This window comes from Lampris incognitus, chromosome 2 (assembly GCF_029633865.1).
Source record: "Lampris incognitus isolate fLamInc1 chromosome 2, fLamInc1.hap2, whole genome shotgun sequence".
Classification (NCBI taxonomy): Eukaryota; Metazoa; Chordata; class Actinopteri; order Lampriformes; family Lampridae; genus Lampris; species Lampris incognitus.
This window is the reverse complement of record NC_079212.1, coordinates 87,823,320-87,889,530: the sequence shown is the minus strand read 5'-3', so window position 1 is coordinate 87,889,530 and position 66,211 is coordinate 87,823,320. Positions and strand designations below refer to the sequence as shown.

Sequence of the window (66,211 nt, the reverse complement as noted above, 5' to 3'; positions counted from 1 at the left end):
TCCGCACCATGACTACCTGCACTTCTGCACCATGACTACCTTCACTTCTGCACCATGACCACCTTCACTTCTGCACCATGACTACCTGCACTTCTGCCACTTTCAGTATATGTTGATGCTAATACTTTTGTGCTTTTACTTAAGACTCTTAATGCAGGACTTTTACCTGGAACAAAGTATTTTTACACTGTGGTATTGCTACTTGGGTCAAAAATCTGAATACTTCCTCCACAGCAGTGAAGTCCTTATGAAAGCTTATTAGCACCATATGTTAATTAGACTACAGCAAGCGTTAGTTAACAGATAATAAGCCCTTATGAGTTGTGTCTTTTGCATTTTGTGGACCATCAAAATTCTTTTAATCACTTAATCACGAGAGTCCTTACATGCTATTAGCAAAGGTTTATGCAGCCTGGGTTTACATCCGCAAGCGCCACTTAGTGGCCAAAAACGTGTTTATGACGCTATTATTAATAATAAAAATAATGTATTATTTCTTTTATTTCTATTTCTATTATTTGTTATTATTATAATTATTTTATTATTATCATTTCATTTTGGGGCTCTAGTGGGTCATGAAAACATGACCCTCTAGAGCTGTGCAGCACACTGAGACCACCATCACATGACCCACTAGAGCTGTGCAGCACACTGAGACCACCGTCACATGACCCACTAGAGCTGTGCAGCACACTGAGACCGCCGTCACATGACCCACTAGAGCTGTGCAGCACACTGAGACCACCGTCACATCACTGTAAACCATGGCTTCTCAGTAGAATAACCAAGTTGTGTACAGAAGCCTGGGGACATGTTGTGATCCACTCTAGACTTGTGCTCTATAGAAAATTAAAATGGTTTGTGATGACGTGTTGTCCGCCTCCCTCTAGCCCACAGAGAACCACTTCCATTTCCCAGAGCAGAGGATTTATCCAGGAATGAAAGTTTCTCAGATTATCTCTGTGTAGCTCGTGTGTTCTACTTTATGCTCTCTGATCAACATACAAATGATTTTTCAGCCAGCTACTGACTATGACCCTTCACTCATATACATGATATTATCATGGGTATTATAATGTATTATATACATGATATTATATATGCATATTATCATGTGTATTATAATGTATTATATACATATTATCACATGTATTATATATGATATTGTCATGTGTATTATAATGTATTATATACATATTATCATGTGTTATATACATATTATGTGTATCATAATGTATTATACACATATTATCATGTGTATTATAATGTATACATGATATTATCACGTTTTATATACATATTATGTGTATTATAACGTATTATATATTATGTGTATTATAATGTATTATATACATATTATCATGTGTATTATATACATATTATGTTTATTATAATATATTATATACATGATATTATCATGTGTATTATAATGTATTATATACATATTATCATGTGTATTATATACATATGTTTATTATAATGTATTATATACATGGTATTATTGTGTGTTGTGGTGACCCACAGCTATATAACGAGAGACATTCACCTAAGAGGACGGTGTACCTTTAAGGGAAGAGGCGAGGGGTCAGATAATGCACTTCCGCTTCCGGTTCAGATTTCAGTGTCGTTGTCGAATGTATGACATGCTAAGTTGGAGCTAGTAAACTACCTCGACTACGTCTACTCTAACGTCTCCTGTCTCGTTGTTTTCTAACTCCGCATTGGTGACCCCGACGTGATCGAACTACTAAAACGAGTATGTCTGACAACGCCGGGAATAATGCTGCCGCGGTACCCGCTCCCGATGCCGGTGCTAACAACATGGCTATTGCTAACGCTAGCATTTACACCGCTACTGTGAAGCTACCCGACTTTTGGCAGCATAATCCACGGCCGTGGTTTCAACATGTGGAAGCCCAGTTCCAGCTGAGAGGGATAACGCAGGATGCAACGCAGTACTTCCACGTAGTGGCGGCGTTAGACGCAGCGACAACGGCGCGAGCAATGACGCTGTTGGAAGCTCCGCCAGCTGCTGGCAAGTACGATGCTATAAAGACATTCCTCCTGAAACTATTTGAACTGTCGGAGCTGGAGAAGGCAGACCGTTTACTGTCCCCGAATGGCCTCGGCGACGGTAAACCGTCTGAGTTAATGGAAAAAATGCTGTCTGTGCTGAGATCGGCTGATCCGGCCTTTCTTTTCACACACATTTTTCTGAGGCAGCTCCCCGCACCTGTACGCACAGCACTGGCCAGTTCTCCTCTCGCCGCCTCCAAGGACTACCGTTCTCTGGCTGCTGAAGCAGACAGGGTTTTCCTGGCCAACCGGCAACAGTTTGTGCATGCCCTGCTACCCCACCAGACCGCCCCACCACCACCTGTGTACGACTATATGGACACCGCGGCTGCGGTGACAGCCCGCCGCCAACCTGACGACGGGCTCTGTTATTACCATGCCAGGTTTGGGGCAAAAGCAAAACAGTGTCGCGAACCCTGCAGTTACAGGGTTCAGGGAAACGCCAAGGCCGGCGCTCGTTAACGGCTATGGGCGCCGGCCGTGACTGCAAGCTGTTTTTCATCAGAGACTCCTTGTCGGGCCGGCGGCTGCTGGTTGACTCTGGCGCTCAACGCAGCATACTACCAGCACAAGCTGTGGACACGATGACCGACAGTCACGGCCCCCAGATGGACGCCGCCAACGGCACGTCCATTCGGACGTACGGTATCAGACATGTGGACGTGTGTTTTGGCGGCCGACGTTTCGGCTGGGACTTTGTGATGGCTGCTGTATCCACCCCGCTCCTAGGTGCGGATTTCATCTGTGCTTTCAACCTGCTGGTGGATGTTAAAAACTGTCGCGTGATTGATGCCGTCTCTTTTGCGTCATACCCCTGCACGCTTGGGGGGGCTGGAGCGCTGTGCCTCGCTAACACACTCTCCACCGGGGATCCATACCAATGCCTGCTCGCCAATTTCCCCGAGCTCACCACACCCACCTTCTCCTCGGCGGTGGCCAAGCACGGCGTGGAACATCATATCACCACAGTGGGCCCCCCAGTTTACACCCGGGCCCGACGCCTCGACTCGGCCAAGCTCGCAATAGCCAGGGAGGAGTTTTCGACTATGGAGCGCCTCGGCATTGTCCGCCGTTCTGACAGCCCGTGGGCTTCCCCTCTTCACATGGTTACTAAGGCCGACGGGGGTTGGCGCCTGTGCGGGGACTGCCGTCGCCTAAACAATGCCACGACCCCCGACCGGTACCCCATACCGCACATACAAGATTTCTCTACCCACCTGGCGGGTGCTGCCATCTATTCCAAAATCGACTTAGTGCGGGGGTATCACCAAGTGCCGGTCCACCCACTGGATGTCCCAAAAACGGCTGTCATCACACCCTTTGGGCTCTTTGAGTTCTTACGTATGCCTTTCGGCCTTAAAGGGGCGGCGCAGACGTTTCAGCGCCTTATGGATTCTGTGCTCCGCGAAATGCCATTTTTGTTTGTGTACTTAGACGACATCCTCGTGGCCAGCGCGTCGGCGGAGGAACACATGACGCACCTCAGACAGCTGTTCGACAGGCTCAGCGAACACGGCCTCATCATCAACCCAGCTAAGTGTCAGTTCGGGGAGTCGTCCATCACCTTCCTCGGGCACCACATCACTCCACAGGGGGCCGTTCCCCTCCCTGCCAGGGTTGAGGCTGTCACCATGTTCCCCCGCCCCTGCACTGTACAGTCGCTGCAGGAATTCCTGGGCATGGTGAACTTTTACAACCGTTTCCTGCCCCGTGCCGCCCACATCATGCGTCCCCTGTATGAGGCCCTGCGGGGTAAGAAGTCTAAGGACGAGCTGGACTGGTCTTCGGGGATGGACGAGGCTTTTGTGTCCGCCAAGTCCGCGCTGGCCAACGCTGCGCTGCTAGCTCACCCGTCGCCTGCCGCCCCCATAGCCCTTACAACGGATGCCTCCGACTACACCGTGGGGGCCGTGTGTGAGCAGTGGGTGGGGGGGGGGCTGGCAGCCGTTGGCGTTCTTCAGTAAACAACTCCGTGAGAGCGAGCGCAAATACAGCACCTTTGATAGGGAACTACTTGGTCTCCTCCTCGCAACCAGACACTTTAGGTTCCTATTGGAGGGCCGACAGTTCACCGCTTTCGTGGACCACAAACCGCTGACGTTCTGTATGGCCAAAACCTCAGAACCGTGGTCTGGGCGTCAGCAGCGCCATCTCGCGGCGGTTTCCGAGTTTACCACGGACATACAACACGTGTCGGGCAAGGATAACTTCGTCGCCGACTGCCTTTCACGGGCGGTTGTTAACGCCGTTCACTTGGGACTCGACTACGCCGCTATGGCAGCGGACCAAGCCAAGGACGCGATCGTTCAAGACTACCGGTCGACCCCTACGGCGCTACGGCTGGAGGACGTGACGTTCGACGCGGCCAACACCACCCTCCTCTGTGACATCTCCACCGGTCAACCGCGCCCCCTGGTGCCTACTTCCTGGCGGCGCCGAGTTTTCGACACCGTCCACGGCCTTTCCCACCCAGGAGTGAAGGCCTCGACCAAGCTGGTGAGCGTCAAGTTTGTTTGGCCTGGGCTCCGTAAGGATGTTAGAGCCTGGGTCGGCTCGTGTGTGGCGTGCTAACACGCCAAGGTGCACCGCCATACCAAGGCCCCTTTGGCGCCGTTTGTGGTTCCAGAGAGGCGGTTTGACCACGTCAATGTTGACCTGGTGGGTCCCCTGCCCCCCTCCCGTGGTTATACGTTCCTCCTCACTATTGTGGACGGGGCCACCAGGTGGCCAGAGGCTATTCCCTTGTCCTCCACGACGGCAGCAGAGGTAGCACGGGCGTTCATCGGCAGCTGGGTGGCCCGTTTCGGCACGCCTGGTGACATCACGAGCGACCGGGGCTCCCAGTTTACCTCGGAGCTCTGGACGGCGGTCGCTGAGCACCTGGGGGTGAAGATCCACTGCACTACGGCGTACAACCCGCAGAGCAACGGACTTTGTGAACGGTTCCATCGGGACATGAAAGCCGCTCTGCGGGCAAGCCTCACTGGATGGACCGGCTCCCATGGGTCATGCTCGGCCTGCGTTCGGCCCCGAAGGAAGACCTCCAGACCTCCTCCGCTGAGCTGGTGTATGGCCAGCCCCGGCAGGTTCCGGGGGAGTTTCTTCCGGATGCTACGGCTCCCTGGTCGGCCGCCTCTCACCTCAGTGCGTCCCGGAGCGCTGCCGGTGCCTTCGCTCCCGTTCCGATGTCTCAACACTGCCTCCCCCGGTCCTACGTCCCCAAGGATCTGCCATCGGCGAGGTACGTCTTCATTAGGCACGACAGCCATCGGTCCCCGCTGCAGCCCCCATACGACGGGCCTTTCCGCGTCCTGGAGGCGGGGGATAAGAACTTTGTGGTGGACATGGGGGGCAGGCCGGAGCGGGTCGCTATAGACCGTCTCAAGCCCACTCACTTGGACATTGGGGAGCCAATGCAATTGGCCCTACCCCCGCGGCGGGGGCGCCCTCCTAGGTCGGCCCCGGCACCTGCCTCTGTTCCTGCTTCGGCCCCGCCTATGGCCCGGGTTTCGGCCCCATCTGTTTCCCCTCCTGTGAAGCGCAGCCGTTATGGCCGCAGGGTCCGCCCCCCGACTCGTCACTTGTTTTCCCCGTGACTTTGCACTATGTCATTGACTGTTCTGTTGTAGAGTCTATTTTTATGTTCATGACTTGCATTTTTGCTGTTTTGCATTGTTTTGTGTAGGTGAATTCTGGGGGGGCCTGTGTGGTGACCCACATCTATATAACGAGAGACATTCACCTAAGACAGGGGTCGGGAACCTTTTTGACTGGGAGGGCCATAAAAGCCAAATATTTCTAAATATATTTCATTGAGAGCCATATAGTATTTTTAACGTATAATAAATTAAATATGTCTTACTTTTAATGCGACTTCTGGTGCTGCATGGTTTTGCTGATGGCCTTGTAGTCTGGTTCATACGTGGTGAGGTTGAGCTTCATGCAGGCGTTGAGGCTTCCATCAGTTAAACGTGAGCGTAGGTTGGTCTTAATGTTCCTCATATGCGAGAAAGACTGTTCACATGCATATGTAGAGCCAAACATGGTCAATACGGCAATACTCACACGCTGCATTGTGTGGTATGTCACAGGAAGCTCGTTCCAAGTTTTAAGAATCAGCTGGTCTTCAGGTTGAAGATTTTTTATTTCTGTCCACTTGTGTTCCCTCGCCAGCTCTGCTCGCTGTCGCGCAAGACTTTCCAACTCTCCATTAAGTGACTTGAACTTACTCATCCACATGTCTGATGCCTTCAGGTCAGCAACTTCCAGCTCAAAGTCTCCGATAGAGACCCCGGGGATGCATGTCAGGTCGATTTTGTCCACTGCACACTCATGTGGATGAGTGATGAACTTGAAAAGACCAGTGCGCGCACGAAATTCTCCAAAACGTGCTTTGAATGACTGCAGGAGATTGAACGTAAAGCCAGCTAGCTGCTGGAGATCCAGATGTTGAGTGGAGTCACTTGCTAAGCATGCATCTCTAAATTGTTGCAGTCTTTCAAAGTGCAGAAGACGACCTGTTTCAATGTCCCTGAGAAAGACTTCCAGCTTGCTTTCAAATGCAAACACTGCTTGTTGAAGGGATGAGATTGTATTTCCAATACCTTGCATTTTCACATTGAGCTGGTTCAGATGGCCAGTTATGTCCACGAGATAGTGAAACTGCAGGAGCCAGTCAGTGTTGTCTAGCTCAGGATGCTTGACGCCTTTCATTTCAAGAAAAGTCCGGATTTCACTCAGGCAAGCTGCAAAACGGCTGAGCACCTTCCCCCTTGACAACCAACGCACGTTGCTGTGTAAAAGCAGACCGGGATAATGATTCCCAACTTCTTCTAACAGAGCTTTAAACTGGCGATCATTTAAAGCTCGGGCAACAATAAAGTTGACCACTCGAATGACCAGAGACATCACCTCGCCAAGCTCCTGGCCACACGTCTGAGCGCAAAGCGCCTCCTGGTGCAGGATGCAATGAAAACTTAGGATGGCTCTCTTTTCATGTTCACGGAGAAGCGCTACAAATCCTTTGTTCTTCCTCAACATACAGGGTGCACCATCAGTACAGACAGAAATAAGTTTATCCATCGGTAGTTTTTTTTCTTTAGCAAACTCTATGAAAGACATGAATAAATCCTCTCCTCTTGTTGTCCCTTTCATTGGCAAAACAGCCAAGCTTTCCTCACGCAGTGTGTCACCTGCAGCATACCTGGCAATGATACTGCACTGAGATAGCTGGCTAACGTCTGTTGACTCATCTAACGCGAGAGAAAAGTATGTCCCGGCGTTTATGTCCTTAATTTGTGTTTCCTCGACTTGATTTGCCATCATGATGCTACGATCGTGCACAGTTCTTGCTGACAGGGGCATGTCTTTTATTCGTTTGATTATCTTGTCTTTATTTGGGAAGTCATCAAACAGTTCATTGGCCACATCAAGCATGAATGTTTTGGCATACTCGCCATCTGTGAATGACTTTCCATTCCTTACTATTGCCAAAGCCCCCGCAAAGCTAGCGGAATTCCCGTCACCTTGCTTGGTCCACACACGTAGTTGCTGCTGACTCGTCTGCACTCTCCGCTGTAGCTCCTCGCATGCCCTTTTCCTGCTGTCCCCCGCTGGATATTTCGATGCAAATGAAGCATGGTGCGTATCGAAGTGCCGCTTTATATTTGACCGTTTCATCGATGCAATTTTATCATTGCATATTAGACATACCGCAGATCCTGCTCTCTCCACAAATGCAAATTCCTCTGTCCACGCAGCCTGGAATGCACGGTAATCATCGTCTTTTTTTCTTTTCGCCATCTTTTCCGTTACAAGGGTTGAAGCGGATAAACTAGTTGGCTATCTGATAAAATTGATTTCTTCACCTTTACAATGACCCGGACATGCTCGCGAGCCATTGGTTCCCGACCCGACCCACGGGTGACCCGTGAAATTTATCTTCAAAACTAATTTCTGTTTACTTTAAAATGACACAGTATTATTAAGAAATATCACAAGTATTTTAAAATCAGTTCCAAACTGATTTTTTTGAAAAAAAAATAATTTTCAACTCAAAATTGTCTGGGAGCCATATGCCGTCACCGGAAGAGCCATATATGGCTCGCGAGCCATAGGTTCCCGACCGCTGACCTAAGAGGACGGTGTACCTTTAAGGGAAGAGGCGAGGGGTCAGATAATGCACTTCCGCTTCCGGTTCAGATTTCAGTGTCGTTGTCGAATGTATGACATGCTAAGTTGGAGCTAGTAAACTACCTCGACTACGTCTACTCTAACGTCTCCTGTCTCGTTGTTTTCTAACTCCACAGTGTATTATAATGTATTATATACATGATATTATCATGTGTATTATATACATATTGTTTATTATATTGTATTATATACATATTATCATGTGTATTATAATGTATTATATACATGATATTATCACATGTATTATATACATGATATCACGTGTTATATACATATTATCACGTGTTATATACATGATATCATTAACCCAGCCACTGAGGATGCACAAGCCAGTGCATCCTTAGTGCCGGTCCCAAGCCTGTACAAATGGGGAGGGTTGCGTCAGGAAGGGCATCCGGCGTAAAATCTTTGCCAAATCAAATATGCGGATCATAAATAAGACTTACATACCGGATCGGTCGAGGCCCGGGTTACCAACGACCGCCACCGGTACTGTTAACCAGCAGGGTGTCGGTGGAAACTATGCTACTGTTGGGCGAAGGAGAAGGAGAGGGGGAAAGCATGTCCAGAGGCAGCTAGAGAGGAGGAAGGGTAGGCATGTGGAGGTGAGAGTTGGAACTTTGAATGTTGGCACTATGACTGGTAAAGGGAGAGAGCTGGCTGACATGATGGAAAGAAGAAAGGTAGGCATACTGTGTGTGCAAGAGACCAGGTGGAAGGGGAGTAAGGCCAGGAGTATCGGAGGTGGGTTCAAACTCTTCTACCATGGTGTGAATGGGAGGAGTAATGGGGTAGGGGTAATTCTGAAGGAAGAGTATGTCAAGAGCGTGCTGGAGGTGAAGAGAGTGTCAGACAGAGTGATGAGTATGAAGCTGGAAATTGAAGGTTTATTGCTGAATGTTATCAGCGCATATGCCCCGCAAGTTGGGTGTGAGATGGATGAAAAAGAATTCTGGAGTGAGTTGGACGACATGGTGGAGAGGGTACCCAAGGAGGAGAGAGTGGTGATTGGAGCGGACTTCAGTGGACATGTTGGTGAAGGCAACAGAGGTGATGAGGAGGTGATGGGAAGGTATGGAGTCAAGAAGAGAAATTTGGAAGGACAGATGGTGGTCGATTTTGCGAAAAGGATGGAAATGGCTGTGGTGAATACATATTTCAAGAAGAGGGAGGAACACAGGGTGACGTACAAGAGTGGAGGAAAGTGCACAAAGGTGGACTATATCTTATGTAGAAGGCGCCATCTAAAAGGGACTGGAGACTGCAAGGTGGTGACAGGGGAGAACGTAGCTAGGCAGCATCGGATGGTGGTCTGTAGGATGACTTTGGAGACCAAGAAGAGGAAGCAAGTGAAGAAACAGCCGAAGATCAAATGGTGGAAGTTGAAGAAGGAAGACTGCTGTGTGGAGTTCAGGCAGGAGTTAAGACAGGCACTGGGTGGTAGTGAAGAGTTGCCAGATGGCTGGAAAATCACTGCAGAAATAGTGAGGGAGACAGCTAGGAAGGTACTTGGTGTGTCATCAGGACAGAGGAAGGAAGACAAGGAGACTTGGTGGTGGAATGAGGAAGTACAGCAAAGTATACAGAGGAAAAGGTTGGCAAAGAAGAAGTGGGATAGTCAGAGAGATGAAGAAAGTAGACAGGAGTACAAGGAGATGCAGCGTAAAGCAATGAGAGAGGTGGCAAAGGCAAAGGAAAAGGCGTATGGTGATTTGTATGACAGATTAGACACTAAGGAAGGAGAAAAGGACTTGTACCGATTGGCTAGACAGAGGGACCAAGCTGCAAAGGATGTGCAGCAAGTTAGGGCGATCAAGGATAGAGATGGAAATGTGCTGACAAGCGAGGAGAGTGTGCTAAGAAGGTGGAAGGAATACTTTGAGGGGCTGATGAATGAAGAAAATGAGAGAGAGAGAAGGTTGGATGATGTAGGGATAGTGAATCAGGAAGTTCAGCGGATTAGCAAGGAGGAAGTGAGGGCAGCTATGAAGAGGATGAAGAGTGGAAAGACAGTTGGTCCTGATGACATACCTGTGGAGGCATGGAGATGTTTAGGAGAGATGGCAGTGGAGTTTTTAACTAGATTGTTTAACACAATCCTGGAAAGTGAGAGGACGCCTGAGGAGTGGAGAAGAAGCATACTGGTACCGATTTTCAAGAACAAGGGCGATGTGCAGAACTGTAACAACTACAGAGGTATAAAGTTGATCAGCCACAGCATGAAGATTTGGGAAAGAGTAATAGAAGCTAGGTTAAGAGGAGAGGTGACGATCAGCGAGCAGCAGTATGGTTTCATGCCACGAAAGAGCACCACAGATGTGATGTTTGCTTTGAGAATGTTGATTGAGAAGTATAGAGAAGGCCAGAAAGAGTTGCATTGTGTCTTTGTAGATTTAGAGAAAGCTTATGACAGAGTGCCGAGAGAGGAGGTGTGGTATTGTATGAGGAAGTCAGGAGTTGCAGAGAAGTATGTAGGAGTGGTGCAGGATACGTATGAGGGAAGTGTGACGATGGTGAGGTGTGCAGTTGGAATGACAGATGGGTTCAAGGTGGAGGTGGGATTACATCAAGGATCGGCTCTTAGCCCTTTCTTGTTTGCAATAGTGATGGACAGGTTGACGGACAAGATCAGGCAGGAGTCTCCATGGACGATGATGTTCGCGGATGACATTGTGATCTGTAGCGAGAGTAGGGTGCAGGTTGAGGAGAGCCTGGAGAGGTGGAGGTATGCACTGGAGAGAAGAGGAATGAAAGTCAGTAGGAGCAAGACGGAATACCTATGCGTGAATGAGAGAGAGGACAGTGGAATGGTCAGGATGCAAGGAGTGGAGGTGACAAAGGCATTTGAGTTTAAATACTTGGGGTCAACTGTCCAAAGTAACGGGGAGTGCAGTAGAGAGGTGAAAAAGAGAGTGCAGGCAGGTTGGAGTGGGTGGAGAAGTGTGTCAGGAGTGATTTGCGACAGAAGGGTATCAGCAAGAGTTAAAGGGAAAGTTTACAAGATGGTTGTGAGACCAGCTATGTTATATGGTTTGGAGACAGTGGCACTGACGAACAGACAGGAGGCGGAGCTGGAGGTGGCAGAGTTGAAGATGCTAAGATTTTCACTGGGAGTAACGAAGAAGGACAGGATTAGGAACGATTATATTAGAGGGACCGCTCAGGTTGGACGGTTTGGAGACAAAGTAAGAGGCAAGATTGAGATGGCTTGGACATGTGTGGAGGAGAGATGCTGAGTATATTGGGAGAAGGATGCTGAATATGGAGCTGCCAGGGAAGAGGAGAAGAGGAAGGCCAAAGAGGAGGTTTATGGATGTGGTGAGGGAAGACATGCAGGTGGCTGGTGTGACAGAGGAAGACGCAGAAGACAGGAAGAAATGGAAACGGATGATCCGCTGTGGCGACCCCTAACGGGAGCAGCCGAAAGTAGTAGTAGTAGTAGATATACATGATATCATTACGTTTTATATACATATTATCACGTGTATTATCTACATATTATCACGTGTTATCTACATATTATGACGTGTTATAAACATATCATGTGTATTATATACATGATATCACGTGTATTATCTACATATCACGTATTATATACATATTATCACGTGTTATGTACATGATATTATCACGTGTTATATACATATTGTGTATTACATACATGATAATATCACGTGTATTATCTACATATTATCACGTGTTATGTACATGATATTATCATGTGTATTATATACATAATATCACGTGTATTATCTACATATTATCACGTGTTATGTACATATTATCACGTGTTATGTACATATTATCAGGTGTTATATACATGATATTATCATGTGTATTATATACATATCACGTGTTATATACATATCATCTGTATTATATATATCACGTGGTATATACATGATATCATGTGTATTATATACATATTATCACGTGTTATATACATATTGTGGATTATATACATATTATCATGTGTATTATCATGTGTATTATCTACATATTATCACGTGTTATATACATATTACCATGTGTATTATATATATGAAATTATCATGTGTATTATCTACATTATCATGTATTATCTACATATTATCACGTTATATACATATTATCATGTGTGTTATATACATGATATTATCACGTGTTATATACATATGTGTATTATATACATGATATTATCACGTGTGTTATATACATGATATGAGAAGGGTATGATCTTGAAGTCTAGAACACATTAATATCAGTAAGTCGTGTCTTGCTGGTAGGTTTTCTTTTTAGCCTTTTTTGCAGGTCAACACATCCCTGAGGATCCAGCTGTGACTACCTCGCCCTCACATCTGGCTGAGGTGGTATGGAAATACAGGAGGTCGGGGTAAACTGGGTTCGAGTTATCAATCTGTGCAATTTCAGGCAATGGTGTTTCCGCCACAGAGCTCCAAAGCTGGCTTGAAAGGATTAATGATAGTAATAATAATAATAATTTAAAAAAAACGCTTCCAAAACACATTTTGAACACAAAGACAGGAAGTAGGGGGCGGTATCTTGATTTAAATCCAAAGCTCTGTGGTAAAACCATGATGACTCAAAGTTGTCTTGGTGACTCTGCCTTCTGGCCTGCTGGTACTGATCCACGGTCAGCTGCAGCATGTGGGGCCATGCACGGCTCAGCTGCACCACTCCTGCTGGGGACCATCACACCAGTGGCTGCTAGGGACCATCACACCAACGGCTGCTAGGGACCATCACACCAACAGCTGCTAGGGACCATGCTGCTGGGGACCATCACACCAGTGGCTGCTAGGGACCATCACACCAACGGCTGCTAGGGACCATCACACCAGTGGCTGCTAGGGACCATCACACCAACGGCTGCTAGGGACCATCCCACCAGCAGCTGCTGGGGACCATAACACCAGCGGCTGCTGGGGACCATCACACCAGCAGCTGCTTGGGGACCATCCCACCAGCGGCTGCTGGGGACCATCACACCAGCGGCTGCTAGGGACCATGCTGCTAGGGACCATCCCACCAGCAGCTGCAAGGGACCATCCCACCAGCGGCTGCTGGGGACCATCACACCAGTGGCTGCTGGGGACAATCACACCAACGGCTGCTGGGGACCATCACACCAACGGCTGCTAGGGACCATCCCACCAGTAACTGCTAGGGACCATCACACCAACGGCTGCTAGGGACCATCACACCAACAGCTGCTAGGGACCATGCTGCTGGGGACCATCACACCAGTGGCTGCTAGGGACCATCACACCAACGGCTGCTAGGGACCATCACACCAGTGGCTGCTAGGGACCATCACACCAACGGCTGCTAGGGACCATCCCACCAGCAGCTGCTGGGGACCATAACACCAGCGGCTGCTGGGGACCATCACACCAGCAGCTGCTTGGGGACCATCCCACCAGTGGCTGCTGGGGACCATCACACCAGCGGCTGCTAGGGACCATGCTGCTAGGGACCATCCCACCAGCAGCTGCAAGGGACCATCCCACCAGCGGCTGCTGGGGACCATCACACCAGTGGCTGCTGGGGACAATCACACCAACGGCTGCTGGGGACCATCACACCAACGGCTGCTGGGGACCATCACACCAGCGGCTGCTGGGGACCATCACACCAGCGGCTGCAAGGGACCATCACACCAGTCCTGCTGGGGACCATCACACCAGTGGCTGCTGGGGACAATCACACCAACGGCTGCTGGGGACCATCACACCAGCGGCTGCTGGGGACCATCACACCAGCGGCTGCTAGGGACCATCACACCAGTGGCTGCTAGGGACCATCACACCAGTAACTGCTGGGGACCATCACACCAGCGGCTGCTGAGGACCATCACACCAGTGGCTGCTGGGGACCATCACACCAGTGGCTGCTGGGGACCATCACACCAACGGCTGCTGGGGACCATCACACCAGCGGCTGCTCGGGACCATCACACCAGCAGCTGCTGGGGACCATCACACCAGCGGCTGCTAGGGACCATCCCACCAGTAACTGCTGGGGACCATCACACTAGCAGCTGGGAGAATCTGACATGACGATTCTGGGGACATATGACTCCTGCTGGGGACCTTCACACCGGCGGCTGGGAGGAGAATCTGACATGATGATTCTGGGGACATACGACTCCTGCTGGGGACCATCACACCAGTGGCTGCTAGGGACCATCACACTGGTGGCTGGGGGGAGAATCTGACAACACGATTCTGGGGACATTTGAGGGTTGCTGACGCACAGAATCCTCGGTATACCAGACATTTCATCTGTGGATTATAAATGACTACTTTACCCAAGACTGGTATCTGCCCCTGTTACTTCAGACAGCCTTAGATGGAGGGACATGGACAGTCCTCTAGCCACTCATCTCAAGAACCTAAAACACCCTGAAGCTGAAGCTAGAAATGTAACCTTCAGTCTCAGTCTGTGAAAGATCCAAGAGTATGGAGAATGAGCAGAATGCCCACTGTACTCAAACTCACAACACCCGCACCTCACACCCGGACTACATCACTGGGTTTTCCCCCTAATCAGTACCGACTGTTCATCATTCTGTTCTTTATTTAGCGCTAATAAGGAGTCATCTGTTCCTGTCAGGTTGTAACGGCCAACTAATGCTGCACATTACTGGAGACTCCGTCTCGGGTTGGAGGAGGCCTCCTAAAACAAAGGGCATCAGAAATGCAGTGGAGTGATCTGGAGAACACAAGTTCAATACATGTGAACTATATACTGTAAAACACAACACGACAGCCTTCATCACCTCCTCCTGTCCTCTGCCTCCATCACCTCCTCCTGTCCTCTGCCTCCATCCCCTCCTCCTGTCCTCTGCCCCCATCACCTCCTCCTGTCCTCTGCCTCCATCACCTCCTCCTGTCCTCTGCCTTCATCTCCCCCTCCTGTCCTCTGCCTTCATCACCTCCGCTTTCATTACCCCCTCATCTCTTCTTTCATCAGCTCCTCCCGTCCTCTGCCTCCATCAGCTCCTCCTGTCCTCTGCCTCCATCACCTCCTCCAGTCTTCTGCCTCCATCACCTCCTCCTGTCCTCTGCCTCCATCACCTCCTCGTCCTCTGCCTACATCACCTCCCCGCCCTCTGCCTCCATCACCTCCTCCTGTCCTCTGCCTCCATCACCTCCTCCTCGTCCTCTGCCTTCATCACCTCTGCTTTCATTACCCCCTTATCCTCTTCTTTCATCTCCTCCTCCCATCCTCTGCCTCCATCACCTCCTCCCATCCTCTGCCTCCATCACCTCCTCCAGTCCTCTGCCTACATCACCTCCTCCTGTCCTCTGCCTCCATCACCTCCTCCTGTCCTCTGCCTTCATCACCTCTGCTTTCATTACCCCCTCATCCTCTTCTTTCATCAACTCCTCCCATCCTCTGCCTCCATCACCTCTTCCCGTCCTCTGCCTCCATCACCTCCTCCAGTCCTCTGCCTACATCACCTCCCCGTCCTCTGCCTTCATCACCTCCTCCTGTCCTGCCTCCATCCCCTCCTCCTGTCCTCTGCCTCCATCACCTCCTCCTGTCCTCTGCCTCATCACCTCCTCCTGTCCTCTGCCTCCGTCACCTCCTCCTGTCCTCTGCCTCCATCACCTCCCCGTCCTCTGCCTCATCACCTCCTCCTGTCCTCTGCCTCCGTCACCTCCTCCTGTCCCCTGCCTCCATCACCTCCTCCAGTCCTCTGCCTACATCACCTCCCCCTGTCCTCTGCCTCCATCACCTCCTCCTGTCCTTTGCCTCCATCACCTCCTCCTGTCCTCTGCCTACATCACCTCCCCCTGTCCTCTGCCTCCATCACCTCCTCCTGTCCTTTGCCTCCATCACCTCCTCCTGTCCTCTGCCTACATCACCTCCCCCTGTCCTCTGCCTCCATCACCTCCTCCTGTCCTCTGCCTTCATCACCTCCTCCTGTCCTCTGGCTTCACTCATCTTTCTACCAACGGCACCGAGACTCATTCCAGCAGTTATGTCTTTTCTGTAGTCAAAGCAATTCCCATTTTCAAAGGAACAAAACGTCCCTTGACTGCCCTACAACATTCCTACAACGTTCCTACAACGTTCCCCGCTGAGGATGGACTTCATCAAAGCAAATTAAGGTAAAAAAAATCTTTTTATTTCATTTTAATTTAATTAAGAGAGATCGCGGCCAACTATCACACTACACTCATTCATACCATAGCAGCAGGCATCAAATCCCATGCATCTATAGTGTCGAGATTTGCACAGACGGGCTTCTCGGAAACCGATTTAAATCAGCTCTCATGCGGGAACAGGAAAGAGTTAACTGGGATACAAGGTCAGATCTTTCCGAGGTTATCTGTAAAGCATCATCTGCACCGCGGTTACATCACCGGTAGACACGCTGCGCAGAGGGATCAGTTCGCAATCCACGTCTTTCAAATTAGACAACAAGGTCAGGGTGATGAAAGGCACAATATTTACACTAAAAGCTCTTAAATAGAAGATAAATATAATAGTTTTGGTTTGTCGTTTCATGAAGAGAAGATCTTTAAGGACTTTTCAGAAATGTCTTGAAACTCTCTCCTCTTCAGCAAGTCATCTCCAAAAAAAAACAGTGGCAGTGATACTCTTCCTTTCATAGTGAGGAAAACCCACTATCGCCCCCTTCTCGTGGCTTCAGAGAAATGTGCAGCTCGTAAATGCGCTCGTCTAGAAAATAGTTTAATATAATCATTGTACTCTGGCAGGTATCAGTGCAACAAAAGCCATCATAGAAAAAAAAACAACATATTTAATAATAATAATAATAAGCCATCCCACCCTACATTCAGCAGATAAAAGCCTTCATTTGTCACTTAACTTACCTTAGGACTTGCAAGAGAACATGGGACTTCTCTATCACGCACACACACACACACACACGCACAAAAACAAAAAGTGCATCCTAATTTGAGGACAACCCCTCAAATACATCTATTTGACGTAGACCAGGTTTTCTAAGTTTGGTCTGCACAACATCTAGCATAAGGAAACAGCTCTGATGACTAAATGCTAAAAGCTAACCTCTAGCTTGTCAGGCGGGGGCTGGTTCAAAGGACCCCCGACACTTCAATTCGTTGTAGTTTGTGGGCAAGTCAAAGTGCACAGGGACAGCTTTCTCTTTTTTTTTGTGCATTATCTCGGTTAAAGTGCAGGAAGGGGAAACTTTTCAGGTCACAGATGTACAGTAATTCACATTTGTAAAGTGTATTTTGTGCACCAGGTTGTAATCCTGGCTAAAGTACACAAGGTCAGAGCAAGGCACTTCTGCAGATAAAAAGTGCATTGACTCTTCATCTACCCTAAAATAATTCAAAAGTGCATTTTAAAACTGATTCTTCGGTCAAAGTGCATTAAGAGCGATTAATACTTTTAGAGTTTTAGAAGAATGAAATCAGGGTTTCTATCGTGCATATATGAAATCATCGTTATATACCGACTGTGTTGCTGCCTGTTGGAAACATCCTCTTACAACCGCTCTATCCCTGCCCTTCTGAGGGCGCTGTGCAGACCAAACCCAGCCAGGTCATGGTGTCAGTGTTAAAAGTAGTTCTGGATAAAGCAGGTAGGGTAGTCCTTAGTCAAAGATGTGCTCTCCGCGGACAATGTGTGAGGAAAACTCGTAGCGATCCTGGCTGCGGTGGCCACAGATATTACACTCGAAGGGCTGGCGGAAACCGTGGCAACCCATGTGGATTGTGAACATGACGTGGTCCAGGAAAAGCACACGGCAATGCTCACATCGGAAAGAACGCACGGCTCGCCCCTCTCCATCTACAACCCGAAAAGCTTCCCTGGAGGTGGAGGAGGGCGCTGTAGGTGATCCGGGAGTTGGAGCAAGGCCCGGAGGCGGCGGAGCTGAGTGGCCTACCTCCTCCCTTTCCCCATCCCTGTCTTTGGCATGACTGGGGCTATGTCTTTCCCTTCCCCGGTGGTGGTGGTGGTGGTGCAGCAGAGGAGGAGGAGGTGGGTTGTGGTTTGAATGAAGGAGATGATGATGATGATGATGATGATGGTTGTTGTGAAGGGCCAGAGTAGGAGCGGTGCTATTGTACGGTTCATCTGGCATGCTCTCCGTGTCCGTAGAGTCCTGGCATCCATTGCTAGGGGAGGGAGCGTGACTTTGGCTCAGGGGTAGATCCTCATGACCCTCTGCTGCCTCTCTTGCCCCTACACCAGCAGCCCCCAACCCTGCTCCAGCCCCTGTACAGTCCATCCTTGGTCCTAGAGGAGCTAGAGGGGTATGAGCAGAACTGATGCCTGGCTTGAGCTCTGATAAACATGAAGGATGAGCGGTGGGGAGCCGCATGGGCTGCAGTGTGTCTGATGCCCCTCCTCCTCTACTACCTGGTGCAGGTATGTACTCTCCTCCAAGACCGGTGAACCGTGGCTGTTCAAGGTCTGCAGGATGCATCTCCCCATCCTTATCAAAGCCAGCACTGAGCTCGTATGGTGTGTCTGCCACGCTGAGGTGGATGTGTTTCTGCCCTGCAGCCAACAAACAAAATTCGTATCACATTGCAGGAATGTCTGTGGTAAACTAGAGGTAAAGGCACATTACACTAGAAGCTCCATTTATCCAAGAACTGAAAGGCATGGGGAAAATATGGAAAATGTGAAAGTGTTCTATAATGTGTGTGCATTTGAACTAAAAGAACTAAACATTTGCAAAACCATTTCTTTTACAGCCAATTAGTTTAATACATTTAAGTGTTTACATTTCCACATTTAATTCTCCTTAATGACCATTGTTGCTGAATGAGGTAGATAAGTGACTACTTCTCACAGAATTTTGTTTGAATGGAGAACAAAAAAGCAGGGTTTTTTTGTGAATGTTAATGCTTATATGCACTCTTATCTTTAAAATGGAAGAGAAAAATTTGAAAATTGAAATGTTTATGTAATTAACAGTTAATTCAGAATCCTTTGGGGACACATTTCAACCACCCAGGAGTAATCCCACCTCCGACAGTCTGGGATTCCAAAAACAATTTTAATGGCTTGAATTTGCCCTTTATGTGTTTGGTTATTTCTACACATTTATTCAGGGTTTGTTTTCTTCTTACTGTTATTGTATGCCGCTATTGTTCAAACTGGTTCATCATTACAAATATGGAAAACCTTTAGCAAGTAAATGTATTCTTTCAGAAAAGCGTGTTGTAATTAAAACGTGCTCCATTAACTCCTTCCCATCTACAACTGAAAAGAATTCTCATTCATGCTTAAACTAACCAGTGTTAACAGGTTTCTCAACAGCAGGACATTAAAGCTACTTTCTTGACTCTAACCAAGCTTTTATGATGCATTTAGGTTAAAGATCATCCTCAGCAACCAGCACCAGAATTCCAGATGTCAGTTAAGGATGTCATATGCCATGTCATAGGTTTAGGGGTGGTACGATACTGGATTGAATTCCGAATTGTTCGATGGGTTTCACGGTTCGAGACGCCCCCCCATTTCGTGAGATCGTGTGTTATTAACACTAGAAGGACCAGGATTTCACTCATAGGCGTTTCTAGCCCATTTTTGGGGGTGCTGCAGTACCCCTAATTTGAACCCCAGCACCCCTAAAATTGAAGAGATTTTTTATCTTTTACTGTATGTCCATGTTTAATAAGCTGAAGAAATGTCAAAACTATATCCAGTATATGGTTTAAACGTAATATTTTAACAACAAAAATACAGCACCCCCCCATGCTTCAAAAATGGTTTGATCCACCCCCCCAAATTTATCTTGCCAGGCCGGCCAGCACTCTGGATGCTCAGCACCCCTAAAGCTCTGATCCTAGAATCACCCCTGATTTCACTCCTACCCAAAACGAGTTTTTAAACTCTATATTCTGTCAAGATAAACACCCGATTGAGATATTAATGCATTACACGTGTTAGTACGTCTGTTAGGAAACGACTAACGCCAAAAATGAACATTTTATCAACTTCATTGTTGCTACTTCGGGGGGCCGCAGCCGGGACGCGAACCCAGGTCTCCCGCACCACGGGCGACTACGTTAACCAGTCGACTAAAGCAGTGGTTCTCAACCTTTTTGGGGTCCTGGACCCCCTGCGTATTTTTGATCTACCCTGAGGACCCCTCCACCTGATCTTGGGGGAGGGGGGTTGCAATTTGTAGAAACAGTAGAAACTGCATTTTGAATTGCATTATAGCATTTATTCACTCTTTGGGGCAAAAATAAGAGCTTTCAGTTGTAACTTAGATATAGTTAACAAAACAGAATTCTTATGCAGTAACTTTCAGATATAGTATGTAACAAAACAGAATATGTATTCAGTAACTTTCAGATAGATGTAACAACAGAATTTTTATGCAGTAACTTTTAACAATGCAAACGGGAGCGAGATCTCTTATTAAAATACAATAAATTACACTTGTGAAACAGATGTAATTAGAGAAAAAAGCCCTGTTACCCTTTATAGTTTAGGTAGATAAAGGTCTCATTCACATTTGAGTAAAATAATCCGATTTCTATAAATGTCATAGGATCTTTTTTTTAAGATATTTTATTTTCACGGACCCCTTGCAATTACACCACGGACCACTAGGGGTCCGTGGACCCCAGGTTGAGAAACACTGGACTAAAGGGTCCAACTCGTTAGCCACCGGGCTAGCGAGTCTACACATCCGTGATTATTGCAACACTGTTTCTGAATCAACTTAAAATGGCCGCCGTCCAACGCCTGTAAACACGGCGGCGCCTCGGTGGTAGTCGTGGTGCGTCTGAGACGGAATAATACCCGAAAAACACAACGGAAAACGCATATGGCTAATCTCACAAACGCAACAAGGCCTATAAATGTGAAGCGTAAAAAAAAAAAGAACCGAACATCGCGAAGGAAATGACGTAACCAACACACGTCATAAAGTGAAATGACGCACACGATGACGCGCGGTCATTTTGACCGCTCGTGGTCGTTTTAGGTAGATCTTATCATAGCTTTTTGTGCAGTTTTAGGAGCATTCAGGGAGCGGCAGGTCTGTCTTTTTTTCCCCACAGTTATTAAACCTTAAAAATCCAAAACGATCAAAATGGCCGCCATGGTCCTTTATTTTGAAAGTTTTACAGTAAAGCAGCTGTGTTGCACAAGATGTTGCAAAAGTTTGGTAGAACTTTTGCATTTGCATTACGTGTGAACACGCGCCTTGATAATGCCAAAATGTTGGGCCTGAATCTTAAAATAAATGCAAAATAGAGAACTGCAGTGGTGCTTTGTCTCTTGCTCACCGAGGCGTCCACTGTGTCCTACTGAATCCAAATCATCACCCTGAATCGTGAGCCGTATCCAATCGTGAGATGTGTGAATCGTCCCACCCCGAGTTTTGATTAATCCATATTTAAAGAGTGCGTTACCATACTGACTGTGGTGGTAGTCTTTTTTTTTTTTATCACCCCCCCACCCCCACCTTTTTCTCCCCAATTGTACCCGTCCAATTGCCCCGTTCTCCGAGGCGTCCCGGTCGCTGCTCCACCCCCTCTGCCTCCTCCGATACACGTGGAGTTGCCAGCTGCTTCTTTTCACCTGACAGTTTCACCAGGGGGACATAGCGTGTGGGAGGATCACACTATCCCCCCCCCCCCGAACAGGCACCCCTACCGACCCAGAGGAGGCGCTAGTGCAGCAACCAGGACACATACCCACATCCGGCTTCCCACCCGCGGACACAGCCAATTGTGTCTGTAGGGACACCCGACCAAGCTGGAGGTAACACGGGGATTCGAACTGGCAAGCCCTGTGTTGGTAGACAACGGACTAGACCGCCACGCTACCTGGACGCCCTCGGTGATATCAGTCTTAAGGTGCTCATGAATTGCCCTCTGACATTACTGGATATGCCAACGCACATCAGCCAATCAGAAAGATAGGTAAACGAACAACATGAGGGACAGAATAGTTACAAAGCAAAGTCCAACAGCTGAACATTTACCTCCTGATGTGACACAACTCCAACCATCGGGCTTGCTCTGAATTTAAAAACTTTAACCCCCCCCCCAAAAAAAGGAGAATGTACTTTGTAAAGTGTGTCAAAAGCCAGTTGCAGCTCTGTTGTGTTTTCCTCTGTTGTGTCTTACCCGGGTTGCACTGTGCATGCATGTGTATCATGCAGCTTGCAGAGCAGCAGCAGCCTCTCTTGCGTGCATGAGGTGCACCTTTGCCCTTCAAGTGTTGATCCACTGGCCACAAACTGGCTGCAAGCAGCTTCCCATACAAGTGGTAGATAACACAAACCTTCGGTGCCATGTGCTGCAAAGCTCACCGCAACTAACAACACACCCGAACACGACTGAAACTCCCTGTCCAACACCAAAAACACGGGTTAAACGATGTGACCTCAGCTATGTGTTTGTTTTTACTAACTGCTTGTACGTCTTTACATGTTGCCGTCTCATCGAAGACAGATGGTAGACAGTAAAGAAGGTTTTCTTAACATTCCTTACCGGTGTCGTTCCAGCCCATTTTGGGATCACAATGACTACAATTCAAGATATTACCATTATAAATGGGCATTTTATGATGAATATAATTAAATACTTGAACTTAACTGAATTAAAGTTTCGCCAATAAAAAAAAAAGAAAGAAAAGGCAACTCAGTCTCTTCCCCATGTTTCCATGGAAACACCGTGAGGCATCTGGTCTGAAAACAAGCGTTGTGATAACGCTCCACTTACATGACACATTCCCATTATATTTTTGGAAGCAGGAATTTACTGTCAAATTAATGGCATTGTGTGTGTGTGTGTGTGTGTGTGTGTGTGTGTGTGTGTCTGCCATGCCAGGCTATCCGATGCTGGTAATGTTCGTCTTGGTGCCTGTAACATGACCTCCGCTGCTGTATGAGGCCTGTATGATTGTCCCTAGGTGAGAATGTGTGTGTGTGTGTATGTGTGTGTGTGTGTCTGTGTGTGTGGGGGGGCCTGTGTGATGGTCTGGCAGCCTGTCCAGGGTGTCTCCCCACCTGCTGCCCAGTGACTGCTGGGATAGGCTCCAGCATCCCCGCGACCCTGAGAGCAGGATAAGTGGTTTGGATGATGGATGGATGGATGGATGGATGATGGATGGATGGATTACTGACATTGTCAAAAGGCCAGCGAATGTTTTATTAATGTGTTCTGTGCACACGTCATCCAGCCCTACTTCAGACCAGCTGTGATCCTTTTCTGCCTGCCATGTGCTTTATTGGACTCCATGGAGATCAACGTGTACACATACCCATAGCTGGGAAAATAGTCCCAGTCAACTGAAAAGACCACTTACCAAAAAGCAAACTAAAAAAAAAAAAAAAATCACAATTCACACCAATCTTCCAAACTCTTCCCACACAATCATAACAAACTGTAAATTACTTCGCAATCTTAAAAAAAAACAAAAAAAAAAAAACACACACACACAAATAATCCAATGAATATATTTTTTAACCCCCCCCTTTTCTCCCCAGTTGTACCTGGCTAATTACCCCACTCTTCTGAGCCGTCCCGGTCTCTGCTCCACCCCCTCTGCTGATCCGGGGAGGGCTGCAGACTACCACATGCCTCCTCCCATACATGTGGAGTCACCAGCCGCTTCTTTTCACCTGACAGTGAGGAGTTTCACCAGGGAGGACGTAGCGCGTGGGAGGATCACGCTTTTTCCCCCAGTTCCCCCTCCCCCCCGAACAGGCGCCCCGACCGACCAGAGGAAGCGCTAGTGCAGCGACCAGGACACATACCCATATCCGGCTTCCCACCCACAGACACGGCCAATTGTGTCTGTAGGGACGCCCGACCAAGCCGGAAGTAACACAGGGATTCAAACCGGCGATCCCCGTTTCGGTAGGCATAGACCGCCACGCTACCCAGATGCCCACTCCAATGAATAACTTAAATAAATCCTGAAAATGCAGGTGGCACACCATGTCAGCTAGGATATCAGACTGATCTTACTGTGACAAAAGCAGTCACTGTAAAAGCTACAAGCTTTGCTTAGAGGAAAGTACCGTTTATTTTTCTTCTTCTTTTGTTTTGCATTGGCACAACCTGGCTTGCTGACTGGGTGGCCAGGCATGGTGCCAGTGTCGTAGGATGAGCAGACTACATTCAGCCAAGTTGTAGACTCGACAATCAAAAGCTGTTTGTTATTTTTAGAGGTGGCATTACAACTCAAGTACATGAGCGCTCACATTCTCTCCAGCTCTGCTCCACCACTCAAGAAAAACTCCCATCTATATTATCAGCAGTGTACGGAGAACATCCTCAACATGTGAAATCTGTGTTTTGGAATTCTCTTAAAAATTACATGAAGATGTCATTTTGCCCCAGAAATGTTTGACCTTTACAAAATATTACCGTGATTCAAGTTCAATATATGTGTTTTAACAGGCCGGTCCATGACATCTAGTAGGTTGTGGGCATTTGTACAAAACAGCAAAACAATGAAGGATCGGGTAACTGTGAAATGCTTTGTTTTGGTGCCATTTTACTATGCTGGCTGGAGTAATATTTCAGGATCACCAACTGATAAATGACAGACATCCATCCATCCATCATCCAAAGCGCTTATCCTGCTCTCAGGGTCGCAGGGATGCTGGAGCCTATCCCAGCAGTCGCTGGGCGGCAGGCGGATAGACATAGACATGCTGTCTGTAAAAAGGTATATGAATGATTCTGTACAGGATCCATGCATATCTGCCATGACCATGAATAACAGTCGTCACTGCAGGGGATGCACAGCCGTCGTGACAAAAGCAGGACTCTTCCCCAGCGGTTGACCGGAGGTGTAAATGACAAATGTTTTGATTCTATTCGATCACTGACTTACTTTCTTGGGCAAATTATTCTGATCAAGTATCACACAGTTATTATCACTGATCGATCCCCATAGGGAGATTCTGTTTTCAGCAACAGAGCGGTGCCCCTGGGGATTATTGTGATCAAGTGGCCTTGAGCTGGAACAGGGACTTCAACCCACATCCTTGGTTTGAAGGACAACTTCTGGCCATGCCACCCTGCTGCCTGCATGAAACCGTCCGACGAGATTAAAGCCCACAGTAGCATCCTTTACGCGAGAATGTTGCACATAAATCAAAGACCGACACCTGTATGACCGGTGACTTCTCCATCACCTCAACCTTTGCACATTTAAATCAAGTGCTCACCTACAAATTTCTGTGGTGTAGATCTCTTGCGCTTGGTGATGCTGTTGGTCAGCCGATCAATGAAAGCCATCTTGTCAGAAGAAGGTTGCAGAAGAGAGTCGGGTATAAACTCAAGCTCTCTCATGTCCTCTCCTACACAGAGGTGAAAGACTTCCAAGATTATTTTTCTAAATTACTCAGTAGTGTTTAGTTTCCATGAATAGCATCGGTAAATTTAATGCAAAGGTTAAAAAATTAAGTTTCAGTCACAAGCAAAATAAAATATTTTGAGTGAAGAACATGACTAAAGAAGGTCAGAGACTTGTCCTATTAACAGTTACCTTGGTTGGGATCTAGTATAACACTATACTAGCTAGATCGATGTTACACTACATTATACTGTGATTTAGATTAACTCAAGCCCCTGTTCCCATCTGGACAATGTAGTCTGAACACTAGAACGACCAAGGCCGCCATTTTGATGGGTTCGGATTTTCAAAGTTGAATAACTTCGCGGGGGAAAAAGGATACAGACCTGCTGCTCCATGAATGCTCCTAAAATTGCATATATTTGCATTAAAATTAGTTTTAGATCAATTGCACAAAAAAATGATATGATAAGATCTACCTAAAACGACCATGAGCCGTCAAAAAGACCTCATCCTCACATGGGCGTCACGCATTATTATGAATCCCACGGCACTTCTTGGCAAGACACGCCCCGTGTAGCATCCGGGCACTAGGATTCTAGGAAGACCTGCCCCTACTCTGCCTCTGATTAGCTAACCTTAACCCTGCTCTAACCCTAACCTTGACTAACCCAACCAACGGAGGCGACGAGTACTGGCCAATCTGGCTAATCCTAACGCTTGAACGCTACGCGGGGCGTGTCTTGCCTAGAAGTGTCGTGGGATTCATAATAACGCGTCCGGGTAGCGTAGCGGTCTATTCCGTTGCCTACCAATACGGGGATCGCCAGTTCAAATCCTTGTGTTACCTCTGGCTTGGTCGAGCGTCCCTACAGACACAATTGGCCGTGTCTGCAGGAGGGAAGCCGGATGTGGGTATGTGTCCTGGTCACTGTACTAGCGCCTACTCTGGTCTGTCGGTGTGCATGTTCGTGGGGGAGGGGGAACTGGGGGGAATAGCGTGATCCTCCCACGCGCTATGTCCCCGACAAGACTCCTCACTGTCAGGTGAAAAGAAGCGGCTGGCAACTCCACATGTATCGGAGGAGGCACGTGGTAGTCTGCAGCCTTCCCCGGATCGGCAGAGGGGGTGGAGCAGTGACCGACATGGCTCGGAAGAGTGGGGAAATTGGCCAGATACAACTGGGGAGAAAAAATCCAAAAAAAGAAGAAGAGACCGCATGTAATTTGCGTGTCATCATGCACGTCATGTCAGTATTTATGACGTGTGTTGGTCGCGTCATTTCCTTCGTGAAGTTCATTGCTCTGTCCTAGAAACACACTAGCGCCCTCCAGTGCAGAGAAATAGTCTAAACTTGATTTTGATTATGTCCAACATGTCTGGTTACAGACAACGTTACAGACGCACCATGACTACCACCGAGGTGTTGCAGTATTTACAGGCGCTGGACAGTGGCCATTTTTAATTGTTTGAAAAACAGTATTAAAGTTGTTAAAATGTAAATTTTGGTGTCAGTTAGTTTCTTAACAGACATATTAACATGTGTAATGCATTAATATCTCAATTGCGTATTTATCTTGACAACCGTGATCTTGACAAACCGTTGGCAGTCATTTTGGTTGTTCTAGTAGTTTTTAAGTTCCGGTCATTGTTTGGGACTGTTTCAATTAGTATTTTCAGATCTTTTTTTACATTTCACGTTTTATAGGCCTTGTTATGTTTGTTAGATTAGCAATATGTGTTTTCCGGTTTGTTTTTCAGGCAATATTTTCACTTTTTCAATTTTGCTATTCCAAGTTCGACCATGTCGCTCTGAAGTTTAAATTGTTTAAAAATAGTATTATAGTTGTTAGAATATTAATTTTGGTGTCAGTTAGTTTCATAACAGACATACTAACATATGCAATGCATTAAAATCTCAACTGGGTATTTATCTTGACAGAATAGAGAGTTTAAAAACCGGCCGTCATTTTGATGGCCCATGGTCGTGTTAGGTAGAAGTGAAATCCCGGTCGTTCTAGTGTTAATTTCCCATGTTGCTTTTAGTTGCCATGCATCTCTGTGGCTGTTTTAACATACCTATACTGGAATTTGGAGCACTGCTTTGCTGCTGTGTCTCCAGGCTTTGTAGGTAACTGTGGCATCGCTCTCGGTGCTCCTCCAGGGTACTTTGCTGCTTGTAACTGCGACCACAGAAACTACACTTATAGGGCTTCCCTCCAGTCGGAGATGATACTGGAGACAAAGAGGGCTGCATTATTATTTAGCAAAGGTCCAGAGGCAAAACTATAACTGTTCATCAAATATATGCCCAACATGTGGTACATCTATTTTTATTCAGGGGAGCCTGGTGCATAACCATCGTTATGTAAGCAAGCACATATACCCTGTAATGGCTAGAATTCGCACTTGGGGGGGGGGGGATTCGATTCACAATGTTCCAGATCCTGCCCATATCCAATCTCCCATAAAAGGTATCAAGAAGGAACATTAAATCATGAAGACAATATCTTCAGCAACAAATAACTTTCAATAATCACCGTCTATTTCATAAATGTTTGAATAGATACTCTGCCATAGATCAAATTAACAAATGAACATCTTCATGAGTTCCCAATCAATGCTCATGGAGGCCCACAGGCTTATCACAGAGAAACTCCCGATCTGAATTCTGCTTGTGCCTGGGAATGATTGTGCGAGTCAGAAAAGCCAGAATGCTTGAGGACCTACATTGTTAGCATGACTGGGGATAAAGAATGAAAGGCTAGTTTGGCACAAGGCGCAATGTGTTTATCATTTATGGTCAAACTAAAGAAGAGGAACGTGTGTGTATTACTTTCATGCAAAATTGTAAATTTTTATATATGCGAGGGTCCCTCTCACCCGAATGAGTGCGAAGGTGGCCAGTAAGAGCGTCTCGTCTACGACAGGCATAGCTGCAGAAGGGGCATTTAAAGGGCTTCTCCCCTGAGTGCAGCTTTATGTGACGAAGCAGGTTACCCTTCTGAGTGAAGGAGGCGCCGCACTGATTACACTGGAATGGCCGCTCACCTGTGAGTAGATTGAACCAGTAACCAGTTATTTAAGGGTCTTTTGGTAACTCAGGATGTCTGATGCAACAAGTAGTAGTAGATTCTCTCCAGGATAAGCAAAATGAAATGGAGGACCCAACTTGCACTGGGGCATTGTGAAATTGTAAAAAAAGACATCTATCAATAAGTCTGCCAGCTGCTAATGCCAAAGCTCTTGTCAAAATCCTAACAGTTCATTAAGCTGCAAAACTGTTTTGATGTCAATTTTCAAACAGGTTTGCATAAAGAAGATACCAGCTCCGCAACTCTACACTGAAGAATGGGATACCTGCTCTATTGCAATTACAAGTCAAACACCTATGTTTGCTCTTTCTAATAAGTCTAGTAAACACCAAACTAACCTTGTTGTGCTCTCCTACAAAGGAAGGACTAATCAATCAATCAATCACTCAATTAATTGATCAGTCACCTGTGTGGCTGCGTTTGTGCACCATGAGGACATTGGGCCCGATGCAGATCATTCCACAGATATCACACTTAAGCTTTCCATTTGGCAGCCTGGTGGCTCCTGTGGGCATGGTGTCGGGACTTGCAAGCTCCCTGTAGCCTCCACCAGCCTCGTTTCCTTGCTCTGGACCCCCCTCCTCTATCCGCTCTCCTCTTTCATCCTCTGTACCTCGACCTGGCTCTTCATCACTGTACAGCTCCACTTTAATGGAGTTGGCTAGAGAGGGACAAAAGGAAAAAAGGACTTGAGAGACCTAAGGGAGAAAGTGTGTAATTTGTTATAAAGGAGAAAGAATTTTTTTAGAAGGAGACATTAAGAAACACAATTCACCCTTGAAAATTAGTGTCTGTGTTTAGAGGATTACAATATTTTGTTACTACATAAAACGGTGCTCTCTTTAAAAACAAACACAGCCCAAAATTAACAGGCAAAATTGAATGGAAATATCCTCCATTTAATTCCAGCTCGAAATACATTACTTTCTGCAAGCTGGCCTTTTCTTTTGAGTACTTTTAGAAGGATCAAAGTTGTGTGCAGATGGCAATTTCAAATTTATGTTTGAACACTCAAATAAGTGGTAGCTCCATGACAAGCGGATTGGGAAATTGGAAATATTACATTGTAAAGACGTATATTGTGGAAAAACTTGAGATGTTATGTTTGGGCAAAACACGACAATCATAATCCGCTGTTATTTCCTTTTGAGTATGCACTGACCACTGAGGGAGCGAGTTGGAGATGTGTGCTGGCTGTTAGGGGTGCTCACTGTTGCACCTCCAAGGGTGCCAGAAAAATCCCTCTCCATTGAAGAGTCTCCGCTAGCTGCAGCCCCAAAGAAACCAGAAGTTAAGTTTGCCACTTTAGCACCAGGTCAGCATTTGAATGCCAATATATCATTTAAAACAGTGTTTCTCAACCCAGTCCTCAAGGAACCCCTATCCTGCAGATTTTCTTTGCAACCCTGAATTAGGTACCTGTTTGTAGTAATTCAGCAGTGAATGTCAGAGTTTGCACATCTTGCATAATTAAGTGCTTTGAGATCATTGGTTGAGTAAGTACAAGCAGAGCTACCTATGCAGGGTTACAACGAAAATCTGCAGGATAGGGGGGTCCTTGAGGACTGGGTTGAGAAACACCGATTTAAAACCACCAAGTTTCCCGAGGGGGGGGGGTAGGGGGGTCATACCTGATACGTAAGACCGGCCATTGCAGTCATCAGCATCCATACTCTCACAAGCTGAAATAGCACAAGTATTTCAGATGAAGAGTTAAAACACAGAACAGACTTAAATCCCCCATTTAGTTCTCTTTATCACCTCCTCTTTACACTCCCAACAACATGAACGCTTTGACAACTGATGCGAACCCAAAACCATGAATTACAGCCATCTAGCTGGTTAGATTTAAACCTACTTTACAGTCCCCTTGTTACCTAACGTTACGCATCAAATATCTCCAATAACTTGTTTGTCGCCAACACTCACGCCTCAGTGATGAAAGAGCCCAAGGCAAGCTAACAAAGTTAGGCTAAGATTAGCCAACTGGTTGGCGTTAACTTGCAACCCCCTTGGAGGCCCTGGATTTCGGACAACGACGCTAATTGGCCGACTGTTGGCCGGCAACGAGTGTTAAAAGATGCTAAAGCTAACAGATGAGCTCAACACCTGAAATTAGCCTATACACGTTACCCTGCGAAAGGCTGGCTCACGACAACATTAGAAAAACATGCTAACGAAAGACTGGGACTCGGGACATGGTCACAGCTGCCTTAAACGCTAATTTGGGGTTATGTCGGAATATCTTTGCCTCGGCGTCGGGAGTTAAAGACGCCGCTTTACGGGCTTTTTGGCGTCCAAACAAACGTCTTTTAGCGTTACCTGTCGGCCTCTGCGTGGCTAGCTAACGTGAAGCTAGCTTACAGAGCGACGCGAAAATAACCGTCGCGGATCCGCCGACGCGAACGTCAGAAGTTGCGGAGCCCCAGCGGCTCGCCACAAGCGGCAGGCCACAAAGCCATCGCCAAGCAACCGGAGCTCACGTAACCGCCGCCAAAACTTGTCACGTTAACTACCGAGCCATGGTGAGCGGACGCGGCGTTCCATTCGGTTCGGCACGACCGGCTAGCATCGACTAGCTAGTTAGCTAGCCGCCGCACTCCATGTTTCCGTAACGGTTGCTATGGCACCCACCGCGTCCCAAAAAAAAGGGCCACGGCGTACGTCTCTACACACGGCTTTGCGTCACTAAATGGCTGCTCGCTCTCCAGTAGTTTTCGACCGACTCACTTTGTTTCGAGGCGCCGGTCACTTGTGGAGCATCCTCCAAGCGGCGCCGCTCTCACACGGTACCCGTCCCTCCGGGGGTCGCGTCAGACCGCTCGTTCTTTATTTGCTTAATTTCCCTTGTGACGACAACATCTCCCGGTACCTTTCAGCATCCGGTGCCGTCGACCTCTCCTTCCTCTTCTCGCTTTCCGTTCGGGGGGGGGGGGGGCTGACGCTCGCCAGCGTCATGCCGCCATCCATCGATCCTTCGGCGCGTTTTCCAAAATCGTGCGACTGTTTCTTCCGCCCAGGGGCGGATCTACAGAGGTGGCAGCAGGGGTGGCGGCTGCCACCTCTGGGACACAGTCTTGCCACCCCTGTTGCCACCCCGTTTATAAATCAGATAATATGTTTTTAAAGTATATGTTATGTACGTGCATGGTGAAGGTCAATGAGACCCGCACCAAACTCATCTCAAACAGAAGTCGCCGATTTAGAATCCCCCCTCCCCCTCACCAGGGGCGGATCTACAGGGGTGGCAAAGGGGTGGCAGCTGCCACCTCTGGGACACAGTCTTGCCACCCCTTTGCCACCCCAGGAAAAAATCTCTAGATCCACCACTGCTTCCGCCTATATCCTTCTTATAGACTTGAGGAATGGGGAATGCAAAAAAAAAAAAAATCCTAAACGTTCCAGTGGCGGCTGGTGCTAATTGTTTTTTGGGGGGGGTGTTATGTATGCACACATCGACAGTGCTGCATTTAATTTGGTGCTGTTCTATTGTGCTGGGATCGATTGGTGATGCCTGCGGGCTCTGGGTTGTTTGATCGGGTCTGCCTTTGATGCTGTGTCAGTCTAAATAAAGAATGCCACGGAGAGGTTGTGTCAAGCGACAGCGCTGTGTCCTGACGTGATTTAAAAATACAATATTGGCGACGAGGATGGCTGATATCTCTCTCCCACCACCTGCCCCCTTCCTGGCATTACCTGGCGAGCCTCCGGTACCATGGACTCGCTGGCTACATAGTTTTGAAAATTACATCATCGCCTCAGGGCTCGACGACGTGAGCCAGGCTAGGAAGACGGCTCTGTTGCTACACTGCTTGGGAGCAGAGGGTCATCGTGTGCTCGGGTCTCTGGGGAACGTCACAAGCTTTGCCGAAGCTGTGGGACTTATGAGCACCCATTTCGCTGCTCCACAGAGTGCCCTCCTTCGGCGATTTATATTCCGTCAGCGACACCAACTGCCTGGGGAGTCTGTGCGGCAGTACGTAGCTAATTTGCGAGGGCTAGCTAGCTCATGCAAGTTTGGCGCGCTTCAGGACGAGATGGTTCGCGACCAGCTAATCGAACACACCAACAACGCAAAGGTGCGTGAGACTCTCCTGCTGGAAAAAGACGATCTGCTGCTGTCCACAGCAATTACCATCGCACTACAGGTTGAGGGAGCAGCTGAGTGTGCTGCTATGCTAAATACACAGCAAGTGGCCACCTCCAGTCAAGCTGCCAACGACTCCTCCCTCTACTCACGGCTGCCCCTCGGGACGCAACCCAACCAGAGCGAGGCGGGCGCTGACTCCACTGGGGACGTCTTGCAACTGCAACGACGGCGTTCTCGGCCCCGCCCTCAACAGTCCTGTGGTAACTGTGGGTCTCGGTCTCATGTTTCAAGGGCTCAGAACTGCCCTGCCCGTGGCGAGACATGCCCTAGCAGCGGTAAGCACAATCACTTTGCCAACGTCTGTCGATCTTCCCCGGCTGGGTCAGAGGGCCACACCCCCCAGTCTTCAACCGCCGTCATTCACAAGGTGAGCTCTGCGCCAGTGTCATTCAAATCATGCACAGTCAACATTAATGATGTGTGCATCCCCCTGCTGTTGGACACCGGTGCAAGTGTGTCTCTCCTGAATGTTGATACCTACAGTCAATTTTTCGGTTCACTGCCACTGTCCGCACCCTCAGCTGTCCTCTGTGGGTATGGTGACTCCAAAATCGATCTGGTTGGCTCTCTCCAAGTGACTGTCCGCTATGGAACCAAGCTGGTGCCCAATGCAGTTTTTCATGTGGCACGCCGTGGGGCCAACCTGATGGGCCTGGACCTGTTCTCCACTCTGGGGTTCTCCCTCTTAGACACAAGGGGGGCAGCAATCCTGACTGTCGCCACACCTTGGCAGCAGAAGTGGCCATCGCTGTTTATGGGGCTGGGCTGCCCTCCGCCTTCACCCATCAACCTCTCCTCAACCCTGCTGTGAAATCTGTCATCCAACCACTGCGCCGCATCCTGTTGGCTCTCCGTGATGCGGTCTCCGCCGAGCTGCAACAACTAACGGAAGCTAGCATCATTGAACCGGTGGACGCGTCACCTTGGGTCTCAAACCTCGTGGTGGCTAAGAAGAAGTCGGGGGGCCTGCGTGTCTGCGTCGATCTACGTGCAGTAAATAAGGCAGTGGTCCCTGATAAGTACCCACTGCCCACCTCAGAAGAACTCACTGCTCAGTTCTATGGCTCTGAGGTGTTCTCCAAGCTCGACCTCAGACAGGGGTACTTACAGGTGCCCCTCCACTCCAGCAGCCGAAACCTCACAGCCTTTGTGACACATGCAGGAGTGTTTCGCTACACCAGGATGCCTTTCGGTCTCAGCTCCGCCCCTAGCTGCTTCCAGAAAATCATGGTCTCCGTGCTGGCTGGCATACTGGGCGTGGCCATTTATCTGGACGATATAGTGGTACACGGGCCCACCAGTGAAATCCACGACAAGCGCCTTAACATGGTCTTCGCAGCCCTGTCCAAGCACAAGCTAACTCTCAATGCTGAGAAATGTGTCCTCTCTGTACCAGCCATCGACTTCGTGGGGTTCCGGCTGTCAGCGAGCGGTGTAACTCCACTACAATCCAACGTGGACGCCATTCAGGCCATCCCTGAGCCCAGCTCGGCCGCCCAGGTCGCCTCCTTCCTGGGTATGACAAGTTACTACCTGAGGTTTCTTCCCCAGTACTCTGCGACCACAGCCCCCCTGCGCCAGCTGCTGCGTAAGGACGAGCCATGGGTGTGGTCAAAGGCATGCAGTGACGCTGTGCGTGATCTCAAGACTCAACTGACTTCACCACCAGTGTTGGCTCACTTCGACATCTCCAGCTCCACCTTTGTGACCTGTGACGCATCAGCCACAGCGATAGGGGCCGTGTTGTCTCAAACCCAGAACGGTGTGGAGAAGCCCATCGCCTTCGCCTCCCGTGCCCTCAACCTGACCGAGCAGCGGTACTCCGTGGGTGAGTGTGAGGCGTTAGCCTGTATCTGGGCTTGTGAAAGGTGGCACCTCTACCTCTATGGCCGCTCCTTCACCCTCAGGACAGATCACCAGGCCCTGACAGCGCTGCTGTCCACATCTGGGACAGGCCACAAACCCCTGAGGCTGCACCGCTGGTCTGACCGCCTCCGCCAGTACAACTTCAGCCTGCAGTTCACCCCAGGCAGAGACAATGTTGTCGCCGACCTGCTCTCTCGCTCTGTCTCCACCCCAGCTCCACAGACGGACTCTGACTGTGTGGAAAAGGACATTGTCCAAATGCTACACACACCCCTCCAGGCCACTGTCTCTCTGCAGGAGCTGAGGGCAGCCTCCGAACAAGACCCTGTCCTCTCCCAGCTCCGCACCTACATCCAGAACGGCTGGCCTCACAAGGTCCCAGAGGAGCTGGCTGCGTTCGCCCGAGTCAGACAGGAGCTCTCCTGCTGGAACGACACCTGCGTGGCACGTGGGTTTTGCACAGTGGCCCCAGCTGCTCTCCGTGCACGTGTTTTTTTTTTTTTTTTATAAATTTATTTCTGATTTTTCCCTTTTTTCTCCCAATTTAGTGGCCAATCGATCCCTGTTTTAATTCAAACACCCACCCTCGCACTGTATGCGTTCGCCAACTGCATCTCTCCGGCCGGCAGTCTCGAAGGAGACCGCCTCGCCACTTTCGTGACAAGGCGACTCCAAGCCGAACCACTGTTTTTCCGACACACACAGAGACGCGTTCACGTGACGAACACAAGCCGACTCCGCCCCCTCCCGAAGACAGCGTTGCCAATGATCGCTGCTTCGTCGAGTCCGGCTATAGTCGGATCTGACGAGACCGGGGCGCGAACCCCAGTCCCCAGTGGGACACTGCATCGACACAGAGCCGATGCTTAGACCGCTACACCACCGCGGACCTCCGTGCACGTGTTTTGAATACGGCGCACGAAGGCCACCTGGGCATTGTGAAACTGAAACAGCGCTGCCGAGACCTGGTGTGGTGGCCGGGGATAGACAGAGATATTGAGGCTCTGGTGAAGGACTGTTCTGCCTGCCTTGTGAGTGGCAAGACTGGCCACCAGGCTCCCCCACCCCTGCAACCTCTCGCCTGGCCCTCTCAGCCCTGGGAACACCTGCAGTTGGACATTTGTGGTGAGATCCATGGAGTTCCCCACCACCAACGCTTCATGGTGGTCGCCTACGATCTACACTCAAAATGGCCTGAACTCACCACTTCCGGCACTGTGACCTCACAGATCATCATCGACTTCCTGGACTCTCTTTTCTCTCGCTGGGGCCTCCCAAAGGCCATCACCACTGACAACGGTCCTCAGCTGGTCTCTGCTGAGTTCACTGCTTATCTCGAAAGCAAGGGCATCCGTCATATACGCACTGCGTACTACCACCCTCAGGCCAATGGCGGCATTGAACGTTTTCACCAGTCACTGAAGAACGGCCTCAGAGCACACATGGCCCAAGGGTGTTCTTTCACGCAGGCCATCCGTCACACTCTGCTGCACTATCGGGCCACACAGCACTCGACCACAGGCGTCTCCCCAGCCTCTCTCATGCTAGGCCGGGAACTGTGCATGCCCCTTGACAGGCTCCGCCCCTCCACACCTCAGGCACCTCCCTCTGGGGTCAGAGCCTCAGTCACTCGTCAGCAGACGCGGATGAAGCAACGGTTTGACCAGTCAAAACGAACCAGGGTGCCAGACATCAATGTGTCAGACTGGGTCAGGGTCCGCAGGCCCCACAGGGACAATAAAATGGCTTCATACTGGTCCTCTCCTCTCCAAGTCACCCGTCAGCTGGGCCCAGCCACTTACCTCCTCAGCGATGGCACTCGGTGGCACGTGATTTAAAAATACAATAGGGGGCGCGCAATTTACCTTGGCGCAGCACACCTGACAGCTGCTTTAATGTCCACACGGTCACAGAGTTACTGAGGAGGACAACAGGCTCCAGCATCCCCCGCGACCCTGAGAGCAGGATAAGCGGTTCAGATAATGGATGTATTAAGTTTAGAAATCACGTCAGGACACAGCGCTGTCGCTCGACACAACCTCTCCGTGGCATTCTTTATTTAGACTGACACAGCATCAAAGGCAGACCCGATCAAACAACCCAGAGCCCGCAGGCATCACCAATCGATCCCAGCACAATAGAACAGCACCAAATCAAATGCAGCACTGTCGATGTGTGCATACATAACATTTCCCCCCCCCCCGGCAGGATTTCAAACATGAAAGGTTGACACAAAGTCCTCTAGGTGGCCAGGGCGTAAACGTGTGCGAACAGGTCGCGGGGCGGCCTGAGGCTGGGCAGGCCGAGGTGGGGAGGGAGATGGCAGGGGGAGCTGAGGCCCAGAAATGTCTGGGGCCCGTGTAGGAGCTGCATGAAGCCCCGGGGCGTCTCACCATGCTGAGGGAATGGCTATGGTTGTGTCACCAGCTGTGTGTGGCGGAGCTGACACCTTCCGTAGACGACTGGAGTGCCACCGAGTGCCATCGCTGAGGAGGTAAGTGGCTGGGCCCAGCTGACGGGTGACTTGGAGAGGAGATGACCAGTATGAAGCCATTTTATTGTCCCTGTGGGGCCTGCGGACCCTGACCCAGTCTGACACATTGATGTCTGGCACCCTGGTTCGTTTTGACTGGTCAAACCGTTGCTTCATCCGCGTCTGCTGACGAGTGACTGAGGCTCTGACCCCAGAGGGAGGTGCCTGAGGTGTGGAGGGGCGGAGCCGGTCAAGGGGCATGCACAGTTCCCGGCCTAGCATGAGAGAGGCTGGGGAGACGCCTGTGGTCGAGTGCTGTGTGGCCCGATAGTGTAGCAGAGTGTGACGGATGGCCTACGTGAAAGAACACCCTTGGGCCATGTGTGCTCTGAGGCCGTTCTTCAGTGACTGGTGAAAACGTTCAATGCCGCCATTGGCCTGGGGGTGGTAGTACACAGTGCGTATATGACGGATGCCCTTGCTTTCGAGATAAGCAGTGAACTCAGCAGAGACCAGCTGAGGACCGTTGTCAGTGGTGATGGCCTTTGGGAGGCCCCAGCGAGAGAAAAGAGAGTCCAGGAAGTCGATGATGATCTGTGAGGTCAGAGTGCCGGAAGTGGTGAGTTCAGGCCATTTTGAGTGTAGATCGTAGGCGACCACCATGAAGCGTTGGTGGTGGGGAACTCCATGGATCTCACCACAAATGTCCAACTGCAGGTGTTCCCAGGGCTGAGAGGGCCAGGCGAGAGGTTGCAGGGGTGGGGGAGCCTGGTGGCCAGTCTTGCCACTCACAAGGCAGGCAGAACAGTCCTTCACCAGAGCCTCAATATCTCTGTCTATCCCCGGCCACCACACCAGGTCTCGGCAGCGCTGTTTCAGTTTCACAATGCCCAGGTGGCCTTCATGCGCCGTATTCAAAACACGTGCACGGAGAGCAGCTGGGACCACTGTGCAAAACCCACGTGCCACGCAGGTGTCGTTCCAGCAGGAGAGCTCCTGTCTGACTCGGGCGAACGCAGCCAGCTCCTCTGGGACCTTGTGAGGCCAGCCGTTCTGGATGTAGGTGCGGAGCTGGGAGAGGACAGGGTCCTGTTCGGAGGCTGCCCTCAGCTCCTGCAGAGAGACAGTGGCCTGGAGGGGTGTGTGTAGCATTTGGACAATGTCCTTTTCCACACAGTCAGTGTCCGTCTGTGGAGCTGGGGTGGAGACAGAGCGAGAGAGCAGGTCGGCGACAACATTGTCTCTGCCTGGGGTGAACTGCAGGCTGAAGTTGTACTGGCGGAGGCGGTCAGACCAGCGGTGCAGCCTCAGGGGTTTGTGGCCTGTCCCAGATGTGGACAGCAGCGCTGTCAGGGCCTGGTGATCTGTCCTGAGGGTGAAGGAGCGGCCATAGAGGTAGAAGTGCCACCTTTCACAAGCCCAGATACAGGCTAACGCCTCACGCTCACCCACGGAGTACCGCTGCTCGGTCAGGTTGAGGGCACGGGAGGCGAAGGCGATGGGCTTCTCCACACCGTTCTGGGTTTGAGACAGCACGGCCCCTATCGCTGTGGCTGATGCGTCACAGGTCACAAAGGTGGAGCTGGAGATGTTGAAGTGAGCCAACACTGGTGGTGAAGTCAGTTGAGTCTTGAGATCACGCACAGCGTCACTGCATGCCTTTGACCACACCCATGGCTCGTCTTTACGCAGCAGCTGGCGCAGGGGGGCTGTGGTCGCAGAGTACTGGGGAAGAAACCTCAGGTAGTAACTTGTCATACCCAGGAAGGAGGCGACCTGGGCGGCCGAGCTGGGCTCAGGGATGGCCTGAATGGCGTCCACGTTGGATTGTAGTGGAGTTACACCGCTCGCTGACAGCCGGAACCCCACGAAGTCGATGGCTGGCACAGAGAGGACACATTTCTCAGCATTGAGAGTTAGCTTGTGCTTGGACAGGGCTGCGAAGACCATGTTAAGGCGCTTGTCGTGGATTTCACTGGTGGGCCCGTGTACCACTATATCGTCCAGATAAATGGCCACGCCCAGTATGCCAGCCAGCACGGAGACCATGATTTTCTGGAAGCAGCTAGGGGCGGAGCTGAGACCGAAAGGCATCCTGGTGTAGCGAAACACTCCTGCATGTGTCACAAAGGCTGTGAGGTTTCGGCTGCTGGGGTGGAGGGGCACCTGTAAGTACCCCTGTCTGAGGTCAAGCTTGGAGAACACCTCAGAGCCATAGAACTGAGCAGTGAGTTCTTCTGAGGTGGGCAGTGGATACTTATCAGGGACCACTGCCTTATTTACTGCACGTAGATCGACGCAGACACGCAGGCCCCCCGACTTCTTCTTAGCCACCACGAGGTTTGAGACCCAAGGTGACGCGTCCACCGGTTCAATGATGCCAGCTTCCAGCAGTTGTTGCAGCTCGGCGGAGACCCCATCACGGAGAGCCAACGGGATGCGGTGCAGTGGTTGGATGACAGATTTCACAGCAGGGTTGAGGAGAGGTTGATGGGTGAAGGCGGAGAGGCAGCCCAGCCCCATAAACAGCGATGGCCACTTCTGCTGCCAAGGTGTGGCGACAGTCAGGATTGCTGCCCCCCTTGTGTCTAAGAGGGAGAACCCCAGAGCGGAGAACAGGTCCAGGCCCATCAGGTTGGCCCCACGGCGTGCCACATGAAAAACTGCATTAGGCACCAGCTTGGTTCCCTAGCGGACAGTCAGTTGGAGAGAGCCAACCAGATCGATTTTGGAGTCACCATACCCACAGAGGACAGCTGAGGGTGCGGACAGTGGCAGTGAACCGAAAAATTGACTGTAGGTATCAACATTCAGGAGAGACACACTTGCACCGGTGTCCAACAGCAGGGGAATGCACACATCATTAATGTTGACTGTGCATGATTTGAATGACACTGGCGCAGAGCTCACCTTGTGAATGACGGCGGTTGAAGACTGGGGGGTGTGGCCCTCTGACCCAGCCGGGGAAGGTCGACAGACGTTGGCAAAGTGATTGTGCTTACCGCAGCTACGGCATGTCTGGCCACGGGCAGGGCAGTTCTGAGCCCTTGAAACATGAGACCGAGATCCACAGTTACCACAGGACTGTTGAGGGCGGGGCCGAGAACGCCGTCGTTGCAGTTGCAAGACGTCCCCAGTGGAGTCGGCGCCCGCCTCGCTCTGGCTGGGTTGCGTCCCGAGGGGCAGCCGTGAGTAGAGGGAGGAGTCGTTGGCAGCTTGACTGGAGGTGGCCACTTGCTGTGTATTTAGCATAGCAGCACACTCAGCTGCTACCTCAACCTGTAGTGCGATGGTAATTGCTGTGGACAGCAGCAGATCGTCTTTTTCCAGCAGGAGAGTCTCACGCACCTTTGCGTTGTTGGTGTGTTCGATTAGCTGGTCGCGAACCATCTCGTCCTGAAGCGCGCCAAACTTGCATGAGCTAGCTAGCCCTCGCAAATTAGCTACGTACTGCCGCACAGACTCACCAGGCAGTTGGTGTCGCTGACGGAATATAAATCGCCGAAGGAGGGCACTCTGTGGAGCAGCGAAATGGGTGCTCATAAGTCCCACAGCTTCGGCAAAGCTTGTGACGTTCCCCAGAGACCCGAGCACACGATGACCCTCTGCTCCCAAGCAGTGTAGCAACAGAGCCGTCTTCCTAGCCTGGCTCACGTCGTCGAGCCCTGAGGCGATGATGTAATTTTCAAAACTATGTAGCCAGCGAGTCCATGGTACCGGAGGCTCGCCAGGTAATGCCAGGAAGGGGGCAGGTGGTGGGAGGGAGATATCAGCCATCCTCGTCGCCAATATTAAGTTTAGAAATCACGTCAGGACACAGCGCTGTCGCTCGACACAACCTCTCCGTGGCATTCTTTATTTAGACTGACACAGCATCAAAGGCAGACCCGATCAAACAACCCAGAGCCCGCAGGCATCACCAATCAATCCCAGCACAATAGAACAGCACCAAATCAAATGCAGCACTGTCGATGTGTGCATACATAACAGGATGGATGGATGTGGCCTATAGATTTTATCGTGGTCCGTAAACGGTGGAGGGTTGACAGTTCAGACGAGGCGTGTCGTGGTGGGTGTGAACATGATTGGCAGCCACGAGAACTGTCCAATCAGATTAGATCAAAAAACATTAAAACAATACTGATTCGCTGCCAATATAAGTGGGCGTGTCTGGGGCGGCACAGAACTGCGCCCCCCATGGAAAATCTGAAGAAACCAATCAGACAGCAGCCTCAGGTCACCTGCTTGCCGCAAGTTTGAGGGCTTATTCGCACAGAAATCAACCAAATACCATTTGGAACCAATATTTAATGGCTGCTGACAGGCGCTCACAGACTGAAAGAAACACGTTTATTTCATAATTATTTGCATTATACAACTAAATTATATTTAACACGTTTAAGTAGATTTTCATCTCTTGATATTTGAAGGGGAGGAGGGGGGGCACTCCAGCGCCCTGTACTGGCCAGCTGCCACTGTACCACGCAGCTTTGCTTTTCATCGGCTGCCAAAATTGATTTTAGAATTTAGATTAAAAGTGGACTCTCAGTGCTCAAAACAACAATTAGACCTTGCCACAGTGCCTTGGGTGTTATCGGAACTGCCGATCTGCATGGGCTAGCAGTTAGCTTAGCCTGCCCTGCTCTCAGCTGATCCAGCACCAGCTCTCCCGGCCATCAAACGAAGACAACACTTAGACGCAGACGTGGACAAAGACACTGCATGGACGGTGCTGGGTGAGGCCGCCGCAAATGGGAATTCTGTGCAGAGCAATGCTGATGCCTTGTCTAGGTTACCTGTGAAGCCTAGTGGGGATGTGGTGTGAAACCCCATATACAGAGTCTCTTACCTTGATGACTTACCTCTCACCGCTGGAGCGATAGCTAAAGAAACAGACTGTCTGTTTGACTAGGCCTGCCAGTCATTACCAGCTGCTTCACTTCTTTCAAAACAGGATTCAGACAAGGATCCTGTTTTGAAAGTCGTGAAGCAGCTGATAATGCCTTGCTGGCCTAAACACGTACAGGATGAGTCACTGAAGCCTTATTTTCAAAGAAAATTTGAGCTGGCTGTGGTAGATGGTTGTCTGTTGTGGGGGTTACGAGTGGTAGTTCCTGAGAAACTCGGAGACAGGTTACTGGTAGAACTGCATGAGCACCACTGGGGCATGGTTAAGGTGAAAACACTGGTCAGAATTCTCTTCTGGTGGCCCACATTAGATGAGATCACCTGTTGTGTGCACTGTGTGCACACTGTGGTAATAAGTAAGCAAAGTAGTATCTTAATCAACGGTTATTTATTGAACATAGGACACAACAGTATCGAACGTGTAGTGAGTGAGTGTACCATTTGCCGACAGCAGCGTAGTATGCCTGTTACTGCACCAGTACATGCATGGAAATGGGCTGCAAGCCCATGGGAGAGAGTAAACCTTGATTTTGCTGGTAGTGTTGGATGCTTATACTAGATGGCCAGAAATCATTCACATGCACACTACCACCTCAGCTAAAACAACCGAAACACTGAGAAATCTGTTTGCTGCTTATGGTTTACCAAAAGAAGTAATAACAGATAGTGGACCTCAGTTCATATTACAAGAATTTGAGTCCTTTCTGACCAGAAAATGGGGTAAAACACATCAAATCACCTTCGTGCCATCCTGCCAGCCATGGCTTAGCTGAAAGGTTTGTGCAAAATCTTAAGAAAGCATTAGCCAAGAATAGAGCCATTGGTGGTTTGACGCTCGAACACTGTGTGGCCAGTTTTTTGTTTGGTTATAGAAACACACCCCATACGAAGACAGGGAAGCCTCCAGCTGAGTTATTTCTGAGAAGACATGTGCGCACCAGGTCGTCCCTTATCAAACCCCAGTTCTCTCAGAGAATGCAAACTGAAACAGAACCAAATCTTCCTCGTTTCAGGTCTTTCACTGTTGGTCAGCAGGCGTTAGTAAAGAGTTACAGGGGAGGGGAGAAATGGCTGAATGGAGTTACAAGTGAAGTGTTGGGTCCAGTAATGTACAGTGTGGGAGTGAATGGAAATTGTGTGAAAAGGCATGTAACCAGATGCTGGGTACCAAGGGAACGCAAACTCAGTTGACTCAGGGAGAGGATTCTTCTGGTGTAGGAACATGTTGGGATTTTGATGAGTTGAGTGCAGACAATGGGTTGGAACAACAGTCTGTGCCACCAACTGTGGAGAAACAACCAAGAGTACCACCACCGCAGGTTGTGGAACTGAACTCTCGTCCAGTGAGGAACAGACGCCCTCCTGAAAGACTAAACTTGTGATTGAGATGTCTGATAGTTAAAAAAAACAAAAACTTAATTGTAAGAAGTGATGCCTGATGTATTGTTGAAAAATACATACGATTATAGGTTGCAAGAAAAGGGAATGTTTGGGCACCCTTAGTATAGATATAAAAAAAAAGTAGTATGGATTTACAGGGGAGGAGCTGTGGTGTTCTCAACACAGGAACGTTAATTTGAATGTATACCAGTAATGGATTGGTGGTGAGGCTCGCTCATTGGTTGATATGTGAGAGGTAAATATGAAGTACACGCCTCTAACGGCGCACTCTAACACTAGCTCTCTAGCACTCTAGCACTAGCTCTCTAGCACTCTAGCACTCTAACACTAGCTCTCTAGCACTCTAACACTCTAGCTGTCTAGCACTCTAGCACTCTAACACTCTAGCTGTCTAGCACTCTAACACTCTAGCTGTCTAGCACTCTAGCACTCTAGCACTAGCTCTCTAGCACTCTAGCACTCTAACACTAGCTCTCTAGCACTCTAACACTCTAGCTGTCTAGCACTCTAGCACTCTAACGCTCTAGCACTCTAGCACTCTAACACTCTAGCTGTCTAGCACTCTGCAGGATAGACAGTGTGTGATCGCATTCATTAAAAGTAATTTGAGTTTTCGCGGGTCTGCCGTGGGGACATTCCTGTCATTTACTCTAACCTATTGAACATATTGTGTTGTGCTCATACACGACAAATTCGCGCCACCATCTTCCCACACCATATACCCCAGTATTTTCATAAAGAGGTAGGTATTCAAAAAAAGTTGTTGCGCGTGACCGCTACTGTTACAAAGCAGCTTGTAGAACCTGATAATGTAATAAATCCCGATAATGTAATAACCCTGATAATGTAATAAAAAATTGCACTTGAGGCCATTGAAAATGCAATAAAACCTGATAATGTAATAAAGTGCATTTGCCGATAATGTAATAAACTTTTTACCGATAATGTAATAAAGTATTGCATTAACAGGAGGTTATTACATGATCAGGTTAGCCTTCATTTTGCAGGTCCTGATAATGTAATAATTCCCCAATATTGTAATAATTTAACAGCAGACCACCTATTAATGGGTTCAAGCGGTGATACTGTGTTGGCAACTCTAGCTCCAGAGCTCTAGCGCCACCAACAGGTCAAAGTTGGACATGCATGAATGTTTATTAACTTTTGACCTGTTTATCCGTTTTTCACAACCACTGCATCACTGAAATGCACTTTATTACATTATCCCTCCCTCCCTTCCCCCCTCCAGGGCTGGATTCTAGACGTCCCAAACAAAAAGGACCAAGAGCACCAAGCAGGACGGACGGAGGGGCAGGGGGAGAACGAATTGGGCTAGAGATTTCAGGCGGACGGCCCGAGGGCTGGAACGATGGATGGGTGGGGGGGTCCTGTCATGAGTGTGAGGCGAACCAACAACGAGCCAGAGCAACCAAGGGGCATATATACCCAGTGGAGGCTAATCAGGGAGATCGGGTGCAGGTACGCATGACCCATACAACCAATCGGAGAAAGGGGAGGGAGATTGTGCACAGGGCAGGAACCGGACAGCCAATCGGAGAAAGGGGAGGTGAGTGAAGCCGGGCAATCAGGGTCATTCAGGCGCACGGGCGCAGGTGAACTAAACCACCAATCAGGAGATGGGGGAGCGCGACGACCCAGATCACACACGCGTGACAATATGCAGGCTTTGTGAAAATGATATTGAAACTACGGACCATATATTTTTCTCATGTAATGTAAATACATACATGCTGGATTGACATCCACAAATGGATCAACAACAAAAAAAAAGTTTATCAGCTTCTATCTCGAGAGACAATATAACATTCGGTATGATATTACAAAACAAAAATGAGGAACTCTGTTGTAATGTAATTCTATATCTAGCAGCAAAAAACTTTTATCCACAAGAATAAAATCTTGATGTCATCCCCCAAATTTGTATCTTCCTAAATGAGTTGAAATTATACTTGCAATCTTTAAAACTTCTACAAGGAATAAAAGCAAAACAGTTATATATTTTTAAAAAATTCCCTGCCGCATTAGATAAGTAAGATAAAACTGAATTTCCCCTTGACTGATAGTGTATGTATTTATCCTATGTATTTTTTTAAGTCATATTGTTCATAACTTACCATTTAAAGCACCTTCTCTGTTTATGAATTTGGTTATGACTGGTTGCTAAGCTGTTGTTCCCTTTGACAACCTCTTTGTAATTTTCAAATACCTGTTAAATATCATTGTTGCCATATTTGTTATTGTACATTTTCAATAAAAGATGTACAACGGAAGTCTTTTTTAATAATAAACTTTATTTACACAATTGAACTTGCAAAATGTTCACAGTTTCAACAAGGCAGTGCATGCTCGAGGTACTGATAAATCATAATTATATGAAAAGAAAATGCATAAAAGGATAAAGAAATAAAATAAATGCAGACATAAACAAAATTAAATTGCAAATTAAATCAAATTCCTTACACAAGGCCCTGGTTTTCACAGCTTTTGGGGTTTGTGCAGCATTTTAGTGTGTCCGGGTAGGCTATTAAGTAAGACGTGAACACAACAGTAAGGTCGGTTTCTGTTTTGCGAGTTTGCTGGCGTGTATGTGGACGTTTGCTAATAAAGAGACAAGATTAATGACGTGCCTTTGTCTTGACAGGCACTTCATCATCAACGAGGCCACACCAAATGATTTCAATTTTGAGTTCGAGCCAGTAGTGGCTCTAGAGATTTTTTCCTGGGGTGGCAAAGGAGTGGCAAGACTGTGTCCCAGAGGTGGCAGCTGCCACCCCTTTGCCACCCTGTAGATCCGCGCCTGGTGAGGGGGAGGGGGATTCTAAATCGGCGACTTCTGTTTGAGATGAGTTTGGTGCGGGTCTCATTGACCTTCACCATGCATGTACATAAAATATACTTTAAAAACATATTATCTGATTTATAAACGGGGTGACAAGACTGTGTCCTAGAGGTGGCAGCTGCCACCCCTGTTGCCACCCCTGTAGATCCGCGCCTGGTGAGGGGGAGGGGGATTCTAAATCGGCGACCTCTGTTTGAGATGAGCTTGGTGCGGGTCTCATTGACCTTCACCATGCATGTACATAAAACATACTTTAAAAACATATTATCTGATTTATAAACGGGGTGGCAACAGGGGTGGCAAGACTGTGTCCCAGAGGTGGCAGCTGCCACCCCCTTGCCACCCTGTAGATCCGCGCCTGGTTCGAGCCGAACATCTGATTTTCTGTTTAACAACATGTTAAGGTCATACCAAAAAGACTGACTAAAGGTACCGTCCTAAAAAAGACGACTTATCGTTGCGTCTGGGTGGTGACAGAGTGAAGAGCGAGGATCAACATTTCTTCTATATTTGACAGCAACAGAATTAACGAGATAACACTTCTGCAGAGCGTTCAGGCGCCTCTCGCGCCTTATTTCAAACAGAAAGAACGTCTTGTTTCTTTTTTCGGTCCGCCGACCGGATGTGACGTACCAGAGGGTTTTACGACGGTGTGCTCGCGCCGCGTCAGTTTCCGTCAGTGTGACTTGCGAAGCGCAGCTGCGGCGAATAAGCGCTCTTCGTTACAAAGAAAACCCCCCTATACAGATATCGATTCCGTCGCTCGGGACCGATGATCGGTAACCGTTTACTCGGGTGGGAGCAGGTTTACACCCCGCGTTGACGGAAGCGCGTCCGGAATTTCGCTTTTAAGTCGCGTTGGGAAGGAAGCGGCGCGAGGCCCGACCGAAGGCTCGAGCGGCGGCTCTGGAAAGTTTGTTGTTGTCACGTGACCCGATGCTAATGTGGCGCTGAAGTTTGCCGTCGCCTCGCCAAACCAGCCCGCTCACAGAAGTCCGCGCTCCTCCCCGTCTCGCACCCCCGCCGACACCATGCCTCAGCCGAAACACCGCAAGATCGCCGTGATGGGTTACAGGTCCGTAGGTGAGTGACGCCGCCGACCTCGAGCCGGGCTAGCGCCGCTAGCTCGCTAGCTTGCCCAGCACGCAGGCTTTGTTTTCCTTCTGAACGTGTCTGCGGGACATCCGTGTTACCGCGGCTCCCCCTCCCCGGCCCCCCCTCCCGTCCTGACCGAGGACTCCTCGGTGCCCCCGTCCTGATCGAGGACTCCTCGGCCCCCCCCCCCGTCCTGAACGAGGACTCCTCGGTGCTCCCGCCTTGACCGAGGACTCCTCGGTGCTCTGTACAGGACGTCCGTGTTACCGCAGGTCCTCCGCTCTCCCTCCCCGGCCCGTCCTGACCGAGGACTCCTCGGTGCTCTGTACGGGGCATCCGTGGCTAACTACCAAGCCGTCAAAACGTCACATGTACTTTTTTTTTATACTATTCTAGCGCAACGTACAACACATCTGAACCCTGGATATAAGTATAGGCTGTCTACAAATTAAGCAGGGTGTAAAAAAAAAGAAGCTGGTACCACTGCAGACAAAACCGAGAATAAACAAAGAAGAAATAATAATAATGAATATATAAATAAACAGCGTCCACACCAACCCCAGAACAGCGGAGGCGAACTATAATCGCGGGTCAGTGAAGTTGTCAATCATCTCCCGTCGTATGATGATGCTGACCGGGAAGCCCGGCGTGGCGCCCGGCGTGACCCAATGCTGCCTCGGGGGTCGGCGAGAGAGTGCTGCGAGCCGCCATGGGTGACGACGAGCCTCGCCGGGTAGAGTAAGCCGTACCTAACGCCCGGCTTGCTGCACAGGCTCTTCCTGACCCGAGTGAACTACTGAGCTAAAGAGGAACTCGATTTACAATAATATACAATACAAAACCAATAAAAACACACCACATCCAAAACGTTAAAAGTACAGATACTCCCAATATTTTAAAAAAGCATTCATACTGCATTGCTTCTGGTATCAGATTGAAAGATAGGGCTGAAAGGGGCCTTGTGGATGGCGGCGGTCTTGCCCCATGTTTACCTCCCACTGAAATCAATGTACTGCCAAGTATGGAGAACCGTATGCTGGTCCTCATATGGTCCTCATATGGCTCATCACATATACTCTGACAACAGCTGAATTTCTAACTACTGTACTACAATTATATCTCAACTCTTGGGTTCAAGGTGTGCTAGTAAGTCAAATCAGCTGCTCTATCTATAGGTTGGAAAGCGTAGCTGCATACTAGAGGCACATACTGAACTATCTATGCCTGCCCTACAACCACAGCCACCCTCCGCACTTGAAATGTTTTTCAAACCTCTTGGAACATTTAAAGTTCTACGTGGGAACTTTGGATGACTATCCCGGCCAAATTTAATTGTGATCCCAGTATAATCCTGATAATCTCTCTTTCAGCCTTCAAATCCCATCTCAAAACGTACTTTTTCAAACTGGCATATTCAGTCTGATCCACACCTCGTTGAGTTTTGCGCCGATGACGATTTTACACTTATCTGTTGTATTAACTTTTTTTGTCTACCCTACTTTGTTTTGATTTTGTGCTGTCTGATACAGTGCTGCTTGTTTTTTTTAACTGTTCTGTAAGGTGTCCTTGAGTGCTCTGAAACGTGCCCACAAATAAAATGTATTATTGTTATTATTATTGTAATCATCAAAATATCCTTAAAAGTCTTAAAATGGCCCCAGAATACATATTGGAATTTGTTTCGTTCTTTCATTCAGTCACAGTTACACGTTTCCATATCTCAGGAGGAGAACCCACGAGAGCGGGCAGCATAGCTGTGGAGAGCCACGAGAAGGGCCCGGTGCCAAATACACCACAATTTTATTAAATCTTATCAATCCGTTGTTAAATATTATCACCAATCCTGTGATGGCCTGGTGGCCTGTCCAGGGTGTCTCTCCGCCTGCCACCCAATGACTGCTGGGATAGGCTCCAGCATCCCCGCCACCCTGAGAGCAGGATAAGGGGCTTGGATAATGGATGGATGGATATTCTGTAATTACATTATGTCAGTGGCTCTCATTCTTGCAAAGGTAGTTTTCTTCCAAGCGATGCTAGGTGTGTCCCCCTGATATTTTGCTTGCTTTGTCAGACAAAAGGAATTTTAAATTGTGAAACTCCCTTTTCTTGCTCACCTCCCTGAACAACCCAGGACATTCAGAATGTAAGCTATGTCGCTGGCAGTCTCTTTCTATAATAATTTGCCAATGTTGTGTTGTGTCCAACAAATTTTCTGCTAATAGCAATCCATTTCTGACATTTCCCCAACAAATATTAAGTGCTATTTTTTTTATAATTGAGTAATTGCACTAGATTTTGGTTTATGTGTATATGGAGGAACATTACTGGCAATTGGTAAGAGATTGTTTTTACACTGTCCATACTTGATATTATAAAGGCTGTCGTGTTTTTGCTCTTCACAGGAAAGTCATCTCTCACCATACAGTTTGTGGAAGGACAGTTTGTTGACTCCTACGACCCCACCATTGAAAACAGTATGTGTCGTTTAGATGTCTGTAAGAGTTTGAAATTATGATAATTATTCAGTGTGTTTTGTGACACATTTGAAAAGAACAACTTTTTTAACTAGTGCATGTTGCTCCCTAGCTTTCAACAAAATGGTTTCCGTCAATGGTCAAGACTTCAATCTTCAGCTGGTCGACACAGCCGGACAAGTAAGGTTTCTGCCAAAAGCATACAGATACACTCAGCCTTGTTTTAGATGACACACTGCTGTAACAATGGTCAAACATGTACTTTGTCATTGTTAGGCAGGCACTTTTGCAGTACTTTTGCACTGGTATGCATTTATCAGATCACAAATGCATGCAACTGCAAAAGTATTTTTTATACGTGAATTTACAGTCTGTCATCCAAGTTATAAATTAGAAGCTAGAGGCTGTAAACTTTAAGCTGTCCAGTGCCCCTTAATTTCTGTGAACTTCTTCTCTTTTGACCTAAACGTCTGTGTGGTAGGTAAGCCACCTATGGACTAATAGGTGCCTGCTCTCTTTTTCTCTGCAGGATGAGTACTCAATTTTTGCTCAGTCCCACTCAGTGGACATCCATGGGTATGTCCTTGTCTACTCGGTAACATCCATGAAAAGGTGAGTAGATGGTTATATTCATGTGCCATAAACCTATATTTAAGGATGCGTTAAGTGATCATTTTTTTGCACTAAAATGATTTGATTACAGTCTACAGTTTTTGTAATCAGAGACAGGCTTTGCCTTTACCTTCAGCTCATTTTTGACATTATCCCCCTCTCCCATAAATTCCTGCTCACAACTCAGATGTTTGGAACACAGTCTAGGATGAAACTCAGAGAAGAAGAGTTCTCTACTTCTGAGTTGTGAGCACAGATTTTGGGGGGTGGGTGAGGTGGCATCTTTAGGCTGGATAATGTCGACAAAGCCTGTCTCTGGTTAAAGATAACCATAGACTGCAGTGTTGATTCTCAGTGTGATTGGCAGTACAAGCAATTCTTTCGCATTACAGGGAGTCATTTGAACTATTGTTATCAAGAATATCAGTTAGTACAGCTTTAATATGAGCTATCTTACCATGTTGGTGACACAGGGCTCATAACTGAGGCTGGGTGATTATTTGACAATATAATAGCATATCTACAGTAGCTTTAACGGCACTTTGTAATGATGCTGTGTTTGTCGGCAGTTTTGAAGTTGTACAGGCTCTACATGACAAGCTGCTGGATATGGTTGGAAAGATTCAGTAAGTTTGCGCCTATTCTCAAGGTGGAAATTTTCCAAATTTGTGCTCTTGTTTTTGTTTTTCCCAAGCGACTTTCCTTTTCAACTGAACATTCTCCTTTTAGGGTTCCGACTGTTCTTGTTGGGAACAAAAAAGATCTCCACATGGAAAGGTAATCATGATGATGGAAAGGCTTAGACATTCTATGCTACACATCATTTCCATTCTGTTACATTATTATATTACTCATATTGTTTGTTAACGTCTAATAAAGGTTTAACTTTGAAATAAAAACAACACTGCAAGGGCCTTGAGCTGTCTCAGAAAGTCAGAGGCACATATCATATGCTCACAACCCCTGTGTGAATCCATCCTATCACTGTCGCATTCATTCATTAATTCATCTTCAGCCGCTTCTCCGGGGTGGGGTCGCGGTGGCAGCAAGCTAAGTAGGCCACTCCAGACGTCCCTCTCCCCAGCAATGCCCTCCAGCTCCTCTTGGGGGATCCCAAGGCGTTCCCCAGGCCAGATTGGACATGTAGTCCCTCCAGCGAGTTCTGGGTCTACCCTGGGGTCTCCTCCCAGTTGGCCGTGCCCGGAAAACCTCCAAAGGAAAGCGCCCAGGGGGCATCCTAATCAGATGCCCGAACCACCTCAACTGGCTCCTTTTGACATGAAGGAGCAGCGGCTCTACTCCGAGCTCTGTTGGCATGTCCGAGCTCCTCACCCTATCTCTTAAGGCTGAGCCCAGACACCCTACGGAGGAAACTCATTTCAGCCGCTTGTATCTGCGATCTCACCCTTTTGGTCTCTACCCAAAGCTCATGACCATAGGTGAGGGTTGGAACGAAGGTTGACTGGTAAATTGAGAGCTTTGCCTTCCGGCTCAGCTCCCTCTTCACCACAACGGTCTGGTACAACGTCCACATTCCTGCTGATGCTGCACCAATCCACCTGTCAATCTCCTGCTCCATCCTACCCTCACTCATGAACAAGACCCCGAGATACTTGAACTCTTTCACTTGAGGCGATAACTCATCCCCAACCCGGAGGGAGCAGTCCACCATTTTCCCCATTTGCACCTTTGTCGCATGTCATTCATTTTCTCTTCCGTTTTCGCTGTTCCTCCCCACTGTGCTGTCTGGTAAAGCAGAAACAATCTTTAAAAAGAAGTTAGTGGGTGTATTATATAAACTTTTTATACTTTTGAAATCTTTACCATGCTACCATATGGTTTTTTTTTGTTCAGGATGATCAAGCCAGAGGAGGGAAAGAAACTGGCTGATTCTTGGGGCGCTGCATTCATGGAGTCCTCGGCCAAGGAGAACGAGGTGATAATGTATATCTGACTCCAGACTCGTGTCAAACGTTACTGTGGGCAAAGTTGTGCGTACACACCCATGGAATTTTTTTAGCCCTCAAGATTGTCAGACAGTCACCAGCAAAGCATGATGCTTAGTTGTAATTCCTTCCTCCTAACATCTGTTGTCTACCTCTTGCAACGAGCAACCACCCAGGCCTGCGGAGACATCAGTGGAAGCCAAGATGTCTAAATTCAGGGGTTACCCAGGTTCTGCACTGTTCTTGTAGACAAACTTCAGGGCTAAAAAATCCCATGGGTGTGTAAGAACACATTTGCCCATAGTAACGACTGATACACGAGGCCCCTGGTCAACATAGAGCATGTGTTGCATTCTGTCATAGGCCCCTGATACCCTGTCTCTAATGCCCCTGCAGACTGCTGTGGAGGTTTTCAAGCGGATCATTTTGGAGATGGAGAAGGCTGACGGAAATGCACCCACAGAGGAGAAAAAATGCGCTGTAATGTAAACATTCACCTGGACATCAGTAAGCATGTTTGCTGAAGACCGGAGGCACAACCTCATCAGCATGCCAGTCCTGACCTCCGTGGTACCAAGGAGCTGCAACGGCAGTTTGCTTCTCCATTGTACCAACAAATGAATTGACACAAGCAACAATTGCTCAGAGTTAAATTGCCCCCAGTAATTCTGACTAAAGGGAGACGTTTCCATGAGCAGGATTAGTCTGTCTTAGACAAAAGAACATCTTCAAGTGAAGAAATTCATTCAGAGTTGGGCTGTCGTCTAGGATGAGGTGTAATCCCTGTGTTGACCCACACCATATGTTATATAAACTAAAGATATTGCCAAATGTAGTAGCCCCGAGTAATTAGCATGAACCTGAATCCTAAGTATTTGCTGATAACCACTTGTCGCACATCCAGAGTTGTAGACACGATTGGCTTGTGTCATACAACTTGCTGACTAGTTTCTTCACTGTACAGTAAGGGCTGATAAATGAATAATGTCCACACAATATACCTGAAATCTTTTTATGGACCCGGTGTGTTTTTCAGCCCCCTCAGACGAATGTGGGGAGCACCAGTGCACATTGCTCATAACGTGGTGTTTGGAGCGCCACTATTGTTCACAGGTAGTGGATTTCTGAAAACACCCCACGATGAGACTTGTCTCATAAGTTATTCACATACTTTTTTTTTTCAATGTTATTTTCAGCAGCACAACTTCAGGTGTCTTTTCTTTTTTCATCTATGAAATGTTAACTGTCTTGACGACAGAAAAAAAACACATTTGTATATTCCATGATATGTTTTGATTTTTAAGCTCTTCTGCCAAGCAGATTTGTCCTTTTTTCCCTTCTTTTCTACAGTTTACTTTTATTATCGACTGTAATAAAGCTGATGTCATCTGACGGGCAACTCTGCGAACGAAATGACGTTTAGAGTGAAACAGATCATTGATTTTGTACAAGCCGTGGCCTTCAGGTGATCTAGAATTAGGATCTTGTAAACTGGTTTGGTAGGATTGGCTGCACTTTGAAAAATGCAGGTTTGCCTTCTCCCTCAGTACGTAGACCATGTGCAAACGGAAGACTGTTGAGTTTCTTTTTTTTAATTCCATTTTAATGCTGCAGAATATTCTGAAGTAGTACACGGGGGGGGGGGGGTACCGAGTCCACCGAGTTAATTGTGAACTTCTGGTTTTGATTCCCTGGTTGATACTGGCTTGGTAAAAGGAAGCCAGTGCAATCCCGTTAATTAAGTCACGGAGTGGAATTGCAGTGGACGCCATTAGACACACGAGGCCCTCAATGATCTTTTCCCCCTAGCCGGCGAAGCATTACGACGAAATTATAGAAAGGCTGCTTTTTATCCCCACTGCTCTTGTTTTCTTGCGAACTGGTTATTCGTTTAGCCTTTTTATTGACCTCTCTCTCGAGCAAGTAGTTGATTGACGCGTGATTGGTGGTAGTCAAAGACAAAGCTGGTGATGCTGTGTCTTGTGCCTTACAGTTCTTCTTCAAACCTCTTCCTCATTTGCTTCCCTTCCTGACTCAAGGTGCTCTTAAGGGTTTTTTTTCCTTCCGTTGACGTGACCCTACGGGGAAACCTGGTGGTGTTGTGCGCCTAAACACCAATATTCCCATGCTGGTCAACGTCGACTCAGAAATCTTGCTGTAAACAGTTTTGTATATAAATAAATCCTTTACTCCTTTGCAGTTCCCTTTCATTGTATGCAGTAGAGTAATTTTACGCTTTTACGCTACCTACTCTCAGATGAAATGTAGTTCGATTCTTATTTTTCTGTGCCGTCACTAACTGAAAGACTTGGCAACGTCATACAGGAGGATGTGGAGAGACCTGGAGTTCTGCCCTGGCTCAGTGAGCGGGACTGTGGACTGGAAGAAGACGACGTAAGAAGTGGAATGTACCTGAAAGACACACTTTTCAAGAGCCTCCGTGATGCTCTGAAGCAACCTGTATGCTTCAGAGTGCAGTTAGAGATCCCAGAGAAGCTTTTTTTCTTCTGCACCAGTGGAAGAACTGATACCTTCAGGATCTTTTGCACGGTAATCGCCTCGGTCATTAGGCTTCAGACTCGAAGCCTCTCCCAAAAGGTGCAAAGAATAACTTTGTTGTTGTGTGTCAAATATAGCATATTTCAGGTCTCAGATTACACGCCCAGGTCAAGGCTTTATCTGCTGTTATGGAATTTAATGCTGAATATAATGGATTCAGGATTGTGTTGTCCCTTAACCTCATAGTTCATACCCTTCAAGTTCCTGAAAAGAGTTGTTTGATCCCAGACTGCTACATGTCCACCCATAAGTGTATGCATCATATATGCATACATATACTTGGTCCATGGTCCCCAACCATACAGGTGGAGGAGAGCCTGGAGAGGTGGAGGTATGCGCTGGAGAGGAGAATGAAAGTCAGTAGGAGAAAGATGGAATACCTATGCGTGAATGAGAGGGAGGACAGTGGGATGGTCAGGATGCAAGGAGTGGAGGTGATGAAGGCATATGAGTTTAAATACTTGGGGTCAACTGTCCAAAGTAACGGGGAGTGCAGGAGAGAGGTGAAGAAGAGAGTGCAGGCAGGGTGGAGTGGGTGGAGAAGAGTGTCAGGAGTGATTTGTGACAGAAGGGTACCAGCAAGAGTTAAAGGGAAGGTTTACAGGATGGTTGTGAGACCAGCTATGTTGTATGGTTTGGTTCACTGATAAAAAGACAGGAGGCGGGCTGGAGGTGGCAGAGATGAAGATGATAAGATTTTCATTGGGAGTGATGAAGAAGGACAGGATTAGGAACGAGTATATTAGAGGGGCAGCTCAGGTTGGACGGTTTGGAGACAAAGCAAGAGAGACAAGATTGAGATGGCTTGGACACGTGTGGAGGAGAGATGCAGGGTATATTGGGAGAAGGATGCTGAATATGGAGCTGCCAGGGAAGAGAAGAGGAAGGCCAAAGAGGAGGTTTATGGATGTTGTGAGGGAGGACATGCGGGTGGCTGGTGTGGCAGAGGAAGATGCAGAGGACAGGAAGAGATGGAAACGGATGATCCGCTGTGGCGCCCCCTAACGGCAGCAGCCGAAAGTAGTAGTAGTAGTTGGTCCATGAACTAAGTAGTGTTTGTTTTCTAACTTCTGCTGTGATGGCCATGTCTTTACTGTAATAATTCAACGCCAATCCAAGGCAAGGTATGACCCCAGGTTGTTATGTTTGTTGAAACGTGTAGGTATCAGGGTAATTACTCAGAGGATGTCTTTTGAGAAATTTGGTGTTAGCCATGTTACCAAATAAAATGGCCTCCAAGCGTGTACGCTCACAACGACTGTCCATCATCCATGCAATACGACGCAGTATAGCCCTTGCAGTCTAGTGTGCAGCCATGGGCGCTGCAGTGGGTGGAAGGAAGCTTTGCTTTGCTCTCAGACAGGACGGGGCCCTGCAGTCTGTGCAGACCTCGTCGCAAGATACCGTCTATCCTGCAGAAGGGGCCGCGAAGGGGACTAGTCATGGGTTCCGGGTCATGCAGGTGTGGAGGATAAACCTGTTCAGATGAAATGATCTTTAGCTCAGATGGAGGGTCGAGACTTTGAGAGAGAGAGAGCACCAGCATCTTTCTCAAAATGACAGCAGAGGAAGACGTGGACTTACGGGACGTGCTTAATTTTGTTTGCATTAAATCGACGCGGTCCCTTTAAGGACTCAGGGTGTTGCCATGGTTACGCCGCGCCATTTTTTTTATTGACTCACAGTCAAGAAACATACAACGACTCGTAGAGGAAACATAAACCACATAACATAACACAGTATTTCCATTATTCAAGCAAATGTAGACAGAATACATAAATAAAATAAAGTAAAATAAAATGGGGGGGGGGAGTCCACAAAATTAAATAAGTATTTCAATAAAAATCATTTGTAAATCATTGGGCAGAGAAGAGGCAAAAGGCTTAAACCATGGGGACATAAACCACAATATGGGAGATATGGACCCACCAACCTTCCTCGCTATTTTGTTAGAGCACATTCGTTTTCTTTTTGGATTTTAATAAAACGTGCAGTCGACATTATTACAACGACTTTGACTTATATCTAAATAATTTTAGAGTGGTGACGCCACAGATTTGTTCTTTTTTTATATTTCTGCACTTTGGTTTGTTACTGTTACAGACTGGAGATCATCAGTAAGAGTTGTGTTTATTTTCCTATTCATGTTCCCACCAGGCCTGCTCTGCAGCGCTTTCTTCACAGTCGTCATAAATATGTATCACACTAGAAGAAGCCCGCTACAATGTAGCGTTTTGGTTATCCACCCGTCTAAATCTCCCTCCTCTTCATCCTGCCAGCTAACCGCCTCCCCCCCACACTCCAACTCCCTCCCCCCAAATGCTCAGAATCATCTGAAATGCCGAGAAAAGTGGTTTTTAGCCATTTTTAGAAATTGCATAATTATGCATAATTATTATAATTATTTGAATTTTCTGCTATTTTTCTGGTCCTCTCTGGAACAATACCTACCACCTCCAAAAAAATGAGGATCATAAGTGCATTTTTGCAAAAATGCATATATTTTGCATAATGCCAAAACATTTAAGTCCCAGAAAACATTTTTTATATAGGTGAAAAAAATCAAAGATGCTCAGAATCATCTGAAATGCCGAGAAAAGTGGTTTTTAGCCATTTTTAGAAAAACGCATATTTTGCATATTTATGCATAATTAATTATGCCTAATTTTAATATTCTGCTATTTTTTATAGGTGCCCCTGATCATCCCCAATAACCTCCAAAAAGAATCAAGGCCCCAAGTGCTTTAGTTTGGCCGTTTATAGACTCTCACACAGACACACACCACACACCAGACACACACTGTGAAAATACAGGAGTAGATGTTTACAAGGCTGCAAGTTAAATCAGTCAGTCAATACTGACTGATTTACAATTAATTAGTTAAATGAGGATATGTTATTCATATCAGTTTATGCATGAATTAATCTCGTTTCATCATGACATATAGACTTGGCCCACAGGAAAGAGCAGTTTATATGCTCACCGTTGTGTTGGTCATACTATAGAATGATTTATTGCTGTGTTTAGCGGATAACGCAGAAGATAATGAACTTTGAAGAAACCGCACATCGTAATATTGGTCTAAAAAAAAGTCGCAATTAGATTATTTTCCCAAAATCGTTCAGCCCTACTTTATCCCTGCTCTTCAATCACACACACACACACACACACACACACACACACACACACACACACACACACACACACATATATTATATGTATATATGTATATATATATATATATATATATATATATATATATATATATATATATATATATATATATACACACACTACCGTTCAAAAGTTTGGGATCACCCAAACAATTTCGTGTTTTCCATGAAAAGTCACACTTATTCACCACCATATGTTGTGAAATGAATAGAAAATAGAGTCAAGACATTGACAAGGTTAGAAATAATGATTTGTATTTGAAATAAGATTTTTTTTACATCAAACTTTGCTTTCGTCAAAGAATCCTCCATTTGCAGCAATTACAGCATTGCAGACCTTTGGCATTCTAGCTGTTAATTTGTTGAGGTAATCTGGAGAAATTGCACCCCACGCTTCCAGAAGCAGCTCCCACAAGTTGGATTGGTTGGATGGGCACTTCTTTGAGCAGATTGAGTTTCTGGAGCATCACATTTGTGGGGTCAATTAAACGCTCAAAATGGCCAGAAAAAGAGAACTTTCATCTGAAACTCGACAGTCTATTCTTGTTCTTAGAAATGAAGGCTATTCCATGCGAGAAATTGCTAAGAAATTGAAGATTTCCTACACCGGTGTGTACTACTCCCTTCAGAGGACAGCACAAACAGGCTCTAACAGGTACTATTTAATGAAGATGCCAGTTGGGGACCTGTGAGGCGTCTGTTTCTCAAACTAGAGACTCTAATGTACTTATCTTCTTGCTCAGTTGTGCAACGCGGCCTCCCACTTCTTTTTCTACTCAGGTTAGAGCCTGTTTGTGCTGTCCTCTGAAGGGAGTAGTACACACCGGTGTAGGAAATCTTCAATTTCTTAGCAATTTCTCGCATGGAATAGCCTTCATTTCTAAGAACAAGAATAGACTGTCGAGTTTCAGATGAAAGTTCTCTTTTTCTGGCCATTTTGAGCGTTTAATTGACCCCACAAATGTGATGCTCCAGAAACTCAATCTGCTCTAAGAAGTGCCCATCCAACCAATCCAACTTGTGGGAGCTGCTTCTGGAAGCGTGGGGTGCAATTTCTCCAGATTACCTCAACAAATTAACAGCTAGAATGCCAAAGGTCTGCAATGCTGTAATTGCTGCAAATGGAGGATTCTTTGACGAAAGCAAAGTTTGATGTAAAAAAAATCTTATTTCAAATACAAATCATTATTTCTAACCTTGTCAATGTCTTGACTCTATTTTCTATTCATTTCACAACATATGGTGGTGAATAAGTGTGACTTTTCATGGAAAACACAAAATTGTTTGGGTGATCCCAAACTTTTGAACGGTAGTGTATATATATATATACTACCGTTCAAAAGTTTGGGATCACATTGAAATGTCCATATTTTTGAAGGAAAAGCACTGTACTTTTCAATGAAGATAACTTTAAACTAGTCTTAACTTTAAAGAAATACACTCTATACATTGCTAATGTGGTAAATGACTATTCTAGCTGCAAATGTCTGGTTTTTGGTGCAATATCTACATAGGTGTATAGAGGCCCATTTCAAGCAACTATCACTCCAGTGTTCTAATGGTACAATGTGTTTGCTCATTGGCTCAGAAGGCTAATTGATGATTAGAAAACCCTTGTGCAATCATGTTCACACATCCGAAAACAGTTTAGCTCGTTACAGAAGCTACAAAACTGACCTTCCTTTGAGTAGATTGAGTTTCTGGAGCATCACATTTGTGGGGTCAATTAAACGCTCAAAATGGCCAGAAAAAGAGAACTTTCATCTGAAACTCGACAGTCTATTCTTGTTCTTAGAAATGAAGGCTATTCCATGTGAGAAATTGCTAAGAAATTGAAGATTTCCTACACCAGTGTGTACTACTCCCTTCAGAGGACAGCACAAACAGGCTCTAACCAGAGTAGAAAAAGAAGTGGGAGGCCGCGTTGCACAACTGAGCAAGAAGATAAGTACATTAGAGTCTCTAGTTTGAGAAACAGACGCCTCACAGGTCCCCAACTGGCATCTTCATTAAATAGTACCCGCAAAACACCAGTGTCAACATCTACAGTGAAGAGGCGGCTGCGGGATTCTGGGCTTCAGGGCAGAGTGGCAAAGAAAAAGCCATATCTGAGACTGACCAATAAAAGAAAAAGATTAAGATGGGCAAAAGAACACAGACATTGGACAGAGGAAGACTGGAAAAAAGTGTTGTGGACGGATGAATCCAAGTTTGAGGTGTTTGGATCACAAAGAAGAACGTTTGTGAGACGCAGAACAAATGAAAAGATGCTGGAAGAATGCCTGACGCCATCTGTTAAGCATGGTGGAGGTAATGTGATGGTCTGGGGTTGCTTTGGTGCTGGTAAGGTGGGAGATTTGTACAGGGTAAAAGGGATTCTGAATAAGGAAGGCTATCACTCCATTTTGCAACGCCATGCCATACCCAGTGGACAGCGCTTGATTGGAGCCAATTTCATCCTACAACAGGACAATGACCCTAAACACACCTCCAAATTGTGCAAGAACTATTTAGAGCAGAAGCAGGCAGCTGGTATTCTATCGGTAATGGAGTGGCCAGCGCAGTCACTAGATCTGAACCCCATTGAGCTGTTGTGGGAGCAGCTTGACCGTATGGTACGCAAGAAGTGCCCATCCAACCAATCCAACTTGTGGGAGCTGCTTGTGGAAGCGTGGGGTGCAATTTCTCCAGATTACCTCAACAAATTAACAGCTAGAATGCCAAAGGTCTGCAATGCTGTAATTGCTGCAAATGGAGGATTCTTTGACGAAAGCAAAGTTTGATGTAAAAAAAATCTTATTTCAAATACAAATCATTATTTCTAACCTTGTCAATGTCTTGACTCTATTTTCTATTCATTTCACAACATATGGTGGTGAATAAGTGTGACTTTTCATGGAAAACACAAAATTGTTTGGGTGATCCCAAACTTTTGAACGGTAGTGTATATATATATATATCAACTGGTCAGTTTTATTGCCTTTTTCATTTCACCCACGACTCGAACTAGCGGCTCGCCGCGCAGACCAAAACATGACACGCCTACTTCATGTCGACTCCCACTCAAAGACTGCCCCCAAAATGCCCGCCTCCATTCGTTGCTAGGTTACCAAATCCTGATACGCTACAATAGATAGATAGATAGATAACGATGCACGATACTAGATAGCCAACATGGCCGCTGATGAGTGCGCGACGCACGAAACAGGCGTGTACAGCTATGAATTAATTATATTTCCTACATACGTATATATATATATATAACTTTGTTTTTTGTTTTTTTTTTTGTCTCATAAAGAATTTATTTGACTCACTGGATTATATATATTGTAACGTGCATGGATAAGTAGACACGCTGGCCGCTGTCTGGCGGGTCTGACCCTTCAGTCGAGCGGTTAGCGATGTCTCCTGCGGTGCGGGCGATACGGGTTCGCGTCCTGGCCGCGGCAGTTCCTGTGGTTGCGTTGTCCCCCGAATTCGCTACAATACTGTTTCAACTCAGAATACAGATAAGAAATCGTTATTATTAAGCAGAGAAGAAGTGGTTCAGTTGAACTGACTAGATTAGCGTAGTCTCACAGAGCCAGACCTGTGTCCACACTTCCACACTAACCCTGGGGAAAGGCTTCCATTAAGACTGGTTCACTGTGAGTTGGCCAGCATAGCCAGACCTGTGTCCACACTTCCACACTAACCCTGGGGAAAGGCTTCCATTAAGACTGGTTCTCTGTGAGTTGGGCAGCATAGCCAGACCTGTGTCCACACTTCCACACTAACCCTGGGGAAAGGCTTCCATTAAGACTGGTTCACTGTGAGTTGGCCAGCATAGCCAGACCTGTGTCCACACTTCCACACTAACCCCGGGGAAAGGCTTACATTAAGACTGGTTCTCTGTGAGTTGGGCAGCATAGCCAGACCTGTGTCCACACTTCCACACTAACCCTGGGGAAAGGCTTACATTAAGACTGGTTCACTGTGAGCTGGGCAGCATAGCCAGACCTGTGTCCACACTTCCACACTAACCCTGGGGAAAGGCTTACATTAAGACTGGTTCACTGTGAGCTGGGCAGCATAGCCAGACCTGTGTCCACACTTCCACACTAACCCTGGGGAAAGGCTTCCATTAAGACTGGTTCACTGTGAGCTGGGCAGCATAGCCAGACCTGTGTCCACACTTCCACACTAACCCTGGGGAAAGGCTTCCATTAAGACTGGTTCACTGTGAGTTGGGCAGTTTTGAAGAGAGAGAAACTCCGCTTTCCATTTCCCCCTTTTTTATAATCTCATGAAAGGAGATCTTGGGGCATTCGTCAGGTCTTGGTTTTATTGGAGGATAATAGTTTGACAGTTTAGTCAATTTAGTTAATTTGGGGGTGTCTCCCCGCCTGCCGCCCAGTGACTGCTGGGATAGGCTCCAGCATCCCCGCGACCCTGAGATCAGGCTAAGGCGGTTTGGATAGTGGCTAGATGGACGGATGGATATTACGGATGTAGTCGGAAAGCGTTGCCTTAATCGACGCTGTGCATAACTGTAGTCCACTGACTTCCGGTTTCTACTACAGCGGTCATACCAGTTTCCTGTTTGTTGGCGCGCGCTATCGACAACGGCATATTTTTGGCGACGCCCGCGAGATTCACCATGACGTCGACAAACTCTCTCCCAAGGAAAGTCTCGAGACGATCTACAACCATGACCCGCTTGTGATCACTAGGGGGCAGTGTTAACGCCACATACGCCTGCAGTGCCGCAAACGAAGGGAGGAAGAACAGTTCGAGGGGTTGACCAGAAAGACTGGCGAGGGTCTCGGATCGCCGTTCCAGTCAAATCGGGACCCAGCGTGACGGAGAGGCGACCCGCCGGATGCGTCATGGAATGTGTGAGTCCCTCACGTAAGCTAGCCAAACCCGGTGCCGTTTACCGAACCGGACCGGTGGCAAACTGTGTCATGACATGTTGCTGAACAGGCCAGCGAGCTAAGCCCCGGGAAGACTGTTGAGAGCAAGAACCCTTGTCCGGCTAGCTAGCGAGCTAACGCCGGATGAATGGGCGTTCAGCCACACCGCACGGTGGCTAACGCTTCGGCTAGCATGCTAACCAACGTTAGCCTGCCTTGGAGAGGGCACCGCGGGGACGGGCTATCAGTTACCGAACCCAACGTCGGTTCGTCCCCGGCTCGCCAGCTGGTTCAGTACGTGTAGGGTTTCCTGGTTGTCGCGTGTCCGTAGTGTGAGGTTCGAAAACGTGTGCTAACACCCGCTTATCTGAGCAAGACCCCCCCATTAGTGTATTTGCAACGTATTCTGTTTTATTTGTTTTGTTTTGTTTGGGGGGGGGTTATTGTTTGGTGGCGTCAGTGCTGCGGAGTCAAAGTTCTTTAACGTCGCTATAAAATGTCAAGATTATGTGCCACTCAGCGCTGATATTCTTGTTGACGCTCCGCACGATGTTAGCTAATCAGATTGAGTTAATTACGCCATCTGTGGTACGCTGTCTCGCGACGGGGGGGGGGGGGGGGGACTAGCGGCATCTGGCTCGCGCGGCTTCCAGCGGCGGTATCAATGCGCCCGGCCGGCGGATCACAACAGGTGCGTTTAGGGACGTCGAGCGGATGTAGTTCTTCAGTTTGGGGCCGCTTTTGAAAATTTGACAAAATAAATTTCTTCAAAATCTTGTTTTTTTTCCCCAAAAGCTCTATTAAGTGGCGTGGGACTAATATCTCAGCGTAGCTTTGACCGTCCTACACAATAAGTTTGGTATTATGACGCTTTTTTTCAAAGTTATAACAGCAAAATGTGACGTCATGACATGTGATGGTAACGACGCTTCACTGTTTGGAGAAAAAGTTGGCCAAGTCTTACGCTTGCTTAGCACACAATATACAATGAATACACGTGAATAAAGTGAAGTTTCTTATTTCTGAAGTGAAACACTCAGCTAGTAACGTGTCTGGTGATGACCTGTGATAACCATCCTGCTGACACGCCTCAGGCACTTCTCGTTTCCATGGAGACCACGTTCGAAAAATCGTTATTGCTCTAAAATGTTGGGTGCGATGTAATGACAGATGTATGAGGGACAGACAGCGATATTTAACTATGAAATATAAACCATATGAATGTGAAATATGTCTTTTTAAGTTATTATGAGAAAATGCAAAGTAAAGCTTTAATGAATTTGACCATTTTTATGACTTTATTACAGAGGGGGAGTTAAAAGGTCTTGGTTGGGGACAAGCCCAAAACAAATCTCATCATTGAGACTCAAATCTTTTTTCATAACTAACACAACCTAACTCTTAACAAATACAATAATTGTTTTAAAAAAAAAAAAAGTTTTCTCTTGAAAATCTACCCTGGGGACAGAAACACTCCCTTAATGGAAGAATCACCCAGTAGTAAATTGTCAAGTTACTCAAGTCTGATTTGTTCATGACCACCGTGAAACGCGGTTTCTGTCAGTAGTATAGTGGAGTTCGTTATGTGGCTTTCTTGTAATGTGTTACTCTTTGAATGTGATAAGATTGTGAAACCAGCGGGTGTTGCGCACAGTGTAAGGTGAGCTCTGCACATTTCTCTCTAAATGATACACACGGCCAATAGTAACTGGGGAATGGTGTCTCCCATCAACAAATCCTTTCCCCCATCGTGCTACCAGTTAGAAATATGCCTTCTTCTTACATCATATATTTACTGTTGTCTCGGCAGTTGATCTTCTTTCAGCCCTTGACTTCTCACGAAATTAAGCATTATCATGGCGAATTCACGGGGTAGCTGGGAATCTGCCGTTGCCGGGATGTGAACCCGGGTCTCCCGCACCACGGGCGACTACGTTAACCGGTCGACAAAAGGGACCCTTTAGTCGACTGGTTAACATAGTCGCCCATGGTGTGGGAGACCCGGGTTCACGTCCTGGCTGCGGCAGATTCCCGGCTGCGGCAGATTCCCGGCTGCCCCGTGAATTCGCCACACACACACACACACACACACACACACACACACACACACACACACACACCCGATCAGCCAAACCATTAAAACTCTGACAGGTACGGGAATAACATTGATTATCTCGTTACAATTGCACTTGTCAAGGGGTGGGATACATTAGGCAGCAAGTGAAGGGTCTGTTCTTTAAGTTGATCTGTTGGAAGCAGGACAAATGGGCAAGTTTAAGGATCTGAGCGACTTCGACAAGGGCCAGATTGTGATGACTAGACAACTGGGTCAGAGCAATTCAAAACAGCAGGTCTTGTGGGGTGTTCCTGTTATGCAGTGGTCAGTAACTACCAAAAGTGGACCAAGAAAGGACAACCAGTGAACTGGTGTCAGGGTCATGGGCGCCCAAGGCTCATTGATGTGCGTGGGGAGCGAAGGCTACCTCATCTGCTCTGATCCCACAGAAGGAGCTACTGTAGCTCAAATTGCTGAAATAGTTAATCTTGGGTACAATAGGAAGGTGTCAAAACACACAGTGCTGCAGCTACGCCAGTCAGAGTGCCCATGGTGACCCCTGTCCACCACTGAAAGCACCTGCAATGGGCACGTAAGCATCAGAACTGGACCATGGAGTAGTGGAAGAAGGTGGCCTGGTCTGATGAATCACGTTTTCTTTACCATGATGTGGCCAGCTGTGTGTGTGTGTGTGTGTGTGTGTGTGTGTGTGTGTGTGTGTGTGTGTGTGTGTGTGTGTGTGTGTGTGTGTGTGTGTGTGTGTGTGTGTGTGTGTGTGTGTGATTTACCTGGGGAAGAGATAGCACCAGGATGCACTATGGGAAGAAGGCAAGCCAGTGGAGGCAGTATGATGCTCTGGGCAATGTTCTGCCGGGAGACCTTGGGTCCTGGCATTCATGTGGCTGTTACCTTGACACGTACCACCTACCTAAACTTTGTTGCAGACCAGGTACACCCCTTCATGGTAACGGTTTTCCCTGATGGCAGTGGCCTCTTTCAGCAGGATAATGCTCCCTGCCACCCTGCAAAAATTGTTCTCAAACCAATCAAGCATCTGTGGGTTGTGCTGGAAAAACAAGT

At 47.7% G+C, this 66,211-nt stretch overlaps 3 protein-coding genes across 4 annotated transcripts in view; 2 read left to right on the top strand and 1 right to left on the bottom strand.

Moving 5' to 3' along the window:
- Positions 1-16,412: 16,412 nt before the first annotated feature.
- On the bottom strand, positions 16,413-31,535 carry LOC130107217 (zinc finger protein Eos-like). Of its 2 annotated transcripts, XM_056273698.1 has the most exons (8): positions 31,393-31,535; positions 30,294-30,344; positions 29,825-29,929; positions 29,069-29,323; positions 28,451-28,618; positions 27,647-27,802; positions 25,439-25,570; positions 16,413-18,780 (listed from the first exon to the last, which is right to left on the bottom strand). In XM_056273698.1, the coding sequence occupies exons 2-8, from the start codon at positions 30,331-30,333 to the stop codon at positions 17,870-17,872; spliced, it is 1,767 nt and encodes a 588-aa protein (XP_056129673.1). In that variant the 5' UTR covers positions 30,334-30,344; positions 31,393-31,535; the 3' UTR covers positions 16,413-17,869. The 2 variants fall into 2 exon arrangements, with proteins under 2 accessions (XP_056129673.1, XP_056129674.1); XM_056273699.1 differs by lacking the exons at positions 29,825-29,929; positions 30,294-30,344.
- Positions 31,536-47,009: 15,474 nt separating this feature from the next.
- On the top strand, positions 47,010-54,646 carry rhebl1 (Ras homolog, mTORC1 binding like 1). Its single transcript, XM_056273500.1, has 8 exons — positions 47,010-47,403; positions 49,818-49,889; positions 50,002-50,069; positions 50,419-50,501; positions 51,071-51,127; positions 51,231-51,278; positions 52,356-52,437; positions 52,844-54,646. Exons 1-8 carry the CDS (start codon positions 47,352-47,354, stop codon positions 52,934-52,936), a joined length of 555 nt encoding a protein of 184 aa, XP_056129475.1. The 5' UTR covers positions 47,010-47,351; the 3' UTR covers positions 52,937-54,646.
- Positions 54,647-62,879: 8,233 nt separating this feature from the next.
- prkag1 (protein kinase, AMP-activated, gamma 1 non-catalytic subunit) overlaps positions 62,880-66,211 on the top strand; it is a 12,320-nt gene continuing 8,988 nt past the window's right edge. Inside the window, exon 1 of the mRNA XM_056275242.1 lies at positions 62,880-63,057. Coding sequence (XP_056131217.1) covers positions 63,049-63,057 — 9 coding nt within the window. The 5' untranslated portion in view covers positions 62,880-63,048. The remainder of the gene's footprint in view (positions 63,058-66,211) is intronic.

Excerpts from the sequence above, each read along its gene's own strand:
- LOC130107217 (XM_056273698.1), bottom strand. The coding sequence starts at position 30,333 with ATGGATGCTGATGACTGCAATGGCCGGTCTTACGTATCAG. Across the intron at positions 29,930-30,293 it reads TGGCCGGTCTTACGTATCAG|CTAGCGGAGACTCTTCAATG; the intron begins GTATGACCCCCC and ends TTGGGGCTGCAG. Across the intron at positions 25,571-27,646 it reads TGCTCCAAATTCCAGTATAG|GAGAGGACATGAGAGAGCTT; the intron begins GTATGTTAAAAC and ends ACCTCTGTGTAG.
- rhebl1 (XM_056273500.1), top strand. The coding sequence starts at position 47,352 with ATGCCTCAGCCGAAACACCGCAAGATCGCCGTGATGGGTTACAGGTCC. Across the intron at positions 50,502-51,070 it reads TCGGTAACATCCATGAAAAG|TTTTGAAGTTGTACAGGCTC; the intron begins GTGAGTAGATGG and ends GTTTGTCGGCAG. Across the intron at positions 52,438-52,843 it reads CCTCGGCCAAGGAGAACGAG|ACTGCTGTGGAGGTTTTCAA; the intron begins GTGATAATGTAT and ends ATGCCCCTGCAG.